General features: G+C 44.6%; 4 protein-coding genes across 5 annotated transcripts in view; 3 read left to right on the top strand and 1 right to left on the bottom strand.

The window, feature by feature from the left end:
* Positions 1-2,389, top strand: part of LOC118081314 (zinc finger and SCAN domain-containing protein 2-like) — a 3,672-nt gene extending 1,283 nt beyond the window's left edge. The window contains exon 1 of the mRNA XM_035107781.2: positions 1-2,389. This exon is cut by the window's left edge and continues 1,283 nt beyond it. The gene's annotated coding sequence lies outside the window, so the exon portion shown is untranslated.
* The window catches only part of LOC118081220 (zinc finger protein 420-like), a 28,253-nt gene extending 1,340 nt beyond the window's left edge, over positions 1-26,913 (top strand). The window contains exons 2-10 of the mRNA XM_060272213.1: positions 6,228-6,405; positions 6,532-6,658; positions 9,237-9,320; positions 9,823-11,348; positions 12,704-12,866; positions 19,142-19,290; positions 19,422-19,548; positions 20,848-20,931; positions 21,539-26,913. Of these exons, the coding sequence (XP_060128196.1) occupies positions 6,331-6,405; positions 6,532-6,658; positions 9,237-9,320; positions 9,823-11,348; positions 12,704-12,866; positions 19,142-19,290; positions 19,422-19,548; positions 20,848-20,931; positions 21,539-23,073 (3,870 nt within the window). The 5' untranslated portion in view covers positions 6,228-6,330 and the 3' untranslated portion in view covers positions 23,074-26,913. The remainder of the gene's footprint in view (positions 1-6,227; positions 6,406-6,531; positions 6,659-9,236; positions 9,321-9,822; positions 11,349-12,703; positions 12,867-19,141; positions 19,291-19,421; positions 19,549-20,847; positions 20,932-21,538) is intronic.
* Positions 26,914-30,506: 3,593 nt separating this feature from the next.
* LOC118081292 (zinc finger protein OZF-like) lies at positions 30,507-36,918 on the top strand. Of its 2 annotated transcripts, XM_035107730.2 has the most exons (4): positions 30,507-30,619; positions 32,338-32,464; positions 32,867-32,944; positions 33,851-36,918. In XM_035107730.2, the coding sequence occupies exons 1-4, from the start codon at positions 30,617-30,619 to the stop codon at positions 35,089-35,091; spliced, it is 1,449 nt and encodes a 482-aa protein (XP_034963621.1). In that variant the 5' UTR covers positions 30,507-30,616; the 3' UTR covers positions 35,092-36,918. The 2 variants fall into 2 exon arrangements, with proteins under 2 accessions (XP_034963621.1, XP_060124699.1); XM_060268716.1 differs by lacking the exon at positions 32,867-32,944.
* A 7,383-nt stretch (positions 36,919-44,301) lies between these two features.
* LOC118081235 (zinc finger protein 208-like) lies at positions 44,302-70,241 on the bottom strand. Its single transcript, XM_060272212.1, has 8 exons — positions 69,267-70,241; positions 67,636-67,820; positions 67,383-67,509; positions 66,278-66,358; positions 64,107-65,551; positions 58,094-58,222; positions 57,833-57,959; positions 44,302-50,085 (listed from the first exon to the last, which is right to left on the bottom strand). The coding sequence occupies exons 2-8, from the start codon at positions 67,708-67,710 to the stop codon at positions 47,795-47,797; spliced, it is 4,275 nt and encodes a 1,424-aa protein (XP_060128195.1). The 5' UTR covers positions 67,711-67,820; positions 69,267-70,241; the 3' UTR covers positions 44,302-47,794.
* Positions 70,242-70,623: the final 382 nt, after the last annotated feature.

The following is a 70,623-nucleotide window of genomic DNA, read 5'->3' as shown; positions in this document are numbered from 1 at the left end:
TAAATCCAGGCATATCTGGAGCTTGTGGACCATTTGGACTGCATTTGTTCCAGTTGGGTTTCACGCCCTGCCATCAGACTTTAGTCAAGACATAGGACGATGCAGAAGGTAGTCTCGCTTGTCGCACTTTTAAAACGTAGGACGATGTAGAAGGAAGATATCAGCATGGCATTGCCAATAGGAACTGTGCATTATAATCTTTGGACTTGACAATCCTTGGGCTTTACGATACCAATATATGATAGGTTGCCATCAGGAACTGTGCTTTTTGATATGACGTCCAGGAGCAGGGCCATATCAAACTCCAAAACCACCATTCCAGAGCTTTGCTGTGTTCACAGCCCAGCTCTCTCTCTCTCTCTCTCTCTCTCTCTCTCTCTCTCTCTCTCTCTCTCTCTCTCCAGGACATCTTCCGGGCTCTGAATTCTTCCTTGGCTGTCTTGGGAATTTCATCTTTTTTCCATGAGCCAGCCAGCTGTGGTTGGGGGTCTCGCCTGGCTGTGGGCAGCTGGGTGGGACTTTTTAAATTTGCTTTGGCCTTTAGTTAACCTGCATTCATATCTTACCTTTCCTCCAAGGAAGTAGAGGCAACCTGGGTGCTTCTCCAGCTCCCTTTTTATCCGCACAACAACCACCTTGTGAGGTAGGCTAGGCTGAGACACAGTGGGTGACCCAGGGGTTGGATTTGAACCCTGGTCTCCCAGGTCCTACACAGGAGCCACTGCAGCGCCTTGACTTGGGATTCATATGCTTTGTTAGGCCTCAAAAGTCCAACTTTTTTTTTTTAAGAACAGAACAGCAGCCCCAATACACAGGAAGCTGCCTTCTAGGGAGTCAGGTAATTGGTCAATCTAGGCCAGGAATGTCTTCACTGACTGGCAGCAGCAACCCAAGATCTGTCTGAAGACGAAGGGCCTCTCCCAGATGCCGGGGGTGGGGGGTGGGGTGTTGAACCTGGGACCTTTTTCTTGGATGCAATGCAGATAGAATAACAAAATTATATTTAGTTAGTTAGTTAGTTAGTTAGTTAGTTAGTTAGTTAGTTGATTGCAGAAACCCTCAAAGCGGTTAAAAATCAGATGAAACTAAAAGACTGAGGAAAATTCACAACCATGCAGTCCAATCCTTTCCGGAGAACAGCAGCGTCAATGCCTATGATTTCAGAATCACAGCTGAACAATCCCCAAGAAATGAAAATCGAATTGGGATTCTTTGCACCCCAATGATTGCCAAGAGGCTGATATTGATTAACTAACTGGAAGAATAAAAACGTGACAACACGATAGAAGATGCAACACATGAATGCAGACTGTGTTTGTACATATATATATTGATATTAGGAATGAGTTCATACAAAATGTAGTGGGTTATTAGTGACCATGTATGTATTAGGATAGGGGACCCGGGTGGCTCTGTGGGTTAAACCACTGAGCCTAGGGCTTGCTGATCAGAAGGTCGGCGGCACCCCCGTTGCTTGGTCCCAGCTCCTGCCAACCTAGCAGTTCGAAAGCACGTCGAAATGCTACCGGTAGTAGATAAATAGGAACCGCTACAGCGGAAAGGTAAACGGCGTTTCCATGTGCTGCTCTGGTTTGCCAGAAGCGGCTTTGTCATGCTGGCCACATGACCTGGAAGCTATACGCCGGCTCCCTCGGCCAATAATGTGAGATGAGCACGCAACCCCAGAGTCAGTCGTGACTGGACTTAATGGTCAGGGGTCCCTTTACCTTTACCTATGTAGTAGGATAGTAACATCACTTATATCTATCACTGTGCCATACAGAGCGTGCTCACGTACGGTTTATGTGTGTGGTACGGAAGCTGTACTTCCCAGGACAGAGCAGGGCTGTGTAGAATTATTAAAACAGCAGAGAGCATTATTGGCTGCTCACTCTCCACCTTAGAACAAATTTACACCACCAGGTGCCATAAAAAAGCACTAGATATATCAAGATATCCAACGCACTAAAAAAGCACTAGATATCCAACGCACCCTGGTCACCATTTCTTTCAGCTCCTGCCATCGGGACGGAGATATAGAACTATGCAGGCAAGAACGAGCCGTCTCAGGAACAGTTTCTTCTCTAGAGCGATTTTGGCCTTAAATGGAAAGCCTGGACTTTGAAGTCTTATTTTACTTGTTATTTTACTTGTTATCTTATTTTACTTGTTATTTTGTATTATATTTACTGTTTTTTAATTAGGTTTTTATAATTTTGGATTATGCGGAATGCTTTATCGGAGTGGATGTAGCAACCGAGTAATTTTGTTGTTCCCGCAAGGGGACAATGACAATAAAGATATCTTATATCTATATAATAATGGATAGAAATGAAAGTTAAGTAAAGTCAAGAAAAAATGGGCTGGGGGGGATGGGCAAAGGTGCAGTGATACATTCAGTAATTTTCCTGTTGTTCTCTAGTCATTTAGTCGTGTCCAACTCTTCGTGACCCCATGGACCAGAGCACGCCAGGCACTCCTGTCTTCCACTGCCTCCCGCAGTTTGGTCAGACTCATGTTGGTGGCTTCGATAACACTGTCCAACCATCTCGTCCTCTTTCGTCCCCTTCTCCTTGTGCCCTTTTCTGTACATTCCCCCTAAAACGTTATCTCTGGTGTGCATTTGGCACCAGGTATGATTGGTTGGTTATCTTAGTATTTTCAGAACAGCAGTACATATAACAGCCCTAATAAAGGAATATCGAAGACACAGAAAGACTGAAACCATCTTCTTATGTGCACAAAGTAATCTAGAAACCCTTATATTGTGTTATTATAAGTAAATAACAACACCTTGTCATTCTTGGCTACGTGGAGGGAGAAGTGGTCAGATAAGACATCATCTCTGGTGGCAGCCGGAATAAAGGGGGTGTTTAGTGGGAGAACCAGGAAAGACTCAACTCCTCAACATGGGGAGGTGGCACAGGGGGATGTGGGAGCATCTCGAATAAAGCAGGTGTGGGACAAGAGTGTGAAAAATGTTTCAATCATTGCTCATTTCCCCCAAAAGGAAACCCATGGAAAGAAACCATACGGGGCTGAACAGGGCTCCCGAAAAAGCAGCTGTTCCCAATAGTTAGTCTGCTCACTCCAGGGAACCTTCCCTCCCCCCTTCCGCAGCACCATTCACACAACAGAAACTACCAGAGACTGCAAAAATCTCAAAAGTGGGGGTCCATGACTTTACTTTTCAAAAACAGGTTCTGCAGAACTTGGCCAATTGGGGAAACCTGTTTCTATGGAGTTCAGTGCAGTAGCACCTTAAAGACCAACTAAGTTTTTATTTTGGTATGAGCTTTCGTGTGCATGCACACGAAAGCTCATACCAAAATAAAAACTTAGTTGGTCTTTAAGGTGCTACTGAAGGAATTTTTTTATTTTGTTTCGACTCAGACCAAAACGGGTAACTAGAATCCTTAGGATTGAACAGGATGTTTACTCAGAAGTCAGTCCCACAGAATTCAATGGAGTTTAAAGACTAGAACAGCGTTTCTTTAAAAAAGGGGGGGGGCGACATATGGATATTACAATGGGTCCACAGGTGAACATCGTGTAAATTGGGGGGGGGGGCACAGCACGAGACTCGAGGGCCACGGAGGGAAGTGAGAAGTGAAGAAGAAAGAAGTGCCCATGCTTCGCAGTAGATTTATAAATAACTATAAATAAAACAAGTTCTGTTTGCGAGCAAAGCATTTAAATAGCTACCTAAAAGGTAGGAAGGAAAGTCAGGAGGGGGTCATGGTCGGGGCTCGGTGTGTGTGGGGGGGGGAGTCCCTTCCCACTACATTTCTAGGTCTCTGCTTCCGGAGGGGGGAATCCCCTCCCCCTGGGTCAATGAACTCGCTTCCTAAAAAGGCAGGAAGTGACGGAGGAGGGTGGGGGGGTAGAGGCAATGTTACATCCCCCGGAAGAGAAGGAGGCCTGCAAAGGCGGAGGAAAAAGGTACAACATTTCGGGGGGGGTGTGATTTGGGGTGCAGGGAGGGAGAATAATTTGCTTTTCCTCCCTCTGAATCTACAAACAGGGCAGGAGGGAGTGGGGAAGGATGAGGGGGGTGAAAACAGGGAAGTTCTCCCCCCTTTCCCTCTGGGAACCAGGAGAGGCAATCTGCAAGGGGGGTGCTCCTCTCCCCCCAACAAGGTTTGCACTGCAGGATGAACCCCAGAACTCCGATCTGCCGCCCCCTGCCTCAATCGGGATCATGAAAGCATAAGAGCCAAATCAGAGCGGCCCAATGGGTCTTCCCTCCACCCCATAAGATATTTTATTCAAGTTGGCACCCCTGCGGGGGGGGGGAGATATGGAGAGAGGAGGGAGTCTGCCTTGGTGCAGGGGAAACTGCCTTACATGGTGGGGGGGGGGGTGTCGCTGTGTGGCTCTTTTATCCCCAGAGCTGCAGAACAGAGTCGCCTCTGGATTGGGAGAGAGGGAGGAGATTTCGAATTGGGTGGGGGGTGAGAGATGGACAATGTCAATGGAAATCGGCCTCCGGAGCGTCCTTAGTAAGAAAGAGGCTGATGTGAGAAGGAAGCAAAAGGAAACAAGAATTTGCTGCTTGGGAAGGGGGAGCCCCCCCCCGCAGCTCCCCTTTCACAAATCCTAGTCTGGCAGGCTGAGGTTGCTTTGTTGGGTTTCCCAAATTTTGGGGTGCAGTTGGGGAGGCATTTGTGTCCCAATGCTGGAGGGAAGAGGCGCATTTCCGATTTCCTGAAGCATGAAAAACACCTCGTCAGTTTCCCTCCTGCTTGGCAAGGGAAATGGGTCCATGGATGGCAGGATTTGAAACTGATCAAGGTCTCAGGAGCCCTTTAAAAAGTATCAAGGCAAAGACTGGAGGAATTAAAGAAATGCCCCCTCCCCAGCTGGACTTGGGGGAAAGAGGGGGAGGGAATGAGTTTTTGATGCTGCTTCTTTCCAAAAAGAGGCTTCTCCAGGTGTCCTCTTGGGACTTTGTCGGAAAAGAGAATCAAAGCTCCTAGGAGTGGGAGATCTGGCCTGTCTTGCAGGATTGGCCCAGCGCAGAGGTGCTGAGGGACTTTTTCTGCCGGTTCTGGCAGCCTCACTCCTGCCTGGCCTCGTCCCCATCCAGGTAGCCAGGAGGGCCTTATAACACTGTAGGTCAGGCATGTCAAACCTGCGGCCCTCCAGATGTTTTGGACTACAATTCCCATCTTCCCCAACCACTGGTCCTGCTAGCTAGGGATCATGGGAGTTGTAGGCCAAAACATCTGGAGGGCTGCAGGTTTGACATGCCTGCTGTAGGTGATCTAAAGCCCACCACCTGGGCAATGCTCACACAAGAACCCTGCAAGGTGGGCTAGGATAAAAGGGTACATACACAAACAAGCAAACAGGTTCCTAAGAGGAAGGACTAAGGGCCCATAAGCCACTGAACTTCATATCTCTGTCCCCTAAACTACAATCCATGTTAGCGCATAGAGTGCTCTATATATTCCCATCTGCTCTGCTTGGATGGAACTTCTGCACCCTGGTGCCCTCCAGATGTTGGTTTTATTCTGACAGCAAATTCTGCCCATAATTTGGGAGTTTGCCTTATTTTCTTTATTCTGAATGTATCAAAAGGTCAGTAACTGGTTTCCTGGATGGCTGTTCGGAGGAAAGGAAAAGCGAGGTCTACAGATATAATGACCACAATGCTTTCTGTGAAGCTTCATTAAGAGTTTGGGATTTGATCCTAGAACTTTGCAAACCGAAGCTGAATATCCCCTAAAGACTCAGGCAGCTTATAGTATTATAAAGTTCCAGTAGAAAGGATTACATCCTTCCAGTTCCCTGCCTTTGTAATTAGAATTTATGAGTACTGTGGACCCTCTGGTTACAGATTTAATTCATTCCAGGGGTCCATGCAAACCTAAAAAACCATAACCAAAGGTGCCTCTTCTGCGCATGTTTGGGCGCGATAAAGCACTTCTGCTCATGTGCTGCTTCTGCGCATGTGTGAGCGGCAAAACCCGGAAAAATACTTACAGGTTTGCCGCTGTTGCAACCCGAGAATTACGTATCCAGAGAAGTATGTAACCCATGGGTCCGCTGTATTAATTTATTAGTTCTGGTATTTGTAATTTGTCAGATATATGTTATCTGTGTAAACGTCTCCCACCCTAAATAATACGCCATTCTGTGAACCATTCTGAGATCTGGGTATAGGGTGGCATATAAATTCAATAATAGTAATAATAATAATTTTTCCAATGTTCTCCTTAAAGAGCTGCTCTCTGCATTGAAGTACATCGCAACAGCTGAGAGAGTCCCAGAAGTGGCCCAGTTTACGCCTCCTTCTCCTTCTCCGTCCTTTCCACTGGCAATGCAATGGCCTCCAAGACACCCTCTGAACAGTCTCTTCTTAAAGATGGAGTGGAAAGAGGAGCCAGGCAGCTTCCTCAGGTAGGGAAAGAGTAACGGGAGGAGGGAGGAGGGAAGAGGCACAGATGGGACAACCCAGCTTCCCTCTGTGTTGAGTGAGGATGAGGGGGATCTAAGAGAAGCTCTGTTTTCTTCTTCTTCTTCCAGGCCCTCTTGACCTTTGAGGAGGTGGCTGTGTTTTTCACGGAGGAGGAGTGGGCTCTGCTGGATCCAGGCCAAAGAGCCCTGCACAAGGAAGTCATGGAGGAGAATTATGAGATGGTGGCCTCTCTAGGTGAGGAAGCATTTTTTCTCCCTCATGGCTGCTAGACATTGAAAGAATCAACATGCTCTTTGTTCCATTTATTAATGCCGTGTCTTCTTCTTTGGCAACCCCTCATAGCCGGGTAAGATTGTCTTCCATGAACACGGTGTGTCTGTAAGTGACTGTAGAGTCCAATTCTGGATCCACACATTCTTCCACAGTGGGGACATAGGTTTCCGGGTGGGAGTTAATCACAGTGAGGGTTTGCCAAATGTGCTTTCCTGTTGGCTAGTTTCTCCTTTAAAAAACTGCATTTAAAAAAATTTCCCTTGAGAGCGTCTTGAAACCTCTTTTGTTGTCCTCCGGTATTTCCCTTTCCATTCCTTTTATTATTATTATTAATATTATTATTATTGCAAAGTGAGTCCCTCAATACAAAACCATGCATAAAGAATAATATAGAGAAAGAAAAAGCAGAGAAGAAAAAGAAATGCAAAGAAAAGTAGACAGCAAAAGAATAAAGAAAAGTATAATATTTCAATACGATAAACACTATTTTACAAAATAATAGTAATAAGACTTCCATCACTCTCACAACACTTCCTTTCACATTTCATATTTTATCTGTATTTCAGTATTATTTTCATCTTAATTTATAGATATGTATATATATATTTCAGTATTATTTTCATCTTAATTTATAGATATGTATGTTTCTCCTTTTCCATTCACGAGGTCATTCTAGACACCGCCAAATTTTTACATTAGAACCTTGTCTTTCTAAATAATAATTCAAGCAATTCCATTCCTCCTTGACTGTATTCATTGGCTGTAGTCTTACTATATCCATCCATTTGGCCAGTTCCAAATATTCATATAATTTACATAACCACTCCTCTTTGGTCGGTAGCTGGTTATCCTTCCAGTACTTAGCCACCAGGATTCTTGCCGCTGGTGTCTTTCTTTTGGAATATCACTATTCAGTATTCCCAAAAGTTATGTTTCTGGTTTTTTGCTATGTGAAGTTCTTAATAACTTTCTTATTTCTTCATGGATCATGTCCCAGAACTTTCTGATCTCTGGGCATGTCCACCACATATGGTAGAAGGTTCCAATATGCTTTGTGCATCTCCAACACTTATGACTAAGCGATTTGTTCATTTTAGCCAATCTCTCCGGTGTTAAATACCACCTATGGTGCATTTTGATCTTCTAGCAGTCCATGGGACCAAACCTATGCATTTTCAGGTAGTTTTCTCTTATTAAATAACATTCTGTAAAAATTATAATTTTTGTCCACAGTTTCTCCCACTCTTTATATTCAATTGCATAACCTAAGCCCTGCTCCCATCTTATTATCTTCTTTCCCTTTTCCTCTTTTTCTATTTGAGCATTCTGTAACAGGTTGTACATTTCCTTTCCATTCTTAAGTTGGGTATAGAGTAGTTGCTTTTGAAGATGGTAATTGGGCATCAGAACATATGACCAGCCCAACAATGTTGATGTTGAAGATTGTAGTTTATAGCAACACTGTACTTTTGTCAGTAGGTAACTCTTCATAGGCTGATGTTTTTGTTGTTTAGTCGTTTAGTCGTTTCCGACTCTTCATGACCCCATTGACCAGAGCACGCCAGGCACTCCTGTCTTCCACTGCCTCCCGCAGTTTGGTCAAACTCATGTTCGTAGCTTCGAGAACACTGTCCAACCATCTCATCCTCTGTCGTCCCCTTCTCCCTGTGCCCTCAATCTTTCCCAGCATCAGGGTCTTTTCCAGGGAGTCCCCTTCTCCTTGTGCCCTCAATCTTTCCCAACATCAGGGTCTTTTCCAGGGAGTCTCCTCTTCTCATGAGGTGGCCAAAGTATTGGAGCTGATATTTCCTTTAAAAAAGCTGATATTTCCTTTTTAAAAACCTATGTAAAATCTACAAAGATACAGGATAATAATGGTGACATGAGCTTTCCTGGTCCACGTCATTTATTAGCTTTTAATGGGCCAAAAAAAAAAAGCAGAGACATCACCTTGCCTACAAAGGTCCGTATAGTTAAAGCTATGGTTTTCCCAGTAGTGATGTATGGAAGTGAGAGCTGGACCATAAAGAAGGCTGATCGCCAAAGAATGGATGCTTTTGAATTATGGTGCTGGAGGAGACTCTTGAGAGTCCCATGGACTGCAAGAAGATCAAACCTCTCCATTCTTCAGGAAATCAGCCCTGAGTGCTCACTGGAAGGACAGATCGTGAAGCTGAGGCTCCAATACTTTGGCCACCTCATGAGAAGAGAAGAATCCTTGGAAAAGACCTTGATGTTGGGAAAGATGGAGGGTACTAGGAGAAGGGGACGACAGAGGACGAGATGGTTGGACAGTGTTCTCGAAGCTACGAACATGAGTTTGACCAAACTGCGGGAGGCAGTGCAAGACAGGAGTGCCTGGCGTGCTATGGTCCGTGGGGTCACGAAGAGTCGGACATGACTAAACGACCAAACAACAACAACAATGGGCCACCAGATACTTTGCTGTCTTTGTTTCACAAGATTAACATTTTGGAATAGGTATTTTTAAAGTAACATATGACATAAACAGCACTTCTGTTTTACTTATTTCACATAGCAGAGATTCTAATACTCAAGTCTGAGCTCATCTCCTCCCTTGGAACAGAAAAATACAGGGATGCTGTCCTGGACCAATTGAGAGGTGCATACTTCCACTTTGCTGTGAGGCTGTACCTTTGTATGTTTCCTTTCAGTGTGTAGGAATATAAAAAGAGCCCTTTTGGATCAGAACAAGGACCCATCTTTTCCAGCATCCTGGTGCAGGTTTAGGTGGTGTGCACAGTTGGTTGGAATGTATCAGCAATAAATTACAGAATATGGGAGGAAAGAGGAAACTGAATACAGAGGCGTAGCATTTTCACTGGGGGGAGAAATCCCTGGTCATTGGCCATCTTTGCTTGGGTTGATGCTACTTAGAGTCCAACCACATCTGGAGGGCCATAGATGCCTCACCTCAGCATAGATGTTTTCTCTTGATACTCAGTGTTACATGGGAGTTAAAGATTCTGGTAGGTAGCCATGTTGGTCTGAGGCAGTCAATAAGAGGAGGTGCTGGTTGGTATTTCTGTGTGTTAAGTTCTCTCATTCTCTTACTTGAATACCTAACAATATTTTCTCCCTACCCCCCTCCCACTTTAAACCAGGTGATGAAGAAGGCAGTCAGAATTTTGAGGGGCCATCTGTAAAGTACTTCAGTGTGAGTGAACACCTCAGCACACATCTACAAACTCACAAAGGAGAGAAACCCTTTCAATGCATGGAGTGCGGAAAGAGCTTCAGTAAAAATGGAAATCTTACCGTACATAAACAAATTCACACAGGGAACAAACCATTTAGATGTATGGAGTGTGGAAAGAGCTTCGGACTGTGTTCACACCTTAGCACACATCTACGAACTCACACAGGGGAGAAACCTTTTAAATGTATGGAGTGCGGAAAGAGCTTCAGTGAAAGTGGAAAACTTACTGTACATCAACGAACTCACACTGGGGAAAAACCCTTTAATTGTATGGAGTGCGGAAAGCGCTTCAGTGCAAGTGGAACTCTTAGACGACATCAACGGATTCACACAGGGGAGAAACCATTTAAATGTATGGAGTGTGGGAAGGGCTTCAGTCAGAGTGGAATCCTTACTAGACATCAAAGAACTCACATGGGTGAGAAACCATATAAGTGTACGTTTTGTGGAAAGTGCTTCAGTGCGAGTGGAAGCCTTACTCTGCATCAAGGAACTCATACAGGAGAGAAACCTTATAAATGTTTGGAGTGTGGAAAGAGCTTCATTTGTAGTGGGAGACTCACTGTGCACCAACAAAGTCACACCGGGGAGAAGCCATTTAAATGTATTTGTGGGAAGGGTTTCAGTCAGAGTGGAGCTCTTACAGCACATCAGCGAACTCACACAGGGGAGAAACCATTTAGATGTATGGAGTGTGGAAAGAACTTCAGACTGTCTTCACACCTTACTATACATCAACGAACTCACACAGGGGAGAAACCTTTTAAGTGTATGGAGTGCGGAAAGAGCTTCAGTGACAGTGGAAGTTTTAGAACACATCAACGGATTCACACTGGGGAGAAACCCTTTAAATGTATAGAGTGTGGAAAGAGCTTCAGTCACAATGGGACACTTACTAAACATAAACGAACTCACACGGGTGAGAAACCATATAAGTGTACGGTTTGTGGAAATAGCTTCAGTCAGAGGGGTGATCTTGCAGCACATGTACGAACTCACACTGGTGAGTTACCATTTAAATGTATGAGGTGTGGGAAGGGCTTCAGTCGTAGTGGAAATCTTCGAATTCATCAACGGACTCACTCAGGGGAGAAACCTTTTAGATGTATGGAGTGTGGAAAGAGCTTCAGTTGTAGTGGAAATCTTAAAATTCATCTCCGAACTCACACAGGGGAGAAACCATTTAAATGTAAGGAGTGTGGGAAGAGCTTCAGACGGAGTTCACAAATTGCTATACATTGGAGAACTCACACAGGCGAAAAACCGTATATATGTATAGATTGTGGGAGGTGCTTCAGTGAGAATGGATCTCTTAGAAGACACCAGCGAACTCATACAGGGGTGAAACCATTTAAATGTATGGATTGTGGGAAGTGCTTCAGTGAGAATGGAACTCTTAGAAAACATCAAAGATCTCATAGAGAAGCAACAGTTTAAATGGGAGGGATGTGGAAAGTATTTCAATTATAATGGAGTTCTTAATAAGCAACCACAGACTCTTATGGAGGAGAAACTATTTAGTTTTATGGAGTTACCATGTTTTCCCCACATTGTCCCTCATATCAGCAAACTCACATAGGGAAAAAAATCAATTGTAAATGCATGGAGTATATTTGATGGTCTCATATTTGTATGGAAAATTGTACATATATGTATTATAGCAATGAAGGTAATGTCTCATAATAAGTATGATCAAAGATACAATGTACTGTTAGGGGTGTGCAGAATGTGACTCTCGAGGGTTCATTGAGAGGGAACATGTGCTGAGAGTCCGCTGAGAGTCTCTTTGGCAGAGAGAGTTGGGAATGGATAATTGTGAAAAGTGGAGCAAAAGTGGTGTTTAGGAAGCAGGGTTGCGTGTAGAATCCTAGAACTGTAGAGTTTAAAGGGACTTCAAGGGTCTTCTAGTCCAACTCATTGTTATAAGAACAGCAGCATAAATCACATTTTTATAGTCGCAATAAAGGAACAATGAAAACACAGAAATACTGGAAAGTAACCTTTAAAATGTCCTATGTTGTTTATATTTTAAGCATTCATTGCTTTACAGTACCTTCTCAGTCATGGCTTTATTAATGGCAAAGTGGATAAAATCCCTGGTGGCAGCCGGAATAAAGGAGGTGCTGGGGGAACAACCAATATGGGGAGGGAAGATTTCCCTGCGGAGAGAGGAATCTCTCTGCCCACATAACTGGCCCATTTTTCAGAAATCTGTAGAAAGAGCAGGAAGTATAGGAAACTGAAAGCAGAGTTCATCTGGAGCTGCTCCTCCCTCTGCCGGCATTGAGCATTTGCCCATGACACAGCAAGTCCTGCAAGCTGCCCACAGTTGGACTTCACCCCCAAAGGCCCCCTCCTCCATCGCCTCCCGAGACAGACGGATGCCAACAGGGTCTCTTTGCCTGCCAAGGCTTTCACCTGTGACCTTCTGCATGCAAAGCATTTAATTCGAGACCCCCCCTTTTTCTTTTTGAAAAAAGCAACATTCATTTATTAAAGTAAATACAGCTTTGTCCACTATCACAGAATGATCACACCAATCCTCAATCCCACACCACGGTCATTTTGGCTCCCCCAGTATTCTCGGTAGGAACCCAACTACTGATTCGCTTGGCTAGACATTACCAGTCATTGTAATCTCCACAATAACTCCGTGATAATGATGATCATGGCATTGAAATATCCTCCTCTTCAAGGGAGAGAAAGGAAGGCCAGATTGTGTCAGATGTATCTTTTTTGGAGATGCCTTTAATTAGACACTGATTGTATGTGAGGCCTTCTGATAGAGCATGTACGCCCAACGTGTCCATCTCATCGTTCGCATGATGGGTACTGGCATCGCAGGCGCCTCGGGCACCCTGCTTCGGCCACTGGCATGGCCAACCGCCCAGGAAAGGCATGAGGCGTCTGCCTCCACCACAAGCCTCCGCCCCGGGCAGGGAGGCGAAGGTGAGGCCCACGGGCTCTGGGCTGCAGCTGCGGAGGGGGCGCAAGAGAGACAATGACACCCCCCTCCCTCTCCCCCCCCCTCCCGCCAGTTCCCATCGAAAGAAAAGGCACTCTCCCTCCTAGTTCTGCATGGATGCTGAACTTTCCTCACCTTTCCAGTGCCAACCCAGCTGCATTTACTCAAAAATAAGCCGCTCTCCCTCCTAGTCCTGCGTGGATGCTGAACTTTCCCAATCAGAAGCCGCGGGAGCCTCTTCGGACGTTCAGGTTCCAAAACAACGTTCACAAACAGGTCACTTCCGGGTTTGCGGCATTTGGAGACAAAACGTCCGAGTTCCAGGGCATTTGGGATCCATGGTACGACCGTATATTCCTGGGCATGGGATACTATACAATAATAATACATCCATCCGCTGTAATTATTAAGTTTGCAGATGATACCACCATAATGGGACTAATCACAGGTGAAGATTAATCAGCGTATAGGGAGGAGGTTCAAAAAGTCTTGACATGGTGCCTAGAGAACAACTTGCACCTAAATACCAGTAAGACAAAGGAGATGGTGTTGGACTTTCGGAGGAAGAGAGGGGAACTAGCCCTGTTGTATATCGGGGTGGGGCAGGGTGGAGAGAGTCTCTTCCTTTGAATTCCTGGGAGTTCACCTTAGTGAAGACCTCAATTGAAAAATCAATACAGCCTAGGTCAGGCATCCCCAAACTGCGGCCCTCCAGATGTTTTGGCCTACAACTCCCATGATCCCTAGCTAACAGGACCAGTGGTCAAGGATGATGGGAATTGTAGTCCAAAACATCTGGAGGGCCGAAGTTTGGGGATGCCTGTCATGGGCTGTCCCCTGAGTTCGCTAGATGACATCGCAGGAGACCGCTGCCTCAGAAGAGTGAGGAAAATTCTCAGCGACGACTCACACCCCAGCCAGCACCTCTTTAATCTCCTACCTTCAGGAAGGAGATACAGAAGTATAGTCATTCGCACCAACAGGTTAAATAACATTTTTTATCTGTGGGCTGTTGGGCTGCTGAAAAATATTATTTATTATTTATTATTATATTGTGTTGTTTTACTAAACTACTTATGGCATTCTAGCACTTTGGGAGAAACGTTCTCTCAATGAGGGTCTATGCTTTGCACTTGGAAGGAAGGTCCCATAGTAATTGAGATGTGCATTTTGTTGTGTTCTGCCTTTGTTGTGTTATCAAGTGTCAAAGTTCGCTCTCCGCTGGTCCTTCCACAAACCACAGCAACCACCCCTCAAAATGCACCAATTGACCATGAGAAATATGCCAGGCAGCTAGCAGGTGAGACACTCCCTGGAGAGAAATGCCCCATCTTTGGGGTTTGGGCTTTGGCCCTGCGGTCAAGGGTCCTGTTGCTCTCTTGCTATTAAAGGGTCCTCTTTGGCTGCCGGGTCGGGAATCCACGAATTTCTCGCTAAATAAATGGGAATATAGAGCTTCCCGGCCTGGAAGGGAATTCCTGTTTGCAGGGAGGGGGAGGCGGATCTCCTGCCTCTCGCCCTCCCTCTGGGTCAATGAGCTCCGCTTCCTAGAGAGGCAGGAAGTTTTGTGGGGGGGGGTTACGGGGGGGGAGGCAATCTGGAGGGGAGGGGTCTCCATCCTCATTCCCGGAAGAGCAGCGGACTTGGAGAAGAGGAGAAAGAGGTGCCGCATATTTGGGGGTTATTTGGGGGTGGGGGAGTGGGAGAAGGATTTGCTTTTTCTCTCTTTGAATCTACAAACAGGGCAGCTGGGAAAGGAGGCGGGAGGATTGGAGGGGGAGAGAAAGGAAAGCAGGGAGGGGCTCCGCATTTTCCCTGTGGGAATGGGGTGGGCTGGATGCAGCCCATCTTGTTGCAAAGTGTTGCCCTCCCAAAACAGGGTTTGCATTGCAAGATCCTTTTTGAAGCGCAGAGATCTTTTGAAGCCAGCCTCCCATGGTGGGGGGAGGGGAGGGGGCGAAGACACTTGAGATGAACCACAAAAGGGTCTCTCCCCCCTCCCAGTGCACCCTAACTAGAAAGGGATTTTCAGCCCCACCCTGTGCATGTAGACTCAGAAGTCAGTCCTTCTCCCTTCAAAGGGGTGGCAGCCCCATTCCACCTAGTGATGCTCCTCTCTCTTTAACAGCCTCCATCTCCCTTCTCACTGCTGCCCCCCTCCTGCCCCCCATCGCTCTCCCCAGGGGATGGGTGAGCTCCTCCAGGACCCTGATCTGCCCCCTCCGAAATCTGCTGCTGAAGCCCCTTCCTCAGTGGGGTGGAGATCGGGAGGGCAAACAGGGGGAGAGGAAGTGGAAGCAGCTGGAGAACAGAGTCGCCTCTGGATTGGGAGAGAGGGAGGAGATTTCGAATTGAGAGATGGGGAATGTCAAGGGAAATCGGCCTCTGGAGCTTCTTTAGTAAGAAAGAGGCTGATGTGAGAAGGAAGCAAAAGGAAACAAGAATTTACTTCTTGGGAAGGAGGCGGGCCCCCAGATAGTCTTGGGGCAAAGAGGGGAGTATGAAACTGATCCCCCCCTCGCAGATTTTGATGCTGTTTCTATCCAATAAGCGGCTTCTCCAGATATCCTCTTGGGACTTTGTCAGAAAGAAGAATAAAAGAACCCAGGAGTGGGAGATCTCGCCTGTATTGAGTGTTCAGACCCCTGGACTCTCACTTGTGGGGTGCCTCAGGGTTCTGTCCTCTCCCCCATGCTCTTTAACATCTACATGCATCCGCTGGGAGAGATCATCAGGGGGTTTGGGCTGGGTGTTCATCAGTATGCGGATGACACCCAACTCTACCTCTCTTTCAAATCATTAAAAGTGAAGGCGCTGAAGGTCCTGTGTGAGTGTCTGGAGGCAGTGAGGATGGATCGAGGATGGAGGATGTATGGCGGTTGAATCCTGACAAGACAGAAGTACTGTTTGTGGGGGACAGGAGGCGGGCAGGTGTGGAGGACTCCCTGGTCCTGAATGGGGTAACTGTGCCCCTGAAGGACCAGGTGCGCAGCCTGGGAGTCATTTTGGACTCACAGCTGTCCATGGAGGCGCAGTTCAATTCTGTGTCCAGGGCAGCTGTTTATCAGCTCCATCTGGTACGCAGGCTGAGTCCCTACCTGCCCGCAGACTGTCTCACTAGAGTGGTGCATGCTCTAGTTATCTCTCGCTTGGACTACTGCAATGCACTCTACATGATAATAATACTAATAAATAATAATTTTTTATTTCTATACCGCCCTTCTCGATTTGAAAACCAGACTCTGGGCAGCTAACAGCAAATATGAAACATTAATTAAAAGCAACCTTAAAAACAGCATAAAAATACAACATAAATGTATCATAAATGTATCATCCATGTCAATAAAATTCAAAACGAAATTTAAAAAATCCTTCCAGTACCACCTTAGAGACCAACTAAGTTTGTCATAGGTATGAGCTTTCATGTGCATGCACACTTCACAAGATGATTGTTTCTACAGAGCCTATCATCCCTGAGCATTGGCCATGTTGGCTGGGGCAGATGGAAGTTGTAGTCCGACAAGATCTGGCGGGTCATGGGTTCTCCTGCCCTCAGCGTGAGAAAGAAGGCTGGTTGCTTTGCTTGAGAAGGAAATTTTAATTTAATTTTAATCCATTTCCCGCTGTTCTCCCGAATGGAGAAAAATCCTGGAAATTCCCCAGATTTCCGACCTGCCAGGTAGCCTCCATTTTGAGTGCCGCTCTGCTCATGTCTGGGCACCGGAAATTGGGCAGAGCAGCATCGGAAGTCGCTTCCACGCATGCCCGGTGGCCATCTTAGTGGTGGGCCACCCAAGAAGGCCACCTCCATGTGGCCACCACCAAAATGGCCACCTCCATGTGGCCACCACCAAGATGGCCACCGGACATGTGTAGAAGCGACTTCTGGTTTATGCACACTTCTTCAGATTCACTGAAACAGTGCACACGAAAGCTCATACCTATGACAAACTTAGTTGGTCTCTAAAGTGCTACTGGAAGGATTTTTTTATTTCGTTTTGACTGCGTCAGACCAACACGGCTACCTACCTGTAACTAATAAAATTCAAAAAATTCAGGGTCATTTTTTGGGAGGAAACCCAGTTCCGTAAACATCAAGTGATACGTGGGGCTACCTTTGAAGATGACCCGGAAACTACAACTAATCCAGAATGCAGCAGCTAACTACTGACTGGGAGAGGCCGGCGAGACCACATAACATCTTAAAAGACCTACACTGGCTCCCAGTACATTTCCGAGCACAATTCAAAGTGTTGGTGCTGACCTTTAAAGCCCTACATGGCTTTGGTCCAGTATACCTGAAGGAGCGTCTCCACCCCCATCGTTCACTCTTCTGGTAGGCCCCAGGATGAAGAAGTAGAAGACATCTGAAGGCAGCCCTGTTTAGGGAAGCTTTTAATATTTGATGGATTATTTTAATATTTTGTTGGAAGCCACCCAGAGTGGCTAGGGAAACCCAGCCAGATGGGTGAGGCATAAATAATAATAATAATAATAATTATTATTATTATTATTATTATTATTATTACCCCCACCTGGGCAATGCTCACACAAGAATCCTGCAAGGTGGGCCAGGATGACAGCATGTTCCGTGTTTGGAACAGGGGTGGACACCATTATCCAGCCTGTGGGCCACATTCGCTCCTGAGCAGCCTTCCAGGGGCCACTTTCCATTGATGGGCAAGGCCAGAGGACAGAGTTGGTGGAGCTATGGCGCTGACTCTGAGCTTTGTGCAGCAGCTGCCTGCCTTCCAGGGATATTTTCCAGCCACACAAAAGCTCCCCAGGAGGTAGCTGGGAAGCGATGGAAACATACCCTCTTTTTCCTTACATTTCCAACATTTATTATTATTTGTTTGGGGGGGTTTTGTACATTTTAAGTAGTTTCACTGGTGTTATATACCATCTGTACATCAGGTACGGTATTTGTAATTTCTAAAAGAGCAATTTAGGGTGGGCAAATCATCACACAAATGCCATAAAACAGGCAAAGTGCACCTCATCAGCAGTCACCCGTTTTTATTATCAGAAAGGTAATCAATTTATTCCTGCGGCCAACCAGATATTTCAAACAAAAGTGCAATCCCAGATATTCTATGGAATCCCGCTATGGGTCCAAGCATATAACAGTGATTTAAAAAAGATTCACTCCAGCTTTCTGAGATGTATTCTTGGACTCCCAACTGTGATCAAATATGAAACAATGTGTGCAGAAATAGGCATACACACAATGGAATAATGGCCTTGGACCACCTCAATAAAATACTGGTTACGCTGCCATTTTCGCTGCTCCCCATCAAGTCTGCTCGCTGATTTGCTCAAAGACTCCTATAAATCAAGATGGTATCAGTACCTTGAAAAAAAGATTGAATCTTTAGGCATTGAGCTGGAGCGCCTGTACAATTCTAACGAGCAATACATTTTCCATAATATCCTAACTAGACTAAAGGATGTCGAGAGACAAAATATTATGGCAGCTGTAAACAAAATTTGCTCCCCTATATTCTATGATTTAAATATCTTAGATAGCAGAGCCAATTACGTCACTAAGTTAATAATCCCAGCCCAACGTAGGGCTTTTATGCTGGCCCGTTTGAATGTTTTTCCCTCGGCATTTGTCAGGGGAAGATATCAAAACATTCCTAGAAACAAGAGATTCGGCAGATGTTCTATGAACGTCCCGGACACTGTAGAGCATATTCTCTTTCATTGCCCATTGTACAGTACGCTCCGTCAACGCGTGCTGTCCCCTCTTTTGGGTGGTCTGGAACCCCAGCAAGGTGAAAAAGTGGGATTCTGCCTATCTGATGTTGACCTAAGGGTAACGGCGGGGGTAGCCGAGTTTTTGGTAGCAATCCTCCAAGGAGCAGGTTAACAAGGAAAACCACAGATTCTACATATATATATGTGTGTGTGTGTGTGTGTGTGTGTGTGTGTGTGTGTGTGTGTATGTAGCCAACTGCTGCCTTTTTATATATATTTCAAGGCTTTTATATGTTATTTTCTCTTTTATGGTTTTATTTCCAAAATGCCCAATAAAGGTTTGATAAGTAAGTAATTTCTAAAAGGTATGCTATCTGTGTAAATGTCTCCCACCCAAAATAAACCCACCTTTCTGTGAACCGCCCTGAGACCTCCAGTTATAGGGTGGAATATAAATTCAATAGATTGTTGTTGTGGTGGTCATTATCATCATTTCTGCATTGTTCTCCTTATAGAGCTGCTCCTTGCATTGAAGTGCATCGTGGCAACATCTAAGAGAGGCCCAGAAGTGGCCCAGTTTACGCCTCCTCCTCCTCCTCCTCCTCTGTCCTTTCCACTGGCAACGCAATGGCCTCAGAGGCACCACCTTTTGGACCGTCTCTTCTCAGAGGTGGAGTGGAAAGAGGAGCCAGGCACCTTCCTCAGGTAGGGAAAGAGCAATGGGGAATCAGGGAGGAGGCAGGAAGCACAGATGGGACAACCCAGCTTCCCTCTGTGTTGAGTGGGGATGATGGGGATCTAAGAGAAGCTCTGCTTTCTTCTTCTTCTTCTTCCAGGCCCTCTTGACTTTTGAGGAGGTGGCTGTATTTTTCACGGAGGAGGAGTGGGCTCTGCTGGATCTAGGCCAAAGAGCTCTGCATAAGGAAGTCATGGAGGAGAATTATGAGATGGTGGCCTCTCTAGGTAAGGGCACATTCTTACTCTTCTTGGCTGATAGACTCTGCTGTTTGAGTCATTTATTGATGTCATGCCTTCTTCTTTGGTGACCCCTCGTAGCCGAGTAAGATTGTCATCCATGAACACGGTCTTAACGGCGTGTCCGTAAGTGACAGTCCAGTCCAATTCTGGATGCATACGTTCTTTGACAGTGGGTTCATAGGTTTCCAGGCAGGAGTTAATTACAGTCAGTCTTTGCCAAATTTGCTTTCATCTTTGCTTGTTTCTCCCACTTCTCCTGAGTTTGTCCTTCTTCAAAGTCCATGAAGCCTTTGGTAAAGGCTATTATCCAATTGGAGCACTCGCAGGCCAGTGTTTCCTTGAATCTTCCTTCATAATAGAGCCCTATCCCCTAACTCTCTCCTTTACGACCTTCTAAGTGATAATACAAGCAATAACCTACCACTGACTTGTAGGAGAAAGCTGAACTCAATAGGACTAAAGATAGCTGATTTTGAAAACACTGACCCCAAAGACATCTTGAAAATTATTAGAAAGACTCTTATAGGGAAAAGCACTCTCTACTTACTTGAGGTGGTCCCTATGTGCAGAGACTTTAAAGGGGGATATATGGCAAACTTGGAAGAGTCAGGAAGGGTGCAGGCTCTTCATGTTGGCTAGATTCAACGTGTTCCCCTCTATGGAGACAGAAGGAAGATATCTAGCTCTCCCAAAAGCCGAACGTTTATGTAAATGTGGGAAGAATGATCCAGATACATTGGACCACATTTTCTTTTCCTGCAATTATGGTATTAATGCGAGAAGGCGATTGCTGGGTGCTTTGCAAGTGGATGCATCGATCGCGGCAATGCCAACTATTCAGGGGTTACTGTCGGATAATAATGATGGAGTTACTTTAGTGGTGGCTGAGTTTTTGTGCTCAGATTGGGCCACTGTGGAGAGGACCAGGGGATGCTAATTGAAAATTGATATATCGTTCTAAAATATTAATTTAATTAATATGTATTTTATTTCATGAAGTCTATAACGTGAATGTTTTATCCATAATTTTGTTCTGAAGCTCCTGACCTTGTCATGCCTAATAAAGGTTATTGATTTGAATTTGCAAACAAACAAACCCGTGTATAATATACAAAGACTCATAGGGTAATAATGATGGCATGAGGTTTCCTGGTTCATGTCATTTAATAGTGTTTAATGGGCCACCAGATACTTTGCTGTTTACTTCACAAGATTAATATTTTTGAATATTTGTACAGTCACATATGACATAAACAACACTTCTGTTATTCTTATTCCACATAGCGGGGACTCTGATACTCAAGTCTGAGCTCATCTCGTCGTTTGGAACAGAAAAATACAGTGATGTTGTCCTGGACCAGTTGAGAGGTACATACTTCCACTTTGCTGTGAGACTGTACCTTTTTATGTCTCCTTTCAGTGTGCAGGAATATAAAAAGAACCCTTTTGGATCAGAACAAGGGCCCATCTTTTCCAGCATCCTGGTGCAGGTTTAGGTGATATGTACAGTTGGTTGAAATGTATCAGCAAGATATTACAGATGAGGGAGGAAGGAGAAAACTGAATAAAGAGGCGTAGCAATTTCACAGGAGGGGGAAGATGGAGAAAGTATATCCCTCCAGATTTGGCTGCACTACAACTCCCATCATCCCTGGTCATTGGCCATATTTGCTTGGGTTGATGGTACTTAGAGTCCAACCACATCTGGAGGGCCATAGATGCCTCACCTCAGCATAGAAGGTTTCTCTTGGTGCTCAGTGTTACATGTGAGTTGAAGGTAGAACTGGATACTAGGGGTTATTGAGGCTATTTTCAGATATCCTTTCCTTTCCTATAAATTTGGTACGTAGGAGAGGAAGGAATCCAGGAGGTGTTAAAGAAGAGAAGGTGCTGATTGGTCTTGCTGTGTGTTAAGTTGCTTTGTTCTATTCCCTGAATATCTGACAATATTTTCCTATTCCCCACTTTAAACCAGGCGATGAAGAAGGCAATCAGAATATTGAAGAGCCATCTGTAAAGTACTTCAGTGTGAGAGAACACCTTAATACACATCTGCAAACTAACAGTGTGGAGAAACCCTTTAAATGTATGGAGTGTGGAAAGAGCTTCAGTGAAAGAGGAAAACTTACTGTACATCAACGAATTCACACAGGGGAGAAACCATTTAGATGTATGGAGTGTGGAAAGAGCTTCAGTGAAAGAGGGAAACTTACTGTACATCAACGGACCCATACAGGAGAGAAACCATATAAATGTATGGAGTGTGGAAAGAGCTTCAGACGGTGTTCACATCTTACTAGACATCAACGGACTCACACAGGTGAGAAACCGTATAAATGTATGGATTGTGGAAAGAGCTTCAGACAGTGTTCACACTTTACTAGACATCAGCGAACTCACACAAGGGAGAAACAATTTAAATGTATGGAGTGTGGAAAGAGCTTCACCAATAGTGGAGTGCTTAGAAATCATCAACTGACTCACACAGGGGAGAAACCCTTTAAATGTATGGAGTGTGGAAAGAGCTTCTCTAAGTCTTCACAACTTACTATTCATCAACGAACTCACACAGGGGAGAAACCATTTAGATGTATGGATTGTGGGAAGTGTTTCAGAGAAAAAGGAAACCTTACTAGACATCAACAAACTCACACGGGGGAGAAACCATTTAAATGTATGGAGTGCGGAAATAGCTTCAGTAAGTCTTCACAACTTACTATTCATCAACGAACACACACAGGAGAGAAACCATTTAGATGTATGGAGTGTGGAAAGTGTTTCAGTCAGAGTGGAAGCCTTATTTTACATCAACGAATTCACACAGGGGAGAAACCATATAAATGTTTGGAGTGTGGAAAGAGCTTCGTTTGTAGTGCGAAACTCACTGTGCACCAACGAAGTCACACAGGGGAGAAACCATTTGAATGTATGGATTGTGGTATGTGCTTCAGTCAGAGTGGAGTACTTATTGTACATCAACGAACTCACACTGGTGAGAAACCATTTAAATGTATGGAGTGTGGAAAGAGCTTCAATCACAATGGAATACTTACTGTACATCAAAGAACTCACACGGGTGAGAAACCATTTAGATGTGTGGAGTGTGGAAAGTGCTTCAGTCAGTGTTCACAGCTGACTTTACATCAACGAAGTCACACAGGGGAGAAACCATTTAAATGTATGGAATGTGGAAAGAGCTTCAGACACGGTTCACACCTTACTTTACATCTACGAACTCATACAGGGGAGAAACCATTTAAATGTATAGAGTGTGGGAAAGTTTTCATTCAGAGTTCAGCTCTTACAACACATCTACGAATTCACACAGGGGAGAAACCATTTAGATGTATGGAGTGTGGGAAGAGCTTCAGTCGATGTTCACACCTTTCTATACATCTTCGAACTCACACAGGGGAGAAACCATTTAAATGTTTGGAATGTGGGAAGTGCTTCAGTAAGAGTGTAACTCTTAGAAAACATCAGCAAGCTCACAAAGAAACAACGGTTTAAGAGGAAGGAATGTTTAATGTGTTTCTATTATAATAGAGTTCTTAATAAAAACCTATGCACTCTCACACAGAAGAACCCATTTAGATGTATGGAGTGTGCCAAATGTTTCCCACAGAGTTCACTTTGTGCTTCATATCAACAAACCCATAGAGGGAAATATGTAGTATGTTTGTGGTGTTCTGGTGTTTGTACGGAAAGTTGTACATATATGTATTAAAGCAATGGAGGTAATGTCTCATAATAGTAAGTATAATGAAAGATATGTACTGTTAGGGATGTGCAGAATGTGACTCTCGAGGGCTCATTGAGAGTGAACATGTGCTGAGAGTCCATTGATATTTGGTATTTGGCAGAGAGAATTGGGAATGGAGAGTTGTGAAAAGTGGAGCATCACAGTGGTGTTTAGGAAGCAGGATTGGCTCTGGAATCCTAGAACTGTAGAGGTCAAGGGGAGTCCAAGGATCTTCTAGTCCAGCTCCCTGTCATAAGAACAGCAGCAATAAAACCCATATATTCAAAAGTTTTGGCTGCAATATTCCTTAATTACTATCCACTCCTTATTAACTTGTTGTGTTGAGTTTCACTGCTCCCCTTCTCCTTGCTAAGTGTAAGTACTCTTATAAATTTGGACTGCCACTCAACCTTTGAAGGGATGATTTCGCTTTTTCAATTTCTTGCTATTAGAATTCCTTGCCGCAGTTGTTGCATGTATATGTTGTATCTTAGGTCTTGGGCCCAACATATCATAGATCCTTTCACTTCCTATTCCTTTACCTCCCAATCCAGGAGGAGGTCATACATTTTTATAATATATTTGGATTGGAGGAGCTCCTTTTCAAATTTAGAAGTTTCATTTGCAAATCCTTTTCTTTTGTCAATAATACTAAGTCTTTCATTAATTTGAAAGTATTGTAGGCAATCTGTTAAATATAGTCTAATTTTTCCAAATCCTTTCAGCTTTTGTTGTTGTTTAGTCGTTTAGTCATGTCCGACTCCTCGTGACCCCATGGACCAGAGCACGCCAGGCACTCCTGTCTTCCATTGCCTCCGGCAGTTTGGTCAAACTCATGTTCGTAGCTTCGAGAACACTGTCCAACCATCTCATCTGTCATCCCCTTCTCCTTGGGACCCTTCTCAGGGTCTTTTCCAAGGATTCTTCTCTTCTCATGAGGTGGCCAAAGTATTGGAGCCTCAGCTTCAGGATCTGTCCTTCCAGTCAGCGCTCAGGGCTGATTTCCTTCAGAATGGATAGGTTTGTTCTTGCAGTCCATGGGACTCTCAAGAGTCTCCTCCAACACCATAATTCAAAAGCATCAATTCTTTGGCGATCAGCCTTCTTTATGGTCCAGCTCTCACTTCCATGCATCACTACTGGGAAAACCATAGCTTTAACTATACGGACCTTTGTAGGCAAGGTGATGTCTCTGCTTTTTAAGATGCTGTCTAGGTTTGTCATTGCTTTTCTCCCAAGAAGCAGGCGTCTTTTAATTTCGTGACTGCTGTCACCATCTGCAGTGATCAAGGAGCTTTAATTTCAGCTTTAATTTGTTGCTATTCTCTTCCATAATCATTCTATACTTTGCCCAATCTCTTTGCATCCCCCCCCCCCCGGACATGGCTTCCAATGGGGAAGTCACTCAGGGGGTCTTGGGTTCTAGGTCTTTATATTTATTCCACATCTTATATAATTATTTTCTTACTCTATGATTCAAAAAACTCCTGTGGACTTTCACCTTATCGTATATCATATACGCGTGCCATCCAAAACAATTGTCATAGCTCTCTAGATCAAGTAGATCCGTATCTTTCAATACTATCCAATCTTTGATCCACACTAACCAGGCTGCCACGTGATACAATTCCAAATCAGACAAAGCGAATCCTCCTCTCTCCTTTTGGTCTATTAAGATTTGGTGTTTGATTCTTGGTTTTTTGCCATTCCATATAAATCTTGCTATATCCTTTTACCAGTTTTTAAAGCAGTTCATACCACGCAAAATTGGGATGTAATAATAATAATAATAATAATAATAATAATAATAATAATAATAATTTTATTATTTATACCCCACTCATCTGGGCGGCTTCCAACAATATATTAAAATACAACGGTCTGTTAAACATTAAAAGCTTTCCTAAACAGGGCTACCTTCAGATGTCTTTTAAAATCTGGTATATGTTTTTCTCTTTGACATCTGGTGGGATGGCATTCCACAGGGCGGGTGCCACTACCGAGAAGGCCCTCTGTCTGGTTCCCTGTAGCTTGGCTTCTCACAGTGAGGGAACCGCCAGAATGCCCTCGGCGCTGGACCTCAGTGTCCAGGTAGAAACGCTCCTTCAGGTATACTGGACCGAGGCCATTTAGGGCTTTAAAGGTCAGCACCAACACTTTGAATTGTGCTCGGAAATGAACTGGGAGCCAATGTAGGTCTTTCAAGACTGGTGTTATATGGTCTCGGCGGCCACTCCAAAATTGTAACAAAAACATCAATTTTGGCAAAACACTCATTTTAATTACAGAAAATTTGCCCCAAAAGGAGAGATGGAGCCTACTCCAGATTTCCAGGTCCCTCTTAATCTCCTTCCATAGCTTAATGTAATTATGTTGATATACATTTATTTGACAGCCAAATTCCCAGATATTTTACTTTTTTCTTAATTTCTAAGCCAGTAATTTCCTGTAATTAATTTTTCCTCTGAAACATTACTTTAACTAATAAATTGGTTTTATTTTTATTAATTTAGAGTTCTGCCAATTGTCCAAATTCATTAATTATCTCTATTGCCAATGGGATACCTTCTTTGGGGTTTCCCGTTGTCACTATCACATCATCTGCATATGCTCTTATCTTGTATGTTTTTTCTCCAATCTTGATACCTTTTATTCTTTCTTCTTTCCTAAGTTCATTCAGCAAGGTTTCCAGCAGTAGTATGAATAAAAGGGGGGATAGGGGGCACCCTTGTCTCGTACCTTTCCTGATTTCAATGCTATCCGTGATATTGCCATTGCTTATTAGTTTCGCCCTTTGTGTAGAGTAGGTGGATTCTATACCCTTTCAAACCTTTCTCCGCAGCCCACTAAGTTCATCTATTTTTTCATAAAGCTCCATGAGATATTATCAAACGCCTTTTCAGCATCTATGAACATCATGGTTGTTTTTCATTTTTGAGCTCCAGATATTCTAATATGTTGATGATGTTCCTGGTATTATGTTGAATCTGGTGTTCTGGAAGGAATCCTACCTGGTTTGGATAAATTATATCTTTTAGTACATTTTTTAATCTATCTACTAAAATGCCTGCATAGATTTTATAATTGCAGTTCAGCAAAGATATTGGTCTGTAATTGGAAGTTATCTCTAAGTCACTTCATTGTTTAGAATCGCGTATTCATTATTTCAAGAATCCGGCATCTTTCCTTTAAGAATATCATTGACTACTGCTTTCAATGGTGTTATCAATATCTCTTCAAGTTTTTTATATAGCTCAACAGGTATCCCATTGGGGCCAGGCGACTTTCCTGATTTGGCATTTTTCATTACATTTTGGCTTTCAGTTATAGTAACTGTCCTGTCCTGTTTTCTCCAATTCTTTAATTTCTGTTGTTAAATTTGTGGCTGCCGCTGTATTAAAATCTGCTTTTTGTACCAGCCTCTGTATTCCTTACCTCATCTCTTTCTTCATTTCTAATAAAATTGATGTTAAATCAGACTTTGTGTCCCCTTCTGCAATTGATCATTTTCTCTGACGTGGTGTTGTAGTTGGGCCTGGAGGTGGTTTTTCTGCCTGTATTAGCCATAGTTTTGTCTGCAACAATAGAAGCAAACACAAAAAAGCATATCAGAATACAAGTAACAAATAAAAAATAAAGTTCCAGTTATTATTTAAGATATTAACTCAGAATAACTAAGCAGTTTTCAACAATTACATTTATATATTATATATTTCTATAGAGAGAGGAGATAAAGCAAAAGGGAGGGAGGAGAGAAAGATAAGAAATAAAATAAGTATTTTATTTCTTTTCCTACCAATGCTTGTAATTATATCCAAATATCACAAGATGGCGCACTGTCCTTTATTATAGGGAAATACTTAAAGAAAAAGAAAAAAAACCCTGCAATTATTTTTAGCCACACTGTATCACTGTAATTCCATCCTTAATCTCTGACTCTACTCTCTCACGGTGTACTTCCCCTCTAATCTAATATTTTGATATTTGATTTCCTGTTTTCCCTCTTTCACTACAACTTATTTGCAAAGCTTCCCGGGATACAAAACAAAGTAATACCGGGGGGGGGGGGAGAAAGCCTTTAAAAGAGAACAATCTGTAAATTTCAGATCTACCTTCCACAATTTCCCCCAATTCTCAAATTGTATGTTATATCCTATATCTTGCGCCCATTTAATCATAATTGATTTAACCTCTTCATCTTTCCCATTCTAGCAGAATACTATATGCTTTCTTCAGTAGCTTCACATCTTCTTCTATAACCTTTTTTTGGAATCTAGAAATTGTATAGATAAACCCTTTTTTATCTTCCTTATACATCTCATTTTGTTGTCTGTAATGCAACCAACTCTGAACATGGTCTTTATTTCATAATCTTTTAATTTCCATTTTCCTTCTTGATCTCTCACTAAGTCTCTGTATGTAGGCCACTTCCCCCTTTTGCCAAGCGGTTTGAGTAATGAAGTTTCAATTGGTGATAGCCACCAAGGTGTTCTTTGTTCTGAAGGAAAACTATATGAAAATGATGTACAGATGGTATATGACACCAGTTAAGATGGCAAAAATGTATAAATACTGCTTTATCCATTACTAGTGTATTTCAGCCCGTTCAATAATCCATTATGATTGAGGATTATGAAAGATTGATGAAGAACACGATTCCTTTTGGTGTACCGACCTCCCCGCTGCACCAAAGATTCCCTGGCCGGGCTGCTTCAGGTCATGGCAGATGTGCTCCTAGAGACACCTAGATTGGTTGTGCTAGGGGTTTTTAATATCCATGCTGACATGACTTTACGAAGGGCTGCTCGGGACTTCGTGGAAAGCACAGCCTCCATGGGGCTGTCCCTGAATAAGTTTGGTTCAACTCATAGTCGCAGACATGCCTTAGAACTGGTGTTCAACTCTATTGACGTGGGTGATTTCGTGGGTGATTTGACATTAAGTAAAAATGACACAAAAGAAGTGCCATGGACATATCACTTCTTGGTGCAACTGGACTTCTCCATGACCCTTCCCCTCTGCAGGAAGGTCGGACTGAGTTGGATCCAAATGGTTTCCAGAGAGTGGTAGGGGGTGTATTATCCCATGTAGATGGCCTTTCAGCTGATTCCCTGATGGCCCGCTGGAATGTCGAGTTAACCAGGGCTATCAACTGTCTGGCGCCCTCTCCAATTGCATGGAACCCAGAAAGCCCCGTGGTTTTGCCCAGAGCTGAGGGCAATGAAACAATTGTTGAGATGGCTAGAGCCCCAGGGCGGAAAACTCTGAATCAGACTGGACACGGGTTAGAGCTCAACGTTGAGCCTACCAAGTGGCGATAGCGATGGTGAAGCGGACCTTCTTCGCCGCCTCAATTGCATTTGCAGAAAACAGCAGCAGGAGACAGGTGGTTCATACTTTAATGGAACCATCTGAGCCATTGGGGCCTAATAAGGCCCCCAAGATCACCTGCAATGATTTTGCAAAGTTTTTTTTGCAGATAAAGTCACTCAGATTTGTAAAGAGGTAGACTCCACCATGGAAGCAGGGCCAGGGCGGGAGAGTGCTAGAGTCCTGTCTAGTCAAGTTGCATGGGATCAATTCCAATCTGTTACCTCCGAGGATGTGGACAGGCTGCGCAGACGAGTGAAACCAACCACCTGTCTCCTTGATCCTTGCCCATCCTGGCTAATAAAAGCGAGCCAGGAATGTCTGGGTGATGGGCTCTGCGGGGTGATGAATGCTTCCCTCTGTGAGGGAGTCTTCCCAGCACCACTGAAAGAGGCAGTCATTAAACTGGAAAGGGAAAGGGAAAACCCATCTCTATTTGGGGAAAGGTCTCCCTGTGATCTGGTGGCGCTTGTGTAACACGATGCTGGCTGAAGGGGCATGTACGGAGGGGGTCCCTATTTATCTACTTGCACTTTGATGTGCTTTCGAACTGCTAGGTGGGCAGGAGCTGGGACCGAGCAACGGGAGCTCACCCCGTTGCAGGGATTCGAAACGCTGACCTTCTGATCGGCAAACCCTAGGCTCTGTAGTTTAACCCACAGCGCCACCTGGGTCTTTATGTGAGAGTTGGACCATAAAGAAGGCTGATCGCCGAAGAATTGATGCTTTTGAATTATGGTGCTGGAGGAGACTCTTGAGAGTCCCATGGACTGCAAGAAGATCAAACCTATCCATTCTTAAGGAAATCAGCCCTGAGTGCTCCCTGGAAGGACGGATCGTGAAGCTGAGGCTCCAATACTTTGGCCACCTCATGAGAAGAGAAGAATCCTTGGAAAAGACCCTGATGTTGGGAAAGATTGAGGGCACTAGGAGAAGGGGACGACAGAGGACAAGATGGTTGGACAGTGTTCTCGAAGCTACGAACATGAGTTTGACCAAACTGCGGGAGGCAGTGCAAGACAGGAGTGCCTGGCGTGCTATGGTCCATGGGGTCACGAAGAGTCGGACACGACTAAACGACTAAACAACAACAACAACTAAACAGAAGTCACCAGACCCACTATTTGCCCTTCCACCACTCTGCATCTTTACCTCTTTGTCCTCTCTGGCAATCAGCCCTCCCCTTCCTGATTTCCTTTCTCGTCCATTGACACCTTCCCGCCCCGCCTGGAGACTGCCCAGCCATAGAGCAGCTCCTGCCTGTGGGGGAGCTGCCTTTTGCCCTCCTGTTCTTAGGGCTTCGTTGAGAAACTGCCCCTCCCCCGCCCCAATTAACTGGAGGAGTTAGAACCAGAAAGGTCCCCAAGTGTCATCTAGTCCAACCCCCTGCAATGCAGGGATCTCAACTAAAACAAAATGAAATATTTCTGACACAGTTTGGAATATAATTTGGAATGAAATAATATTGGAAAAGGATATCCATAACCAGAAGAATGCTAAGAAGTGCGAGTAATTCTCCCTTTATTGGGACCAGCGGCGAGACATGCATCCCAAGTCAGGCTTTTACGCTCATGCACTTACCTGGAAGCGAAATAGCATCAACTTACTTCTGAGTAAGCGCTTAAAAAAACAACATCATAATACAGTACCCGCGTCTCTACAAAGCGAAAAGTGACTCCGCGTTGCTGCTGCAGGGAGGGAACGCACAATGAATGGACACCTGGTAAAAAGAGAACCAATCAGAAGAGAACCGAGAGGCGGCGGCGAACCAATCAGGGGAGCCGGAAGCTGGAAGCCCATTGAAGCTGTTGCGTCTTGGTCATTCATCTTCTTCCGCCCCGGCTGCTGCTGCTGCTCCTCTCCAGGGGAGAGACAGGCTTCGCCTCCATTCTGCGTCTTCCCTGGATCCTGCCCTCTGAGGAAACCACCTGAGGCTGCCCAATGGTAAGGCTGGCCCTGAGGAATCGTAGAATTGAACCGGGCACATCCTTCTGCATGCGAGGCAGCTGCTCTGCCATTGAGCTAACCACCCCTCCCCTAATAGCATAGCCCAACTTGCAGGACCCTGCCTTAAAAAAAAAAAGCCGCTATCCATAATAATGACACTGGACTACCCTTTAGGGTTGTCGTAAGGTGCTGCTCAAAATCCCTCTAGCAAAACGGGCCTAGCGACACCAGACTGCTCTGAGAGGCTGTTATAAAGGGGGGGGGCACCCTCAGACACAGCCCTGCCTCCCTTTGTAAACAGGTGTAATAATGAGGGATCTTTTCTCCCATGGCAGGCATCCCCAAACTTTGGCCCTCCAGATGTTTTGGACTACAATTCCCATCTTCCCCGACCACTGGTCCTGTTAGCTAGAGATCATGGGAGTTGTAGGCCAAAACATATGGAGAGCCGCAGTTTGGGGGTGCCTGTCCCATGGGGTTGGGGGGGGAGGAATGTAATACTGTGCAACCTTCATTCACATGATGAGTTTTTTGGGAGGGGGGGGGTCTCCTTTGTTGCCTCTGTCAGGGATTGAACCTGGGCCCTTCTCAGAAAGCAAATGGGGAAATGGAGCTTTTGGGGGGAGCAAGGGAATTTATGTTTGCAGGGAGAAGAGGGGGAATCTCCTGCCAACCACCTTCTGCTTCCCATAGAGGCAGCTTTTCCATGAAACCTCATTAAAAGGTTTTGGATATGAATGATCCTAAAACCTCAAAAACCTGAGTGACTGGGCAAACCCAGGCTAAATGTCCCCTAAAGACAAAGACATGGTTTTCTAAAGCTTTTGTGTAAAGTTTGACATTCTTCCTGTTGTCTGTCTCTCACTTGCAGTCCCTGCTTCTTCCCCTCCCTTTAAATATATATGTATTGTATAAGTTTTGTTTTTTCCAAAATGTTGAACATAACAAACATATTAAAACAACTCTCCATCAAAGCATCCCCCCAATGTGTGTCTCTGTGGGATAACATAACGTAAGTGTCACAACAGTGTCACCCTCATGGCTTATTCCAGCTAATGCTTGAGCTACCTTTGTCAGTTTTTCTGAAAGTGCAATCATCCAGATTGTCTGTTTCCATTGTGATAACTGCAAGTATTCCAGAGATTTCCAATTTTGATCAATGATTTGTCGAGCAGCTACTAAAACAAAGGTGATGTGTTCTTTAAAGCTCAAAATTGGCATTATTATCTCTTTAAAAAAATAAAAAAATTAACAATACCAAAGTTGGGGTTACATAAGATGTTTTGTTTCCACCATTTAATTTTTTGATAATATGTGTTTGGATTTTGGCTTGGTATTTGTAATTAGAATTTCAACTTTGAGGTAAGGGTCTAGGGTCTAGACTAGAGGCATGTGGAGTAACTGTTTGGTTTGTTAGAAAATGTGTAATTTGAGGCACATTTAGCCAGTTCCAGATGTTGTCTAGCTTTGCTTAATATTTGTTCGCCAGTTAAAGGTATGCTATCTGTGTAAATGTCTCCCACCCTAAATGAATCTGTATTTCTCCATTGTTCACATCAAAGAGTTGTTCCCTGCTTTGAAGTGCATCCTGGCAACAGGTGAGGGAGTCCCAGAAGTGGCCCAGTTTACGCTTGCTTGTGTGCCAAGTAAGGAAGGGACCTTTACAAAATTATCTTTTCTTCTTCTTCTTCTTCTTCTTCCTCATCTTCTTCCAGGCCCTCTTGACCTTTGAGGAGGTGGCTGTGTTTTTCACAGAGGAGGAGTGGGCTCTGCTGGATCCAGGCCAAAGAGCTCTGCACAAGGAAGTCATGGAGGAGAATTATGAGATGGTGGCCTCTCTAGGTAAGGAAACATTTTTATGCCTCTGGACTGCTAGATGTTGGAGGTGTGAATCCACTCTTTTGTGTCATTTATTCATGCAGAGTAGGAATAATTTATGAATAGCCTGCTGGGTCCCTCTATTTGTGTATTTGCAGCTTTGCTCTCTGAAGCAGCATCCATATATTCTCTCTCTCTCTCTCTCTCTCTCTCTCTCTCTCTCTCTCTCTCTCTCACACACACACACACACACACCTTGAGGCAGTGGGAACCACAAGGCCCTCTCTTACGCATGTTGCATGTCTTTATAGGATCTGCATATGGCAATCCCTCCTCTTTGCCTTTGCAGTCAAAAATACAGATTGACTTGAAAGGGCTGGGTGTTTTGTGGCCAAAAGTAGCTAATATTAACTCTTTCCTTGGCAGAATCAGACCTCAGTTCCTGTTGGGAAGAAGGACAAGATCCATTCCTCCAGAACCCCAAAGAAGGGGAAACCTCAACAGGTGTGCACTTAGTTGTGTCATGGGGCCCTTTTTGCTCCAGTAATATAAATATAAATTAATAAATAATTTATACCCCAGCCACTCTGGGCGGCTCCCAACAGAATATCAAACCTCTCCACCTGGCCCTTGGGACTCTCTTCTCCCCAGGCCTTGACCCCTGACCAGACCTGCTTCACATCTTCCTAGAGTGTTTTTTGTCTTCCTTCAAATCTGATGGCACTTTTTCCTTTCCTGGATGGAGGACAGAGAAGGGTGTTTGGAAGCTCTGCTCCTGTCCAAAAGTCACATTTACATTAGTTGTAAATGCCTCTGGCCCCACAGTATACAGGCAAGCCACTCTCAAACTACAAACTGTTGCCAACACAGGGTCTTCTTCTAAAGAGCAGAGACGGCCTCCAGGCTGAGGTTTCCCTTCCATGTGCTGAGATGCACCCCAAATTAAAATCTCCTCTGTCGTGCCACGGGGACAAGGGGGGTTCTGTTGAGTCCAGGTGTCCCCTCTGCTATCCCTCAGCAGGAGAGTTAAGATCTTGCCTTTCCCTGCTTTTGGGAACAGAGCCATGGCAGTAGTAGCACTAGGAGTGTCTGGCTATTTTGTATTTCATCATTTGGGTTGAAGGATAAGATCCAGTTGGATGGGGCTCTGAGGAAGGGGAGAGATGAGCAGACACAGCTCAGCAAGTTTGAGGAGGAGTGGGAAGGGACCTGTGTTTTTGTCTTGAGACAACATATTCGTATTCAGAAGCATATTCAGAAGCTAACTTCATATTCAGCTGGGCAGGGAAGGAAGGAGCGGGCCATGCTTGAAAATGGTAAACTCAGAGAAGCAGAGAACTGTGCTCAATCCATAATGAGAGTCTCTGCTTTGCAATTTGAATGACAATTTCTTTTTCTGCCTCAAAACAGGTAATGGGCAGAAGACTGAGAATTATGGGGAGCCATCTGTGGTGTCTATAGAAAATGTGGGGCATGAAGCACAGAAGGAGACATTTGTAAATCAACGATCACCTGAAAAGCATGTAGAAAATGTGTTGAAGAACTGGAAAACCAAATCCCTTACCATGCAGGACACTGATATCCATGTATCACTGAATCCACAGGAAGAATTCACAGGAAGTAGCAGTGTGGAGTGTGGAAAGAGCTTCAATCAGACTGGAAGTGTTAGTTTACATCAAATAACAGAAACAGGGGAGAAAGCGTTTCAATGCATGGAGTGTGGAAAGAGCTTAAGTAGTGCTGGTAACCTTGTCAAGCATAAAAAAATCCACAGAGGGGATAAACCGTTCAAATGCATGGAGTGTGGAAAGAGCTTCAGCCAGAGTGGGAACTTTATTGCACACCAAAGAACCCACACAGGGGAAAAACCATTTAAGTGTATAGAATGTGGAAAGAGCTTCAGCCAGAGTGGAAGCCTTATTGCACATCAAAAAACCCACACAGGGGAGAAGCCATTAAAAACTATGGTGTGCGGAAAGAGCTTCAGTCTCTATCACAATCTCACTGTACCTCAAAAAACCCACACAGGGGAGAAACTGCATATATGCATGAAGTGCGGAAAGAGTTTCACTTGTAGGAGTGCACTTACAGAACATCAACGAATCCACACAGGGGAGAAACCATATGAATGCATAGATTGTGGAAAGCGCTTCCGTATTAGGAGTGTCCTTACTTTACATCAAAAAACCCACACCGGGGAGAAGCCATTTAAATGCACGGAGTGTGGAAAGAGCTTCAGTCAGAGTGGAAACCTTACTGCACATCAAAGAATTCACACTGGGGAGAAACCATTTAAATGTATGGCATGTGGAAAGAGCTTCAGCCAGAGCGGAAGCCTTACTGCACATCAAAGAACCCACACAGCAGATAAATCATTTAAATGTGTGGTGTGTGGAAAAAGCTTCAGTCAGAGCGGAAACCTTACTTTACATCAAAGAACTCACACCAGGGAGAAACCATTTAAATGTATGGAGTGTGGAAAGAGCTTCAGCCAGAACGGAAACCTTATTGTGCATCGAAGAACCCACACAGGGGAGAAACCGTTTCAATGTATGGTGTGTGCAAAGAGTTTCAGCCTGAACCACCACCTTACTTTACATCAAAGAACCCACTGCACATCGAAGAACCCTTACAGGCGAAAGACTGCTTAAATGTGTGCATGCACATGAAAGCTCATACCTATGACAAACTTAGTTGGTCTCTAAGGTGCTACTGGAAGGATTTCTTTATTTTTGTGTTAAATGTATGGTATGTGGAAAGAGCTTCAGTCTATCAGGCCTCGGTCCTGTATACCTGAAGGAGCGTCTCCACCACCACCATTCAGCCCAGACACTGAGATCCAGCACCGAGGGCCTTCTGGCGATTCCCTCATTGCGAGAAGCCAAGTTGCAGGGAACCAGACAGAGGGCCTTCTCGGTAGTGGCACCTGCCCTGTGGAACGCCCTCCCAGCAGATGTCAAGGCAATAAGTAACTATTTTACTTTTAGAAGACAACTGAAGGCGGCCCTGTTTAGGGAAGTTTTTAATGTTTGATGCTGTACTGTTTTTAATACAGTGGTACCTCTACTTATGAATTTAATACGTTCCGAACGCACATTCGTTAGTCGAAAACATTTGTAAGTCGAATCCCATAGGAATGCATTGGGAGAAAAAATTCGTAACCCTATCTAAAAATTCGTAAGTAGAAAAAAATCCTATCTAAACTGCATCCAAGATGGCGGACAGAGCTCCGTTCGTAAGTAGAAACATTTGTAAGTAGAGTTATTCGTAAGTAGAGGTACCACTGTATTTGGTTGGAAGCCGCCCAGAGTGGCTGGGGAAACCCAGCCAGATGGGCGGGGTATAAAGAATTTATTATTATTATTATTAATATTATTATTATATCACCATCTCACTTTACAGTACCTCAAAAAACATGGAAGAAACTGCATAAATGTGTGGAGTGTGGAAAGAGCTTCAGTTGTAGGAGTGCACTTGTTGTTGTTTAGTCGTTTAGTCGTGTCCGACTCTTCGTGACACCATGGACCATAGCACGCCAGGCACTCCTGTCTTCCACTGCCTCCCGCAGTTTGGTCAAACTCATGTTCGTAGCTTCGAGAACACTGTCCAACCATCTCGTCCTCTGTCGTCCCCTTCTCCTAGTGCCCTCCATCTTTCCCAACATCAAGGTCTTTTCCAAGGATTCTTCTCTTCTCATGAGGTGGCCAAAGTATTGGAGCCTCAGCTTCACGATCTGTCCTTCCAGTGAGCACTCAGGGCTGATTTCCTTAAGAATGGATAGGTTTGATCTTCTTGCAGTCCATGGGACTCTCAAGAGTCTCCTCCAGCACCATAATTCAAAAGCATCAATTCTTTGGCGATCAGCCTTCTTTATGGTCCAGCTCTCACTTCCATACATCACTACTGGGAAAACCATAGCTTTAACTATACGGACCTTTGTTGGCAAGGTGATGTCTCTGCTTTTTAAGATGCTGTCTAGGTTTGTCATTGCTTTTCTCCCAAGAAGCAGGCGTCTTTTAATTTTGTGACTGCTGTCACCATCTGCAGTGATCAAGGAGCCCAAGAAAGTAAAATCTCTCACTGTCTCCCATTTCTTCCCCTTCTATTTGCCAGGAGGTGATGGGACCAGTGGCCATGATCTTGGTTTTTTTGATGTTGAGCTTCAGACCATATTTTGCGCTCTCCTCATTCACCCTCATTAAAAGGTTCTTTAATTCCTCCTGCATATCTGAGGTTGTTGATATTTCTTCCAGCAATCTTAATTCCGGCTTGGGATTCATCTAGTCCAGCCTTTCGCATGATGAATTCTGCATATAAGTTAAATAAGCAGGGAGACAATATACAACCTTGTCGTACTCCTTTCCCAATTTTGAACCAATCAGTTGTTCCATATCCAGTTCTAACTGTAGCTTCTTGTCCCACATAGAGATTTCTCAGGAGACAGATGAGGTGATCAGGCACTCCCATTTCTTTAAGAACTTGCCATGGTTTGCTGTGGTCGACACAGTCAAAGGCTTTTGCATAGTCAATGAAGCAGAAGTAGACGTTTTTCTGGAACTCTCTAGCTTTCTCCATAATCCAGCGCATGTTTGCTATTTGGTCTCTGGTTCCTCTGCCCCTTCGAAATCCAGCTTGCACTTCTGGGAGTTCTCGGTCCACATACTGCCTAAGCCTGCCTTGTAGAATTTTAAGCATAACCTTGCTAGCGTGTGAAATGAGCGCAATTGTGCGGTAGTTGGAGCATTCTTTGGCACTGCCCTTCTTTGGAATTGGGATGTAGACTGATCTTCTCCAATCCTCTGGCCATTGCTGAGTTTTCCAAACTTGCTGGCATATTGGGTGTAGCACCTTAACAGCATCATCTTTTAAAATTTTAAATAGTTCAGCTGGAATATCATCACTTGTTATTAGCAATGCTTTCTAAGGCCCATTTGACTTCACTCTCCAAGATGTCTGGCTCAAGGTCAGCAACCACACTACCTGAGGTGTACGAGACCTCCATATCTTTCTGGTATAATTGCTCTGTGTATTCTTGCCACCTCTTCTTGATGTCTTCTGCTTCTGTTAGGTCCTTACCACTTTTGTCCTTTATTATGGTAATCTTTGTACGAAATGTTCCTTTCATATCTCCAATTTTCTTGAACAGATCTCTGGTTTTCCCCATTCTATTGTTTTCCTCTATTTCTTTGCATTGCTCATTTAAGAAGACCCTCTTGTCTCTCCTTGCTTTTTTTTGGAAATCTGCATTCAGTTTCCTGTATCTTTCCCTATCTCCCTTGCATTTTGCTTGCCTCCTCTCCTCCGCTATTTGTAAGGCCTCGTTGGACAGCCATTTTGCTTTCTTGCATTTCCTTTTCCTTGGGATGGTTTTCGTTGCTGCTTCCTGTATAATGTTACGAGCCTCCATCCATAGTTCTTCAGGCACTCTGTCCACCAAATCTAAATCCTTAAACCTGTTCCTCACTTCCACTGTGTATTCATAAGGGATTTGATTTAGATTGTATCTTACTGGCCCAGTGGTTTTTCCTACTTTCTTCAGTTTAAGCTGGAATTTTGCTATAAGAAGCTGATGATCTGAGTTACAGTCAGCTCCAGGTCTTGTTTTTGCTGACTGTATAGAGCTTCTCCATCTTTGGCTGCAGAGAATATAATCAATCTGATTGCACTTACTGTTCAATAAAGAACCCATACAGGAGAAACTGTATGAATGCCTAGATTGTGGAAAGCACTTCCATAATGGGGGTTTCCTTACTTTACATAAAAAACCCCACGCCAAGGAAAAGTATGGAGTGTGGAATGAGTTTCAATGGGATTGGTGGCCTGACTTTGCACCTGAGAACTCCACCAGGTAACTAACTCTAAGTGAATGAAATATGAGCAGCAAACTTCCTTCACACAAAAGACCGTAATCCACAGGTGGAGAAACAATCTAGATTCATTCAGTGTGAACAGCACTTCTTTAGCAACTGAAGTCTTTACTAGACATGGAAGAACCAGAACAGAATAAACCAAAGTGTAGAAACAATAATCTTGTGAAGTGTGCATGCACACGAAAGCTCATACCTATGACAAACTTAGTTGGTCTCTAAGGTGTTACTGGAAGGATTTTATTTATTTATTTTTTACTGCGTCAGACCAACACAGCTACCTACCTGTAACTAGTGCCTGAAATTGTTTTATGATACAGTCATACCTCATGTTATGTCCGATGCGGGTTACGTCTTTTCAGAAAACGGATGCGCCAAAGCCGGAAGTCCCGGAACGGGTTACTTCTAGGGTTGGCGCACGTGCAGAAACGCCAAATTGCGTCATGCACGTGAGCAGACGCGGTGCTTCGGGATCCGGAATGGATCCTGTTCGCAACCAGAGGTACCACTGTACAAGGACTCACTGCCTCGTGACATGAGGTACTGTGCTCTTTTCAGTGACTGCTCAAGCTTGTTTAGACAAGTCTACCCAGATGCTTAATGTGAGTTTTGACCTGCTTTCAGTCTATTGTAATATAAACTTTTGGAAATTTTCACATTATTTTTGTTAGTTTTTCTTATTTATAATTTTATCTTTTTCATGTACCGCTTTGAGGTTGTGGTGCTGCTTCTTTTTATAATCAAGCAGTTTCATGCAGGAATTTTATGAAATAAAGAAAAAAATAAATTATTATCATTATTTCTCTTCATTTTGCGCCCCCCCCAAGCTCAAAAAGCACCATCTGAGGGCAGAGACAGGAGGTGGGAGAATCTTTCCCTTGGGAGCCTGTAGAGGCAATCTCCTTCCTGCATAGAAGGTTGGAGTTCGTCAGGAGAGAAGGCTTGGCCAGACTCCTGTTGTTGTGGCCAGACTCCTGTTGTTGTTGTTTAGTTGTTTAGTCATGTCCGACTCTTCGTGCCCCCATGGACCAGAGCACGCCAGGCACTCCTGTCTTCCACTGCCTCCCGCAGTTTGGCCAGACTCATGTTCGTAGCTTTGAGAACAGTGTCCAACCATCTCATCCTCTGTCATCCCCTTCTCCTTGTGCCCTCCATCTTTCCATCTAGGATAGTGGTTTTCAACCAGTCTGCCTTGAAGGACGGTCAGGGGTGCTACACGCAACACTGGCCTCGGTCCCTCTTCCTTCCTTCCTTCCTTCCTTCCTTCCTTCCTTCCTTCCTTCCTTCCTTCCTTCCTTCCTTCCTTCCTTCCTTCCTTCCTTCCTTCCTTCCTTCCTTCCTTCCCCCCTCCCTCCCTCCCTCCCTCCCTCCCTCTCATATCTCTGCCTCCCAAAGGCTTGCACAGCTGTTTGTTTGCCCTGGGTACAAGCTCTGCGGGCGAATGCTGCCTCTGGGAGGCACTTCTCTTTGGGGCAGGGTGTTCAAAGACAAGGGGCGGCAGCGGCAACCCTATTTTATTCTAAATAAAGTGTCACAATCCCACCAGCTCTTCAGTTTGTCCTATTACTGAAACGATCTTGAGTGCCAGCTTTTAGGGCACTAAGAAGCACAGCAAAGGATGCTTAAAACAGCTCTATCAGTAGCCTTAATCTTGCTTGCTTTTCACACACATATATAGCGATCCTACAAATTGGATATACTTTGATCTAAGAGAGAAAAATCCCTTCTGGCAATTGTGGAGATAACCAGTCATTGTGGGTGCATATCAGAATTATTCTCTTTAAAGGAGAGATGGGCTGTCGATATTGCCACCTTCTGGGCACCAACTCAGCAAGCTTGCACCGTGTTTACAAATGAGCTAAGATTTAAGAAGGGTGTGTATAATAAGAAATGGAAGAAATAATAATAATAATAATAATAATAATAATAATAATAATAATTTATTATTTATACCCCGCCCATCTGGCTGGGTTTCCCCAGCCACTCTGGGTGGCTTCCAACAGAAAAATGAAATAATCTATTAAACATTAATCAGCACCAACACTTTGAACTGTGCTCGGAAATGTACTGGGAGCCAATGTAGATAAGACCGGTGTTATGTGGTCTCGGCGGCCACTCCCAGTCACCAGTCTAGCTGCCACATTCTGGATGAGTTGTAGTTTCTGGGTCACCTTCAAAGGTAGCTCCACATAGAGTGCATTGCAGTAGTCCAAGCGGGAGATAACTAGAGCATGCACCACTCTGGCGAGACAGTCTGCGGGCAGGTAGGGTCTCAGTCTGCATACCAGATGGAGCGGATAGACAGCTGCCCTGGACACAGAAATGCGCCAAGATGACTCCCAGGCTGCGCACCTGGTCCTTCAGGGGCACAGTTACCCCATTCAGGACCAGGGAGTCCTCCACACCTGCCCGCCTCCTGTCCCCCACAAACAGTACTTCTGTCTTGTCAGGATTCAATCTGTTAGCCGCCATCCATCCTCCAACCGCCTCCAGGCACTCACACCGGATCTTTACCGCCTTCACTGGTTCTGATTTGAAACAGAGGTAGAGCTGGGTATCATCCGCATACTGATGAACACTCAGCCCAAACCCCCTGGTGATCTCTCCCAGCGGCTGCATGTAGATGTTAAAAAGCATGGGGGAGAGGACAGAACCCTGAGGCACCCCACAAGTGAGAGCCCAGGGGTCTGAACACTCATCCCCCACCACCACTTTCTGAACACGGCCCAGGAGGAAGGAGCGGAACCACTGTATAACAGTGCCCCCAGTTCCAAGCTCCCCTAGAGGTCCTCAAGGTTGTCATGATCGATGGTATGAAAGTCGCTGAGAGATCCAACAGAAATAGGAAACAGCTTTCACCTTTGTCCCTAGCCCACTGGAGATCAACCAGTGTGACCAAGGCTGTTTCAGTCCCATGATGAGGCCTGAATTGGAAGGGATCCAAATGGTCCACATCTTCCAGGCGTGCTTGGAGTTGTTCAGCAACCACTCACTCAATCACCTTGCCCAAGAATGGAAGATTTGAGACTGGGCGATAGTTGGCCATATTGGCCGCATCTAAAGATGGTTTTTTAAGAAGCGGTTTAATAACCGCCTCTTTCAGTGGGTCTGGGAAGGCTCCCTCACAGAGAGAAGCATTCACCAACCCGCAAAGCCCATCGCCCAGCCGTTCCTGGCTAGCTTCTATAAGCCAGGATGGGCAAGGATCAAGGAGAGACAGGTGGTTGGTTTCACTTGTCCAAGCAGCCTGTCCACATCCTTGGAGGTAACAGATTGAAATTGATCCCACGCAACTGAACTAGACAGGACTCTAGCACTCTCCTGCCCCGGCCCTGCTCCCATGGTGGAGTCTACCTCTTTCCGAATCTGAGCAACTTTATCTGCAAAAAAACTTCGTTTGCAGATAACTTCGTTGCAGGAGATCATGCAGCCCGAACTGGGCCCCGATGGAGCAGGTGGTTCCACTAAACTGTGAACCACCTGAAAGAGTCTCCTGCTGCTGTTTTCTGCAGATGCAATAGAGGCGGTGAAGAAAGTATTCTTCGCCGTCGCTACCACCACTTGGTAGGCTCGACATTGAGCTCTAACCCGTGTTCGGTCTGATTCAGAGTGAGCGGCGCTCTAGCCGTCTCAGCGATTGTTTCATTGCCCTCAGATCCATGGAAAACCACGGGGCTGTCCGGGCTCCATGCAATTGGAGAGGGCGCTTCAGAGCCAAACAGTCAATAGCCCTGGTTAACTCTACATTCCAGCAGGCCACCAGGGAATCGGGAAATAATGAAAGAAGAGTATGAAGAAATGCTATTGGGTGATACAGAGAAGGTGGAATTGCTCAACCCCTACTTTGCCTCTGTCATCACCCAAAAGGAAAGCTCAGTGCTCAACATGGTGATAACAGAACCAATCCTGCTCCTTGTGTGAGATGAGCTCAATTGCCCTTATGCTTCTCAGGTCTCCTATTGGCTTCATGTCAGCCTTGTGTTTGTCTGTTATATTGGATGGGGGCGCATACCCACAAACATCTCCCTTGGCTTATTTGAAACCTCTAAGGAGTAATCCCAAGAGATCTTTCAGTTGACCCATCTGCCCAAGGTCCTCTCTGCCCACACCTGGGCAAAGTGCCGTAGTCTGCCTCTTATTGGTAGTTAAGGGGGAGCTCCTTCCCTTCTTGGGGCCTTTGTTTAATCTGGAAATTAAGCCACTACCAGCTGGTGTGCGGGAACCTCTCTGGTTTGTCCCAGCAGGAGAGAAAGTAATTTGATGTCCTGTGGCTGCAGGAGTATCAGGAGGAGTGAAAGGAACACTGGTTTTCCCTTCTTGCGGTCCTTCCTGGCACTCTGGAGAGCCTTCCGTTAGCCCCTGGTCTCCACCAGAACCTTCTCCAGAGGCTCCTTGAAGAGATTGTCCCCACTGAAGAGAGATTTTGCAAACCACAGAGGCCCAAATGTTAATATCAGAGGGTTCCCTAAAACAGTGGTTTTCAACCAGCGTGCCTTGGCACCCTGGGGTGCCTTGAATGATACCTCCAGTATACCTGAAGGAGCATCTCCACCCCCATCGTTCTGCCCGGACACTGAGGTCCAGTACCGAGGGCCTTCTGGCGGTTCCGTCGTTGCGAGAAGCCAAGTTGCAGGGAACCAGGCAGAGGGCCTTCTCGGTGGTGGTGCCTGCCCTGTGGAATGCCCTCCCATCGGATGTCAAAGAGAAAAACAGCTACCAGGTTTTTAGAAGACATCTGAAGGCAGCCCTGTTTAGGGAGGCTTTTAATGTTTAATGAATTATTTTATTTCATTTTTCTGTTGGAAGCCGCCCAGAGTGGCTGGGGAAACCCAGCCAGATGGGTGGGATATAAATAATAATAATAATAATAATAATAATAATAATAATAATAATTTTATGCTCAGGGGTGCGGCAGGCAACACTGGCCTCTAGTCTTCTTCCCCTCCCTCCCTCCCCTTGTGTCTCTGCCTCCCAAAGGCTGTTTTTTGCAACAGCCCTGGCTGCAAGCTGTGTTGGTGAATGGTGCTTCTTGGGCTGGCCAGGGGGTACTGGGTACCAGGAGCTGAGGCGTCCTCAGAGCAAGCAAGCAAGCAAGCAAGCAAGCAAGCAAGCAAGCAAGCAAGCAAGCAGTCAAGGTAGCTCATCCAGCCAATCCACCAGTCCTTGTGGTTGGGAATGGACAGACAAGTGGGAGCCAGGCAGGCACCATCCTGGCCTTTCTTGTGCTTGTTGTGTGCAAGGCCTGCTTGGGAGCTGAGTGCCCGGTGCTGAAGGGGAGCCTTTCTGCCATGCAGGCCCAGCAGCACCCGCTGCTGCCACTGCTGCCTCCCAAGGTAAGATGTTGACGTCACGTTCACCTTTGGCCAGTCTCTGTTGGGCCACTAAGACTGGGAGCACCTTCTTCCCAGGCCCCTGTGGGGCAGTGTGAGGAGGTACCTCTTTTGGGGGCGGGGGCAGCCCAGAGAATGCAGCAGCAGCTGCCCAGAGGACTCTCAAGGAGAGGGGAGAGGAGGCTAAGGGGTGTTCAAAAAGGGGGGACATAACTGGGCTCCTCAGACCCACAGGGGAGCCACAGAAAGAAGGAAATTGGTCAAGGGAGCCAGGACTCAAAATATGAAATACACAAAGCAAAAAGACTAAACCCTCTCTTGGGCTCAAGCTCACATTGCTTTAGGCTTAATATAGATGAATAGTACAAATTGCTCAGTTGTTGTCACCCTGAGAAGTAAATGTTAATCTTCAAGTCTTGTATGTGGAGTCTACTTCATCACTGAAGTTTGAGGATGAAACCACTGCATCACTCTAAATAACTCAAAAATAGCTAACATAAACACATGGAAAATAAAAAAATTCCTTCAGTAGCACTTTAAAGACCAACTAAGTTTTTATTTTGGTATGAGCTTTCGTGTGCATGCACACTTCTTCAGATACTGGTTCAGTTTGCCTGATCAGATGATGCCACTTCTCTTTTATAACTGCAACAGTGAGAGAGAGAAAGTGGTACATTATGAAAAGGATTTTAAAAATGGAACATTATGAAAAAGATTTTAAAAAATGGAACATTATGAAAATAGTTGGAAATCTTTGGGTTTGGGCTCTTATTGAAGGGAATTAATTCAAATTTTGGAACCTAATTCAATGAGGTTTTGTAGATAAACCTTTTGAGTCTTTACCTCCAACAATACTTCAATACATCTGAATTCAATCAAGTTATTACCTGCCCACTCAACTGGGCAACTATACTGGTATTTTCCATTTGAAGGGTGGGAGCCGTCAATCAATCCAGACATTAAAATTTATGTGTCAAAGATCATTGCCCAAATGCTTTACAGGGCTGAGGTCTGGGGAATTAGTGTGGAATCCAAACTAGAAGGCAGATTTTGGGGCGTCCTGGGATTCTGGCGGCTCATCCGAGTTGGGTCTCCCCTCAATAAGAGGCAGGAACTGATCTAGCCTATCTCAAATACTGGCGTTGTTTTTTAATTTTTATTTTATTAAAGATTTTATTGGGTTACAAAAGTACATACACCACCTCTATTTTCATTTCATAAAGTCCTTTCTACAGATCAGTTATACTCGATGGATCCTGATGGCCACCTTCCAAAAATAGGAACAAATACCCCTCTCTTGCTGCATGCAGATGACGCAGCCATCCTCTCCCGATCCAGACCTGGCCTGAACTACCAACTAAGGAAATTCTCAGACTACTGCTCTGGTAATGGGTTATGCATTAATTTTGAAAAACCAGAAGTCCTGGTGTTTGAGAAAAGATTCTCCTGAGTAAATGGGTGCTGGATGGTCACAAACCTTTGTTGTTGTTTAGTCTTTTAGTCATGTCCGACTCTTCGTGACCCCATGGACCATAGCATGCCAGGACTCCTGTCTTCCACTGCCTCCCGCAGTTTGGTCACACTCATTTTGGTAGCTTCAAGAACACTGTCCAACCATCTTGTCCTCTGTTGTCCCCTTCTCCTTGTGCCCTCAATCTTTCTCAACATCAGGGTATTTTCCAGGGAGTCTTCTCATGAGGTGCCAAAGTTTTAGAGCCTCAGCTTCAGGATCTGTCCTTCCAGTCAGCGCTCAGGGCTGATTTCCTTCAGAATGGATAGGTTTGATCTTCTTGCAGTCCATAGGACTCTCAAGAGTCTCCTCCAGCACCATAATTCAAAAGCATCAATTCTTTGGTGATCAGCCTTCTTTATGGTCCAGCTCTAACTTCCATACATCACTCCTGGGAAAACCATAGCTTTAACTATATGGACCTTTGTTGGCAAGGTGATGTCTCTGCTTTTTAAGATGCTGTCTAGGTTTGTCATTGCTTTTCTCCCAAGAAGCAGGCGTCTTTTAATTTTGTGACTGTTGTCACCATCTGCAGAAATCAAGGAACCCAAGAAAGTAAAATCTCTCACTGCCTCCATTTCTTCCCCTTCTATTTGCCAGGTGGTGATGGGACCAGTGGCCATGATCACATGGTCACAAACTAGAGCAGACCAAATACCTCCAGTACCTAAGGATTCTATTCCATCATTCTAAGTTCTGGAAACACCATTGGCAGACCACCTATCAAAAGGTGGAGGTAAGTAAACTAGCTATACTTTAATTCTTTTATACAAGGGGAGGCCATTATGTTCCATCAGCCATTAGGGTATTTAATGTCTCTCAACTCCTCTACGCCCAAGCGTCTGGTTCAATGGTTCATTCCCCATGTTTGATGGGTTCCAGGCAAAGTTTCACTGGTCCCTTTTACAGGTTCCAAATTGTGTTCCAAATGCAATTCTATTTTTAGAAACAGGTGAATGCCCTCTCTCAACAGAAGTATGGTGGGCTGCCCTGAGATACTGGATTAAGATCTGTCTTTGGCCTGGGGAATAGGGGTTACTCTAAACAACGAGGAGTTTATCAGCCCATGGATGAAAACTATGCTCAGAAAAGCCACTTTGACTGGAATGCCACCTTCTCTCTTTTACCATCTGGGATTTGATACCGCCCTTGAATCTCTGAGGCAAAGGCTCTGGGACATAATCACATAGTGATCTCCGATCTCAATCTCATGTTATCTGTGGCTCGATAGCAGTAGGAATTCATTACGGGTACAATTTTCAGAAACCTGCATATCTTAGAAATTTGCCTGTACCAATTTATCGGCATCTTTTTACCAAAGCCAGATTAAATGCATTTCCATCAGAAGTGCTAAATGGCAGACTGAGAGGCTCTGTATATGCTCTCAGGACGTTGATTGTATGAGGCATATCCTATGGCATTGCGGACAGTATGAGCAAGCTAGAGATATATTGATTAAACCCCTACTGGCAAATCGGTTGGCTAAATCTGAAGCCTACTATACCAAATATCTTCTGGATTACAAGTCTAATGATATCACAGTGGCTGTGGCAAAGTTTGTTTTGGTAGTAATACGTATCAAAGACCATCATACTCAAGACTGAACAAATATTGTCTCAGTCTTCCTCTCCCGGGGGGGTGGGGGTGTCTGTATAAATCTGTATTTTATTCTGAATCTATGTTACGGGGCTTTGGACCGCAATAAAGATTTTATACCGTATATTATATTATACTCGACGTGAGACATAAAGTTGGGGGGGGGGAGAAAGAGGCGGAGAGAGGGGGTAGTAAATGTTGGTTCTTTTATACAGCATATGTGCAAGGTTTCTGTGTCAGCATCACGTGGGTAGGTTCTCTTTCTATTCATTTTTAAGTTTTCATTGGCGGTGAGAGAGGTTGGGTGGCCCAGGCCATGGTTGGTTGCCTTAAGTGGGCTGCAGCGAGTTTTGTTTGGATGTGTGAGGGTAAAGGGTTGTTGGCTCAAGTCAGCCATATTGATTCGTACGCTGTCAGCCTTGAAGACAATACAAGTTCAGGCTTATGGACTGCAGCGCAACCAGGACAGAACAGCCAAAATTTGTCTGAGTTTTGTGTATGAAGAGGTTTTTCACACATACAAAAGAGGGAGGAATGACTGTGTGGTGATTGCTGCTATTGGAACAGGATTGGCTTTCCCTTGTTTCAAAGTTAATACAAAATCACTTTCTGTAACAGGTCCTAGACAGTGAATGTTGTCAATCCGGGACAGGGTGCACTAATTAGAAAGTGCACCCTGTTCTTGAAGAGGATTTTCCAGTACAAAATGAGAAGACTAAACTTGTTTGCTGCTAAAGGGCCTATTATTGCCCAGTCATCACTCACCAACAGCACTCCAGATTCACACTTTGCACATCCCTAAGAGTACATCATATCTTTCATTATATTTACTATTTACTATTATATTTACCTTCATTACTTTATCACATGTGTGTACAACTTTCCATACAAAAACCAGAACATCAACAACACTCCATGCATTTACAATTGATATGAGTTTGTTGATGTGAAGAACAAAGTAAACACTAGAAACACTCCAAACATCTAAATGGGTTTTCCCGTGAGAGTATGTAGATGACCTTAACTGAGGCACTGGCCACACTCCTTCAATTTACAAGGTTTCTTCTCTGTGAGCTTCTTGATGTGTTGTAAGTGCTCCACTCTCATTGAAGCACATCTCACACTCCATGCATTTAAATAGTTTCTCCCCAGCATGAATTTGTTGATGTGCAGTAAGTTTGCCCCTTTCTCTGAAGCTCTTTCCACATTCCATACATTTAAATGGTTTATCCCCTGTGTGAGTTCGTTGATGTCTTGTAAGAGCTCCACTCTCAATGAAGCACTTCCCACATTCCATACATTTAAATGGTTTCTCCCCTGTGTGAGTTCGCTGATGTATTCTAAAATGCCCACTTCGACTGAAACTCTTTCCACACTCCAAACATTTATATGGTTTCTCCCCTCTGTGTGTTCGCTGGTGTACAGTAAGGCTTCCTCTACAAGTGAAACTCTTTTCACACTCCAAACATTTAAAAGGTTTCTCCCCTGTGTGAGTTCGTAGATGTATGATCAGTTGTGATCCTTTAGTGAAGCTCTTTTCACACTCCATACATTTAAATGATTTCTCCCGTATATGAGTTTGTTGGTGTACAGTAAGGATTCCATTCCGACTGAAGCACTTTCCACAGACCAGACATCTGAATGGTTTCTCCCCTGTGTGAGATCGTTGATGTACAGTAAGTTTTCCACTTTCACTGAAACTCTTTCCACATTCCATACATTTAAAGGGTCTCTCCCCTGTGTGAATTCGTAGATGTACAGTAAGCTTCCCCCTTTCACTGAAGCTCTTTCCACACTCGATACATTTAAATGGTTTATCTCCTGTGTGAGTTACTTGATGTTTTGTAAGTGCTCCACTACTGCTGAAGCACTTTCCACACTCCATACATTTAAAGGGTTTCTCTCCTGTGTGAGTTCGTTGATGTCTTGTAAGGTTTCCACTATTACTGAAGCTCTTTCCACAATGCAAGCATTTAAAGGGTTTCTCCCCTGTGTGAGTTCGTTGATGTAAATTAAGATTTTCACAACAACTGAAGCTCTTCTCACACTCCAAACATTTATATGGTTTCTTCCCCATATGAGTTCGTTGATGTACAATAAGGACTCCCTTCCGACTGAAGCTCTTTCCACACTCCATACATTTAAAGGGTTTATCTCCTGAGTGAATTCGAAGATGTATGAGCAGTTGTGAACTTTCACTGAAACACTTTCCACACTCCTTACATTTAAATGGTTTCTCCCCTGCATGAATTAGTTGATGTTTTGTAAGTGCTCCCCTACTACTGAGACTCTTTCCACATACCACACATGTAAATGGTTTCTCCCCTGTGTGAATTCGTTGGTGTACAGTAAGTTTTCCACTTTCAATGAAGCTCTTTCCACATTCCATACATTTAAAAGGTTTCTCCCCTGTGTGAGTTCGCTGATGTATAGTAAGCTGTGAACTTGTACTGAAGCTCTTTCCACACTCCAAACATTTAAAGGGTTTCTCCCCTGTGTGAGTTCGTAGATGTATGGCAAACTGTGAACTTTCAATGAAGCTCTTTCCACACTCCATACATTTAAATGGTTTATCTGTTGTGTGAGTTAAGTGATGTTTTTTAAGTGCTCCCCTACTACTGAGGAACCTTCCACACACCATACATTTAAAAGGTTTATCCCCTTTGTGACTTTGTTGATGTACAGTAAGGCTCCCACTACAACTGAAGCACTTTCCGCACTCCATGCATCTAAATTGTTTATCTCCTATGTGAGTTTGTTGATGTTCAGTAAGTTTTCCACTTACACTGAAGTTTTTTCCGCACTCCATGCATCTAAATGGTTTCTCCCCTGTATGAGTTCGCTGATGTATAGTAAGCTGTGAACACTGACTGAATCTCTTTCCACACTCCATACATTTAAAGGGTTTCTCTCCTGTGTGAGTTCGTTGATGTATAGTAAGCTTTCCACTTACACTGAAGCTCTTCCCACACTCCATACATTTAAAAGGTTTCTCCCCTGTGTGAGTTCGCTGATGTACAGTAAGTTTTCCACTCTCACTGAAGCTCTTTCCACACTCCATACATTTAAATGGTTTCTCCCCGGTGTGAATTCGTTGGTGTATAGTAAGGTGTGAACACTGACTGAAGCACTTCCCACATTCCATACATCTAAATGGTTTCTCCCCAGTGTGAATTCGTTGATGTACGGTAAGTTTTCCTCTTTCACTGAAACTCTTTCCACACTCCATACATTTAAAGGGTTTCTCCTCTGTGTTAGTTTGTAGATCTGTGCTAAGGTGTTCACTCACACTGAAGTAATTTACAGATGGCCCTTCAATATTCTGATTGCCTTTTCCATCACCTGGTTTAAAGAGGGGGATAAGAAAATATTGTTAGGATTTCAAGGAACAGAACAAGAGAACTTAACACAGCAAGACCAATCGGCACCTTCTCTGTTTCAACACCTCCAACAATCTCCCCTCTCCTATGTACCACATTTTTAGGAAAGGAAATAATCCCAGAAAATAGTCTCTTAGCGCAGGAAACATATGTTGCAAGTCGACACAGCAGAGTATTAGTAAACAAAATATTTGTTGAAGAGTTTATAACCTCAGAAAAACTAAAAAGAGAAGTGTTGTAATGCATATAGAACATGGTTTGAACCCATAACAATTATTTAAAGATGACCAAGGCAGAATTATCAGGGTACAGGCAATTGCTGAAGGAGAAAAAATGTTCTTGGTGAGAGTCATTGCATCAAATGAGGGGGGGAAACACAGCTTTTTAAGGAGAAGTTGTTTGATTATTTGGATGAGAAGATTATATGGTAACAATGGGTGGGCAATATGGAGATGAGTGCTTGGGTGACATGTGGAAAAAGATTTTAAATTTACAGCATGTTGCACACTGAAGGAGAATTTTATGAAAATGATATATAGGTGGTATCTGACACCAAGTAAATTAGCTAAAATGTACAAGACTGAATCAGATATCTGCTGGAAATGTAAGGGGAAAGTAGTTACTTTTTATCATATGTGGTTGACATGCAAAACAGTTAAGAACTTCTGGGAAATGATATTTAATGAGCTGAAAAAAATGTTTAAGAGGACCTTTGTTAAAAGGTATAATAGATGCTTTTCTTTTAGGTATAATAGATGCTTGTATATAGATGCTTTTCTTTTAGGTATAATAGATGCTTGTATATAGATGCTTTTCTTTTAGGTATAATAGATGCAAGTATATCTAGGGAGAGCTGGACCATAAAGAAGGCTGATCGCCGAAGTGAGAGCTGGACCATAAAGAAGGCTGATCGCCGAAGAATTGATGCTTTTGAATTATGGTGCTGGAGGAGACTCTTGAGAGTCCCATGGACTGCAAGAAGATCAAACCTATCCATTCTTAAGGAAATCTGCCCTGAGCGCTCACTGGAAGGACAGATCGTGAAGCTGAGGCTCCAATACTTTGGCCACCTCATGAGAAGAGAAGAATCCTTGGAATCCTTGGAAAAGACCCTGATGTTGGGAAAGATTGAGGGCACTAGAAGGGGACGACAGAGGACGAGATGGTTGGACAGTGTTCTCGAAGCTACGAACATGAGTTGACCAAACTTCGGGAGGCAGTGCAAGACAGGAGTGCCTGGCATGCTATGGTCCATGGGGTCACGAAGAGTCAGACACGACTAAACGACTAAACAACAACAACATATCTAGGGATCATAGATCTCTTTTTATGTGTCCAACTACAGCAACACGTATGGCGTATGATCAGAAGTGGAAGGAGGATGTCAACAAAGGAGGAATGGCAGATGAATTAATAGAATATATAGAAATGGAAAGATTGACAAATAGAATAAGAGAGCAAGATAAAAAGTATTTGAAGAAGATTGGAAATGTCAATGATCTGCAAGACTGATTGCTTCAAAAATGGCAAAAAAATATATTTCTAAATACAGTATATCTGGCAAGCGGGGGTGTGGGTGTGGAGAGAATAAAATAAAAAATACTGATAGAACTGAAAGATAGAGGGGGTTTCTCCCTGCTGGATATGATATTATGAAGCATCTTGTCTGTGCTGGTTGAAGGAATGGTTGCTATTGAAGAATCCGCATATCTTAGATTTGGAAGGTCATGATAATATTTTTTGGTTGCCATGCTTAACTGTGGAATTGAAAAGGTGAAAGTACATAAAAGCTTTACAAACCATATAAGTAGGAAAAATTGTATAGAATATGGGACAGATATAAAAAATTATTGGAAACAAACACCACTTTGGCTTTCACCTTTGGAAGCCATAGAGGTGAAAAAGAAAAATATGATGGAAAATTGGGCAACTTATAGAAATTTATTAAGAGAGGAGAGTAGAGAATTTAAATTAAAAGAGTTGAAGGATTTACCAGGAATGTTAACAACATGGTTACAATATCATCATTTGAATTAGATATTTAAAAGGTCTAGGGAAGCTTTTAATGTTTAATAAATTATTGTATTTTAATATTTCTGTTGGAAGCCACCCAGAGTGGCTAGGGAAACCCAGCCAGATGGGCGGGGTATAAATAATATATTATTATTATTATTATTATTATTATTATTATTATTATTATTATTATTATTAAGTGGGGGTTTGGGGAACAAGCATCACAATTTGAGAGAGACATGTTAAGTTGTAATGTTAAAGTGATGTCTAAAAGGTACACAATGTTATTGGAATGGGAGACAAAGAATGAACAAATGAAATCTTCAATGATACAGTGGTACCTCAGTTTACAGGCGCTTCAGGTTACAGGCGCTTCAGGTTACAGGCGCTTCAGGTTACAAACTCCGCTAACCCAGAAATAGTACCTCGGGTTAAGAACTTTACCTCAGGATGAGAACAGAAATAGCGTGTGCAAGTGGTGCGGCGGCAGCAGGAGGCCCCATTAGCTAAAGTGGTACCTCAGGTTAAGAACAGTTTCAGTTTAAGAACAGACCTCCGGAACAAATTAATTCCATATTGGCAGATATAGAATAACGTTTGTAATATAAAAATGAGATTAAGGGAAAATAGAGAAGAAAGGAAGAAAGTTATAACAAAGACCCGTAGAAAACAAAGAATTTGAAATTGTAATATTGGAAGGACGGGAAGTTTCTAAGAAGGAAGAAATAGGATCTAACATAAAGATAATATACGGTTCACATTGCGAAGAAGAATTTATTTTGAATTATGTATTTAGTTCTTCGGTATTTATTTATTTTTCTTTTGTATGAGATACGACGAGGAGAAAATTATCGTTGTATTCATATCATGCATATGTTCTACTCTGTATTATTTTAAACAATAAAGTCTTTTAAAAAAATTAAAAAAAAAAGGTTCTTAACTTGTGGTACCACTGTACACTGGGCAATAGATGTTGGTCATAATATAGAAATGGAAGCATGGGAAAGATGATGGAATACAGATATAAAATTTACAGCATGTTATGGGTTAAGAGAAAATTATATGAAAATGCTATATAGATGGCACTTAACACCTAGTAGCTTGGCAAAAATATATAAATTAAAGTCAAATAAATGTTGGAAATGTAAAGAGAAAGAAGGCACCTTTTCCACATGTGGTGGTCTTGTAATAAGGTTAAAGCTTACTGGGAAATTATATATAACGAATTGAAAAAGATGTTTAAAAAAACTTTCATTAAAAAACCCAGAAGTTTTTTCTCTTGGGAATTTTAGGCTTAGAACTACCCAAACAGTATAGAAATTTATTTATGTATGTGACTACACATACATAATGTGTTATTTGTCCAAAAATGGAAGAATGAAGGGGTCCCAACGAAAGAAGATTGAGTACAGAAACTAATGGGAGTATGCAGAAATGGTGAAACTTACCAGATGAATAAGAAATCAAGATAACAAACTTTTTAGAAAGGAATGGAAATGGTTTATTGAATATTTACAAACTGTAAACAGATGAAGACATTGGCAGGATTATTGTAAAAAACCTGCAGCTTTAAAAATATATATTAGAGATATGTGAGAATACATGAATAAAAGAATAAGTTAAGACAAATTGGATTATGCAGGAAAGGAAGACAATTAATGTAAGGAACCGCAGAAAGAGATGGGAGGGAGTCAAAAATGTTAAAACGAGGCAAAAGAATTGTTGTAACGTATATAAATTAAAATTATAAATAATTTAAAAATGAAGATTGAAAATGCTTTGTAGATTACTTTGAAAACTTATTGTAAACACATTAAAAAGATACCAGTAAAAGAATGAATTCAGCAGTAAGAATACTGAGATATAAAACTGAGATAAAATAAGATATCTGGGAAAGAAATTAACAAAATGAACCATGGAAGGGGAGTCAGTATCAATTGTGTGTTTTGTATTGGAAGCATGGTTAATGTTTCAAGTGTAAACATGAAAATGGTAAATAAGATTTAGATAGATATAGATAGATAGATGATATAAATATGTAGATATATAAGAAAATTGTCTCTTAGTGTCCAGTTCCACCTTGAACTCCCATGTGAAACTGAGCACCAAGAGAAACCTTCTATGCTGAGGTGGGGCACCTACGGCCTTCCAGATGTGGCTGAACTCAAACTATCATCAACCCAAGCAGGAAAGTCAAATGGCCAGGATGATAGGAGTTGCAGTGCAGCAACATCTGGAGGGACACACTTTCTCCACCTTCCCTCTCTTCTGAAAGTGTTAAATTTCTGCAGTCCATTTTCTCCTGCCTCTTCTAGGTAATGTCTTAGACCTTGTCATTACGAAGGAGGCAGGTTTAGTCGTTGTTTGTATACTATTCCTGCCTCTGGGTCCGGTCTTGACCAGAAGGATATTAGAATCAGCAACGGAGACCCATATGACCTGAAGGTGCTGCTGTGCAATGCCAGGTCATTGATTTCCTGCTTGGCAGGGGGTTGGACTGGATGGCCCTTGTGGTCTCTTCCAACTCTATTGTCAGGGGGGACCCTTACAGGGAGCAGCCTCCGATCATTAGGTCAAGCTGAGTACAAGCGTGAGCAGCAGGTCAGGAGGAGAGAGCCAGGAAGTGAGCGAAGCAGTGAAAGGGCTCAGCACTGAGCGTGTTTACTCAGGAGTAGCCACAACACCTCTGACATCTATGATTCTATGATTAATAAGACCACTGCCATCCATGACTTGATCGTGGATGGAGGACTTGACCTGGCTTGTGTAACAGAGACTTGGTTGGATGAAGCAGATCGGCCTGTTTGCTGCTGCTTGCCCACCAGGTTTTTCTTACACACAGCAACCCAGGTCATATGGGCGGGGAGGAGGGGTTGCAATGATTTTTAGGAAGTCATTAGCTTGCACCAGGCACCCTATTGGGAAGACCCATTTTTCTGAGTGCATGTTCTGGAAGTTGGGCAATAAGGGCAGTACAAGATTCCTTTTGGTGTACCGACCTCCCTGCTGCACCAAGGATTCCCTGCCCGAGCTGCTTTGGTTGTCCTGGGGGGATTATAACATCCATGCCAACACGACCTTACAAGGGGCCGCTCAGGATTTCGTGGAAAGCATGGCCTCCATAGGGCTGTCCCTGAATACGTTTGGCCCAACTCATAGCCACGGACATGCCTTAGACCTAGTGTTTACCTCTATGGATGTGGGTGATCTGACACTAAGTAAAAGCGAAACAAAAGAAGTGTCATGGTCAGATCACTTCCTGGTGCAACTGGACTTCTCTGTGACCTTTCCCCTCTGCAGGGAGGTGGGGCCGATTCAGATGGTCCACCCTTGCCACTTAATAGATCCAAATGGTTTCCAGAGATTGGTAGGGGATATTTTATGCCATGATGATGGCCTTTCTGCTGATTCCCTGGTGGTCCGCTGGAATGTGGAGTTAACCAGGGCTATTGACTGACTGGTTCTGAAGCGCCCTCTCCGATTGCATGGAGCTCCCCGGAGCTGAGGGCAATGAAACAATCCTTCAGACGGCTACATTCTGAATAAGACCGGTCACAGGTTAGAGCTCAACATTGAGCCTACCAAGTGGCAATAGCAACAGCGAAGAGGACCTTCTTTGCCGCCTCTATTGCACCTGCACAAAACAGCAGGAGGGTCTTTCAGGTGGTTCATAATTTAACAGAACCACCTACGCCATCGGGGCCCACTAAGGGCCCCAAGATCTCCTGCAATGATTTTGCAATGTTTTTTGCAGATAAAGTCGCTCATATTTGGAAGGAGGTAGACTCCACCATGAGAGCAAGGGCAGTCTAGTCAAGTTTCATGGGATCAATTCCAATCTGTTACCTCTGAGGGTCTGGACAGACTGCTTGGATGAGTGAAACCGACCACCTGTCTCCTTGATTCTTGCCCATCCTGGCTCATAAAAGCGAGCCGGGAAGGCAATGGGCTCTGCGGGGGTGGTGAATGCTTCCTTCAGTGATGGGGTCTTCCCAGACTCGCTGAAAGAGGCGGTTATTAAACCACTTCTTAAAAAAACATCTTTAGACCTGGCCAATATGGCCAACTATCGCCCAGTCTCAAATCTTCCATTCTCGGGCAAGGTGATTGAACGGGTGGTTGCAGAACAACTCTAGGCAAGCCTGGAGGATGCAAACCATGATCTCTGGCGGGCTAGGGACAAAGGCGAAATTCTGCTGGATCTCTCAGCGACTTTTGATACCATTGATCATGACAAACTTGAGGACCGTCTAGGGGAGCTCAAAACTGGGGGCACTGTTATACAGTGGTCCCGCTACTTTTTCCTGGGCCGTGTCCAAAAAGTAGTGTTGGGGGATGAGTGTTCAGACCCCTGGGCTCTCACTTGTGGGGTGCCTCAGGGTTCTCTCCTCTCCCCCATGCCTTTTAATATCTATATGAAGCTGCTAGGAGAGATCATCAGGGGGTTTGGGCTGGGTGTTCATCAGTATGCGGATGATACACAGCTCTACCTCTTTTTCAAGAACCAGGGGAGGCGATGAAGGTCCTGTGTGAGTGCTTGGAGGCGGTTGGAGAATGGGTGGCGGCTAACAGATTGAATCCTGACAAGACAGAAGTACTCTTTTGGTGGGACAGGGGGCGAGCGGGTGTGGGGGGACTCTGAATGGGGTAACTGTACTTCTAAAGGAGCAGGTGTGGAGCCTAGGAGTCATATTGGACTCACAGCTGTCCATGGAGGTGCAGGTCAACTCTGTGTCCAGGGCAGCGGTCTACCAGCTCCATCTGGTACACAGGCTGAAACCCTCTTTGCCTGCAGACTGTCTCACCAGAGTGGTGCATGCTCTAGTTATCTCCCGCTTGAACTACTGCAATGCACTCTACATGGGGCTACCTTTGAAGATGACCCAGAAACTGCAACTAATCCAGAATGCGACAGCTGGACTGGTGACTGGGAGCGGCCGCCGAGACCATATAACACCGATCCTGAATTACCTACATTGGCTCACAGTACGTTTCCGAGCACAATTCAAAGTGTTGGTGCTGACCTTTAAAGCCCTAAATGGCCTCAGTCCAGTATACCTGAAGGAGCATCTCCACCCCCATTGTTCAGACCGGACACTGAGGTCTGCCTCCGAGGGCCTTCTGGCGGTTCCCTCCCTGCAAGAAGTGAGGTTACAGGGAACCAGGCAGAGCCCTCCCATCATATGTCAAGGAAATATTTAGGGATGTTTTTAATGTTTGATGCTTCATTATGCTTTTTATTTTGTTGGAAGCTGCCCAGAGTGGCTGGGGAAACCCAGGCAGATGGCTGGGGTAGAAATAATAAATTGTTGTTGTTCTTCTTCACACAGCACATAGTTAAGCTAGGGAACTCGATCCCACAGGCAGCAATGATGGCCCAAATACAGGGAGGAGAGGTCTATTGCCGGCCACTCGCCCTGATGGCTCTGCAATGCCAGCACAGTCAGAAGCAGCAATGTTTCGAAATACCAGTTGCTGGAAACTACATGAGGCAAGAGTGCTCTTGTGTTCAAATCCTGCTTGCTGGTTTCCCACAGACACCTGCCTTTCCCAGTGTGAGAACAGGATGCTAGATGGGTCACTGGCCTAATCCAGCAGGCTATTCCTGTGTTGCTCCTTCATGGCATGAATGGCTCAAACAGTAGATTCACTCTTTCGATGTCTAGCAGCCAAGAGGGATAAAAATGTGCCCTTACCTAGAGAGGCCACCATCTCATAATTCTCCTCCATGACTTCCTTGTGCAGAGCTCTTTGGCCTGGATCCAGCAGAGCCCACTCCTCCTCCGTGAAAAGCACAGCCACCTCCTCAAAGGTCAAGAGGGCCTGGAAGAAGAAGAGGAAGAAGAAAACAGAGCTTCTCTTAGATCCCCATCATCCCCACTCAACACAGAGGGAAGCTGGGTGGTCCCACCTGCCTCTCTTCTCTCCTACCCAATTCCCTGATGCTCTTTCCCTACCTGAGGAAACTGCCTGGCTCCTCTTTCCACTCCAGCTTTAAGAAGAGACGGTCCAAATGGTGCCTCTGAGGCCATTGCGCTGCCTGTAGGGGATTCGGAGGAAGCGTAAAACTGGCCACTTCCGGGACTCTCTCAGCTGTACTTCAGAGCAAGGAGATGCGCTTTTATCTTCCCAACTCTGTGAGATAGGACAGGGGGAAAGATAACCGGAGGATCAAAACAGGCTCCTCATGAGCACAGACCTGAACCTGCCTGATTAGTTTTCAAACCTGCCACTCATGTGCCCATTTTCCTTGATTAGCAGGAGGGATAAAAAAAACTAAGATCATGGTCACTGGTCCCATCACCTCCTGGCAAATAGAAGGGGAAGAAATGGAGGCAGTGAGAGATTTTACTTTCCTGGGCTCCTTGATCACTGCAGATGGTGACAGCAGTCATGAAATTAAAAGATGCCTGCTTCTTGGGAGAAAAGCAATAACAAACCTAGACAGCATCTTAAAAAGCAGAGACATCACCTTGCCGACAAAGGTCCGTATAGTTAAAGCTATGGTTTTCCCAGTAGTGATGTATGGAAGTGAGAGCTGGATCATAAAGGAGGCTGATCGCCGAAGAATTGATGCTTTTGAATTATGGTGCTGGAGGAGACTCTTGAAAGTCCCATGGACTGCAAGAAGATCAAACCTATCCATTCTGAAGGAAATCAGCCCTGAGTGCTCACTGGAAGGACAGATCCTGAGCTCCAATACTTTGGCCACCTCTTGAGAAGAGAAGACTCCCTGGAAAAGACCCTGATGTTGTGAAAGATGGAGGGCACTATGAGAAGGGGACGACAGAGGACGAGATGGTTGGACAGTGTTCTCAAAGCTACCAACATGAGTTTGACCAAACTGCGAGAGGCAGTGGAAGACAGGAGTGCCTGGCGTGCTATGCTCCATGGGGTCACAAAGAGTCAGACACGACTAAACAACAACAAGCAGGAGGGAAACCAATCACGTGTTTTTTTCAAGATCCGGAACATCCAATATGTGCCTCTTCCCTCCACTTCAGGGGCTCATAAACAGGACAGCAAACCCTCCCCCATTGTTCCCCACTCTGCCGACATGGGTGGGGGACGGGGGACCCCTCCTTCCCAAGAAGCAAATCCTTGTTTCCTTTTGCCTCCTTTTCACATCAGCCGCTGCCTGTCCTCCATATTTCCCCCCATGGAGCCGGCAATACGAGGAGCCCCACTGAGGCAGGCAGATTTTGGAGGGGGGGGGGGAGATCAGGGTCCTGGAGGAGCTCACCCCTCCCCTGCCGTCGAGACCGGCTCTCTGATGCAGGAAGCAGAGCCTGGGGGGGGGGAGCCATGGGGGGGCAGCAGTGAGAAGGGAGATGGAGGCTGTTAAACAGAGAGGAGCATCACTAGGTGAAATGGGGCTGCCACCCCTTTGAATGGAGAAGGACTGAGTCAACTGAGTCAACATACACAGGGTGGGGCTGCAAATCCCTTTTTTGGGGAGAGACCCTTTTGTGGTTCATCTCAAGTGTCTTCGCCCCCTCCCCTCCCCCCCACCATGGGAGGCGGCCTTGATCTCTGCGCTTCAAAAAGGATCTTGCAATGCAAACCCCGTTGGGAGAGGGCGACCCCACTTTGCAACAAGGTGGGCTGCATGCAGCCTCCCCCCCCCCCATGATTCCCACAGGGAAAGAGCAGAACCCCTCCTAATTTCCTTTTTCTCCCCACCCCCACCCTCCCGCCTCCTTTCCCAGCTGCCCTGTTTGTAGATTCAGGGAGAGGGAAAGCAAATCCTTCTCCCACCCCCCAAATAACCCCCAAATATGCGGCACCTCTTTCTCCTCTTCTCCAAGTCCGCTTCTCTTCCGGGAATGAGGATGGAGACCCCTCCCCTCCAGATTGCCTCCCCTCCCAATAAAAACTTCCTGCCTCTCTAGGCAGCGAAGCTCATTGACCCAGAGAGAGGGGGAGTGGCAGGAGATCCGCCTCCCCCTCCCTGCAAGCAGAAATGCCCTTCCCAGCTGGCAAGCTCTATATTCCCGTTTATTTAGGGAGAAATTCATGGGTTCGATTACCTGCAGCGGCAGCGAAAGACGACCCCCCCCCCCCCTCACCTCCACACCCTGATTTCTGAAAAGCCTCCTACTGGGATCTTTATTGTTGCAACAGGACTTCCACCCACCATTTGGCAGAAGCAGGAAGAAGCTATCTTTTTATAAGCTTCCCCTTTTACACTCAACACCCTTACTGAAACATTTTTTGTTGTTGTTTAGTTGTTTAGTTGTGTCCGACTCTTTGTGACCCCATGGACCATAGCACGCCAGGCACTCCTGTCTTCCACTGCCTCCCGCAGTTTGGTCAAACTCATGTTGGTAGCTTCGAGAACACTGTCCAACCATCTCGTCCTCTGTCGTCCCCTTCTCCTAGTGCCCTCAATCTTTCCCAACATCAGGGTCTTTTCCAAGGATTCTTCTCTTCTCATGAGGTGGCCAAAGTATTGGAGCCTCAGCTTCAGGATCTGTCCTTCCAGTCAGCGCTCAGGGCTGATTTCCTTCAGAATGGATAGGTTTGTTCTTGCAGTCCATGGGACTCTCAAGAGTCTCCTCCAACACCATAATTCAAAAGCATCAATTCTTTGGCGATCAGCCTTCTTTATGGTCCAGCTCTCACTTCCATACATTACTACTGGGAAAACCATAGCTTTTTAAGATGCTGTCTAGGTTTGTCATTGCTTTTCTCCCAAGAAGCAGGCGTCTTTTAATTTCGTGACTGCTGTCACCATCTGCAGTGATCATGAAACCCAAGAAAGTAAAATCTCTCACTGCCTCCATTTCTTCCCCTTCTATTTGCCAGGAGGTGATGGGACCAGTGGCCATGATCTTAGTTTTTTTGATGTTGAGCTTCAGATCATATTTTGCACTCTCCTCTTTCACCCTCATTAAAAGATTATTTAATTCCTCCTCACTTTCTGCCATCAAGGTTGTGAAACATTATACATACATCATATATACATCATGATTATGTACATTAGGTACAAAAAAGTGATCTACTCACAGTGTTAGTTAAAATACTGGCTGTGATCTACCTGTTGGCATTGACAGGCAAAGTTGATGAACTAATTGTTGAGCTTTTTGGGGGGGGGAACCAAAGTTTTCGAGCATTTTTTATGGGGGGCACAGCTGCAAATGTTTTTCTTTTTGGTCGCGCAGATCACTAAAGGTCCTGTGATTGACAGCAATCGACCAATGATGTCCCGTGATCAACAGGTAGATCGTGATTAACCTGTTGAACATGCCAGATGTACATGTTCCTGTTCTCCGGGTCAAAGTTAATCACACGCTTTTGTCTTGACCAAGATCCTAGAAAAAACTGTGGTCGGGATTACCTTGTTTCTGATATGGCTACCACTCAGGAGCCAGAATGCCAGTGATTATCGGCCAGGCAATGAGGCTGGTCTCAGGCTCCAGGGATTATGGCTGCCTCTGCCCATGTCCCAGACGCCCATTCCTTTCCTGAACAGAACAAACCTGGAATGGCACAAATACAATACTGGAGCAATTTTATGACACTTTCTACAATATCTGAAGAAGTGTGCCTGCACACAAAAGCTCATACCAATCACAAACCTAGTTGGTCTCTAAGGTGCTACTGGAAGGATTTTTATTATTATTTTGTTTCGACTACGGCAGACCAACACGGCTACCTACCTGTAACTAAAGTTTTCCCAATGAGCCAGTACATTTATCATTCATCGTTGAATTGTTACATTTGGAAATCTGCAGCGGAGGCCCTTTGAATAGATGGGAAAACTGGTTGATGAAATGTTTTGTAGGGACATTTGCAGGAGTGATTGTGATGATTTTGGTAAATTTCATAAATTTCCATAAATTTTGGTAACAATTCCTTTATTAAAAAGCGGGAACTGATGGAGAAAGTTAGGCTTTGTTGTGTGGAGGATACTGCTCAGTGGTAGAGTAGTTGCTTTGCATACAGAAGGTCTCAGATTCCTATTTTCTGTTTGGTGGGAGTGTACTGTGTGGTCCATGTCTTCTGGAGAAGTTTTTTATCTGATCTCCAAAATCACTAAACAATCTTATCTGTCCTAATCCAGCACTTACCTCATTATAATTAGATTTTATCCCAAATTCTATACATCAGTCTAAAGAATTAATTTTCTTTCTGTTCACAGCAGCTGAACTACAGTTGTTGCCCAACGATGGAAGGAAACCTCTAAAAGATCCAATAGGGGCTTGGATCAATAACATCTGGAACATTGCTCTATCACAGGCATGTCAAACCTGCGGCCCTCCAGATGTTTTGGCCTACAACTCCCATGATCCCTAGCTAGCAGGACCAGTGGTTGGGGAAGATGGGAATTGTAGTCCAAAACATCTGGAGGGCCGCAGGTTTGACATGCCTGCTCTATCAGAACGCCTTACATACCATTGGTGGCTAATCAAAGGTATCTCCAAAAAAGATACATTTGACACAATCTGGTCTCCCTTTATTGAAGAACGAGATTTTCATGTTGTCATCATCATCATCATCACCACCATCACGGAGGTATTTGTGGAGGGGATATGATTGGAAATATCTAGCCAAGCAGATTGGTAGTTGGGTTCCTATTGAGGGTATTGGGGGAGGCAACGTGGCCGTGATGTGGGATTGAGGATTGATCATTCTGTGATACTATGGCAGTGGACAAAGCTGTATTTATTTTGAATAAATGATTTATTTTAAAAGGTCCCAAATTCAATGCTTTGCATGCAGAAAGTCGCAGGTGAAATCCTCGGCAGGCAAAGAGACCCCTGCTGGCATCCGTCATTCTCAGGAGGCGATGGAGAGGGGGGCCTTTGGGGGTGAAGTCCAACTGTTGGCAGCTTCCAGGACCTGCTGTGGCTGCTTCATGTCATGGGCAAACGCTCAATGCTGGCAGAGGGTGGAGTAGCTCCAGATGAACTCTGCTTTCAGCCTCCTATACTGCCTGCTCTTTCTACAGATTTCTGAAAGATGGGCCAATCACATGAGCACAGAGATTTCTCTCTCCACAGGGAAATGACTCTCCTGAAACCACTGGCAATGCCCACATTTCATTGTGCCACCTTCCCTCCCAATATTTCCTTTATTCCGGCTGCCACCAGGGATTTTATAACCACTTACCAGTAGTCATTAAAACAGTTTCTACCCAAAAGGTATATCCATCTTAAATACTGTAACAATATAATTGATCTGAAGAGTTGTGTAGGCATGTGCATGTGTAACTGAAAATGTGTTGTTGTTTTTGCTTTGTTTCTTGTTTTTGTTTTTATGGGATAACATCCAATTTCATTGTAATTACAGAATGACAATCAAGAAATCTAATCTAATGTAGCCATGAATAAGAAGGTATTGTAAAACAATGAACTTATAAAATATAAACAATGTAGGAAGGGTTAATGATTACTTTTCAGTCATTTTGTGTTTTCATTGTTCCTTTATTGAAATTATAAAAATGGGTTTTATGCTGCTGTTCCTATAACAGGGAGTTGGACTAGAAGACCCTTGGAGTCCATTTCAACTCTACAGTTCTAAGATTCCAGAGCCATGCCTGCTTGCTAAACACCACTGTCGTGCTCCGCTTTTCCCAACTCTCGATTCCCAATTCTCTCTGCCAAAGAGCAAATATCCATGGACTCTCAGCACCTGTTCACTCTCAATGAGCCCTCGAGAGTCACATTCTGCACATCCCTAACAGTACATGGTATCTTTCATTATACTCCCTATTATGAGACATTACCTTCGTTGCTTCAATACATATATGTATAACTTTCCATACAAACACCAGAACATCAAATATACTCCATACAATTACAATTGATTTTCCCCCATATGAGTTTGTTGATGTGAAGCACAAAGTGAACTCTGTGGGGAAAACCTGGAACACTCCATACATCTAAATGGGTTGTCCCCTGTGAAAGTCCATAGGTGTTAAGAACTCCATTATAAATGAAACACATTCAACACTTTCATTTAAACAGTTGTTTCTCTGTGAGTTTGCTGATGTTTTCTAAGAGTTACACTCTTACTGAAGCACTTCCCACAACCCATACATTTAAATGGTTTTTCCCCTGTGTGAGATCGTTGATGTTTAGTAAGAGCTCCACTCTCAATGAAACCCTTCCCACACTCCATACATTTAAAGGGTTTCTCCCCTGTGTGAGTTCGTACGTGTATATTAAGATGTGAACACCGACTGAAGCTTTTCCCACACTCTATACATCTAAACGGTTTCTCCCCTGTGTGAGTTCGTAGATGGAGAGTAAGGTGTGAGGTGTGTCTAAAGCTCTTTCCACACTCCATACATCCAAATGGTTTCTCCTCTGTGTGAGTTTGTTGATGTCTTGTAAGAGCTCCACTCTCACTGAAACCCTTCCCACACTCCATACATTTAAATGGTTTCTCCCCTGTGTGAGTTCGTTGATGTACAGTAAGTATTCCATTATGACTGAAACCCTTCCCACACTCCATACATTTAAATGGTTTCTCCCCTGTGTGAGTTCGTTGATGTATAGTTAGGTGTGAACACTGACTGAAGGTCTTTCCACACTCCATACATTTAAATGGTTTCTCCCCTGTGTGAGTTCGTTGATGTACAGTAAGCATTCCATTGTGACTGAAGCTCTGCCCACACACTGTACAACTAAAGGGTTTCTCCCCTGTGTGAGTTCGTAGATGAACAGTAAGTATTCCATTGTGACTAAAGCCCTTCCCACACTCCATACATTTAAATGGTTTCTCCCCTGTGTGAGTCCGCTGATGTCTAGTAAGGTGTGAACACTGACTGAAGCACTTCCCACACTCAATACATCTGAATGGTTTCTCTCCTGTGTGACACCGTTGATGTGTAGTAAGGCTTCCACTCTGACTGAAGCTCTTTCCGCACTCCATACATCTGAATGGTTTTTCCTCTCTGTGAATTTGTTGGTGTACAGTGAGGCTTCCATTCTGACTAAAGCTCTTTCCGCACTCCATACATTTAAAGGGTTTCTCCCCTGTGTGAATTTGTTGATGTACAGTAAGTTTTCTACTTTCACTGAAACACTTCCCACACTCAATACATTTATATGGTTTCTCCCCTGTATGAGTTCGTTGATGTAGAGTAAAACTTCCACTCTCACTGAAGCACTTCCCACACTTCGTACATTTAAATGGTTTTTCCCCTGTGTGAGTTCGTTGATGTACAGTAAGGTGTGAAGACTGTCTGAAGTTCTTTCCACAATGCATACATTTAAATGGTTTCTCCCCTGTGTGAATTCGTTGATGTACGGTAAGTTTTCCATTTTCACTGAAGCTTTTTCCACACTCCATACATTTAAAGGTTTTCTCCCCAGTGTTATTTTGAAGATGTGTGCTAAGGTGTTCACTCACAGCGAAGTACTTTACAGATGGCCGCTCATAATTCTGATTGCTTTCTCCACCACCTGGTTTAAAGTGTCGGCGGGGGGTGGGGGTGTAGAGAGAGAAAATATTGTTAGGTATTCAGGGAACTTAACACACAGCAAGACCAATCAGCACCTTCTCTTATTTTAACATCTCCAGCATTCCTCCCTCTCCTATGTACCACATTTTTAGGAAAGAAAATCTGAAAATAGCCTCAATAAACTTTAGTAACCAGTTCTACCTTCAACTCCCATCTATCGCCCTCCAGATATAGTTGGACTCTTAAGTACCATCAACCCAAGCAAAGATGGCCAATGACCAGGGATGATGTGAGCTGTAGTTCAGCAACATCTGAAGGGACACACTTTCTCCATCTTACCCCTCTTGTGAAATTGCTACGCCTCTGTATTCAGTTTTTTCCTTCCTCCCTGATCTGTATATCTTGCTGATACATTCCAACCCACTGTTGTTGTTGTTTAGTCGTTTAGTCGTGTCCGACTCTTCGTGACCCCATGGACCATAGCACGCCAGGCACTCCTGTCTTCCACTGCCTCCCGCAGTTTGGTCAAACTCATGTTCGTAGCTTCGAGAACACTGTCCACTGTTCCAACCCACTGTACACATCACCTAATCCTGCACCCAAACCTGCAGCAGGTTGCTGGAAAAAATGGGCCCTTTTTCTGATCCAAAAGGGCACTTTTTATATTCCTAAACACTGAAAGGAGACATAGAAAGTTACAGTCTCACAGCAAAGTGGAAGTATGTACCTCTCAATTGGTCCAGGGCAACATCCCTGTATTTTTCAGTTCCAAGCGAGTTGAGCTCAGACTTGCGTATCAGAGTCTCTGCTATGAGGAAGAAGTAAAACATAAGTGCTGTATTAGTAATACAGTGGTACCTCTGGTTACGAACTTAATTCGTTCCGGAGGTCCATTCTCCACTTGAAACCATTCTTAACCTGAGGCACGCTTTCGCTAATGGGGCAGCTTCCGGTCACATCCTGGGGCAAAGTTCACAACCAGGAGCACCTACTTCCGGGTTAGCGGAGCTCGTAAGCCGAAGCTTTCGCAAGGACGGTTCGTAACCAGAGATATTACTTTATATGACTCTAGAAATATACGAAAATATTAAACCTTTGAAGCAAAGACAATAAAAAATCTGCTAGCCCATTAAAAGCTAATAAATGATGTGGAGAAGGAAACCGTATGCCACCATTATTAACCTCTGAGTCTCTTTGTAGATTTTCCCTTTTTAGGTTTTTTGGGGAATTCATAACACAGTATCAGCTTATGAAGAGTTGCCTACTGACAAAAGTACAGCATTGCTATAAAGTACAATCTTCAACAACAACTTCGTTAGACTGGTCATGTTGTTCGGATGCCTGATTATTGTCTTCCAAAGCAACTACTCTATCCCAACTTAAGAATGGAAAGTGAAATACAGGTGGACAACTAAAGAGGTTTCAAGATGTTCTCAAGGCTAATCTAAAAAAAATGAAGTATAAGCACAGAAAATTGGGAAACATTGGCCAGAGAGAGCACCAATTGGAGAAAAGCCTTTGCCAAAGGCATCATGGACTTTGAGGAAAAACAAACTCAGGCCGAAAGGGAAAAACTAGCTAACAGGAAAGCACATCTGGCAAACCCTCACTGTGATTAACTCCCACCCAGAAACCTATGTCCCCACTGTGGAAAGATGTGTGGATCCAGAATTGGACTCTACAGTCACTTATGGACACACCGTTAAGACTGTGTTCATGGAAGACATAGAAGAGTTAGCCAAAAAAGAAGACACGGCATGAATAAATGGCTCAAATAGCAGATTCACACCTCCAACGTCTAACAGCCATGAGGAATAATAATGTGCCCTTACCTAGAGAGGCCACCATCTCATAATTCTCCTCCATGACTTCCTTGTGCAGAGCTCTTTGGCCTGGATCCAGCAGAGCCCACTCCTCCTCTGTGAAAAACACAGCCACCTCCTCAAAGGTCAAGAGGGCCTGGAAGAAGAAGAAGAAAACAGAGCTTCTCTTAGATCCCCATCATCCTCACTCAACACAGAGGGAAGCTGGGTTGTCCCATCTGTGCCTCTTCCCTCCTCCCTGCTCCCGTTACTCTTTCCCTACCTGAGGAAGCTGCCTGGCTCCTCTTTCCACTCCATCTTTAAGAAGAGACTGTTCAGAGGGTGTCTCGGAGGCCATTGCGTTGACAGTGGAAAAGACGGAGGAGGAGGAAGAAGAAGCATAAACTGGGCCACTTCTGGGACTCTCTCAGCTGTTGCCACAATGCACTTCAATGCAGGGAGCAGCTCCTTAAGGAGAATAATGCAGAAGTTATTATTATTACTGGTTGAATTTATAGACCGCCCTATAAACCAGGTCTCAGGGTGGTTCTCAAAAAGATGGATATAATTAGGGTGGGAGACATTTATACAGATACAGTGGTATCTCGATTTATGAAGACGATCCGTTCCGCGGCCGTCTTTGTAAGGTTCTCGGATGTCGAAGCGCCACTACGGCGCAAGCACAAAGCGTGATTTCGTGTTTCTGTGCATGTACAGACCGCATGCGGCGAAAGGACTTCCAGGGGTTGTCGACTTCGGAAGTCGAAACCTTCGGAAGTCGAAGCGTTCGGATGTCGAGGTATGACTGTAGCATACCTTTTACAAATTACAAATATCAATACTAATAAACTACAGTAATACTCATAAATTCTAATTACAAAGGCAAAGAACTGGAAGGATGTAATCCTTTCTACAGGAACTTTATAATACTACTGTATAAGCTGCCTGAGATTTTAGGGGACATTCAGCTTCGGTTTGTAAAGGTGTAGGATCAAATCCCAAACTCTTAATGAAACTTCGCAGAAAGCATTAAGGCCAGTACCTCTGCAGACCTCACTTTACCTTTCCTCTGAACAGCTATCCAGGAAACCAGTTTCTGACCTTTTGATACATTTAGAATAAAGAAAATAAGGGAAACTCCTAAATTATGGGCAGAATTTGCTGTCAGAATAAAACCAACATCTGGAGGGCACCAGGGTGCAGAAGCTCCATCCAAGCGGAGCAGATGGAAATATTTAGAGCACTTTATGCGCTAACATGGATTGTAGTTTAGGGGACAGAGATGTGAAGTTCAGTGGCTTATGGGCCCCTAGTCCTTCCTCTTAAGAACATGTGTGTGTGTGTGTGTGTGTGTGTGTGTGTGTGTGTGTGTGTACTCTTTTATCTTCCCTACACTGTGAGGATGGACAGGAGGAGAAATGATCAGAGGGTCAAAACTGGGTACAGGGCATCCCTCCTGAGCATGGTGATGTAAGCCCAGCACCCAAACCGCAGGATGGGGAACCGCAGATCCAGGGGCTAAATTGGCCCTCAAGTCCTCTCTCTCTCTCTCTCTGGCCCCCACTAATTTCCCCAGCACCACACCCTCTTTCCAACACTTCCTAGCTGCCTCCTGGGGGGCTTTTGTGTGGCTGGAAAAAATCCCTGGCAGGCAGGCAGCTCCAGGACAAAGCTCAGAGTCAGCTCCATAGCTCCTTCAACTCTGTCCTCTGGCCCGTTTCATCAATGGAAAGTGGCCCCTGGAAGGCTGCTCAGGAGCGAATGTGGCCCTCAGGCTGGATAAGCGTCTCCACCCCTGTTCCAAACATGGAACAGGCTGTCATCCTGGCCCACCTTGCAGGATTATTGTGTGAACACTGCCCAGGTGGTGGGCTTTACATCATCTACACAGTATTATAAGACCCTCCTGGCTACCTGGATGGGGATGAGGCCAGGCAGGAGTGAGGCTGGCAGAACCGGCAGAGAAAGTCTCTCAGCACCTCTACGCTGGAACAATCCTGCAAGGCAGGCAAGATCTCCCACTCCTGGGTGCTTTGATCCTGCTATCTGGCAAAGTCCCAAGAGGATATCTGGAAAAGCTTCTATTTGGAAAGAAACAGCATCAAAATCTGCGAGGGGGGGGGAATCAGATTCATTCTTCCCTCTTTGCACCAAGACGAACTATTGGGGTGCCTCCCCCTTCCCAAGAAGCAAATTGTTGTTTCCTTTTGCTTCCTTCACACATCAGCCTGTTTCTTACTAAGGACACTCAGGAAGCCGATTTCCCTTGACATTGTCTATCTCTCACCCCCCACCCAATTCGAAATCTCCTCCCTCTCTCCCAATCCAGAGGAGACTCTGTTCTTCAGCTGCTTCCACTTCCTCTCCCCCTGCTTCAGCAGCCGATTTCGGAGGGGGGCACATCAGGGTCCTGGAGGAGCTCGCCCCTCCCCTGCCATCCAGACTGGCTCCCTGACAGGAGGAGAGAAGGCAGAGCCTGGGGGGAGCCATGGGGGGGCAGGAGGGGGGCAGCAGTGAGAAGGGAGATGGAGGCTGTTAAAGAGAGAGGAGCATCACTAGGTGGAATGGGGCTGACACCCCTTTGAATGGAGAAGGACTGACTTCTGAGTCAACATGCACAGAGTGGGGCTGCAAATCCTTTTGGGGGGGCACCCTTTTCTGGTTAAGCTCAAGTGTCTTCGCCCCCCTCCCCTCCCCCCACCATGGGAGGCTGGCTTGCTCTCTGCGTTTAAAAAGGATCTTGCAATGCAAAACCCCGTTGGGAGAGGGGGACCCCACTTTGCAACAGGGTGGTCTGCATCCAGCCCCCCCCAACTGATTCTGATTCCCACAGGGAAAAGGCGGAGCCCCTCCCTGCTTTCCTTTCTCTCCTCCCCCCCCATCCTCCCGCCTCCTTTCCCAGCTGCCCTGTTTGTAGATTCAAGAGAAAAAGCAAATCCTTCTCTCACCCCCATCCCCAAATAACTCCGAAATATGCGGCACCTCTTTCTCCTCTTCTCCAAGTCCGCTGCTCTTCTTGGAATGAGAATGGAGACCACACCCCTCCAAATACCCCCCCTCATAACCCCCCTTCCTGCCTCTCTAGGAAGCGGAACTCATTGACCCAGGGGGAGGGGGAGGGGGAGGAGATCCGCCTCCCCCTCCCTGCAAACAGGAATTCCCTTCTTAGCCGGCAAGCCCTATATTTCCATTTATTTAGTAAGAAATTCATGGGTTCCATTCCCCGCAGCGCTAGCGAAAGACGACCCCCCCCCCCAATTTCTGAACAGCC

Source organism: Zootoca vivipara, chromosome 2, assembly GCF_963506605.1.
Source record: "Zootoca vivipara chromosome 2, rZooViv1.1, whole genome shotgun sequence".
NCBI lineage: Eukaryota > Metazoa > Chordata > Lepidosauria > Squamata > Lacertidae > Zootoca > Zootoca vivipara.
Note: the sequence above shows the minus strand (reverse complement) of the source record. Positions and strands in the feature narration are given on the sequence as shown.

What these genes read in the sequence shown, in the direction of transcription:
- LOC118081292 (XM_035107730.2), top strand. An exon ending in TGAGATGGTGGCCTCTCTAG is followed by an intron (nt 32,465 to 32,866) that starts GTAAGGAAACAT and finishes TTTCCTTGGCAG; the next exon opens with AATCAGACCTCAGTTCCTGT. An exon ending in AGAAGGGGAAACCTCAACAG is followed by an intron (nt 32,945 to 33,850) that starts GTGTGCACTTAG and finishes GCCTCAAAACAG; the next exon opens with GTAATGGGCAGAAGACTGAG.
- LOC118081235 (XM_060272212.1), bottom strand. Translation starts at nt 67,710, where the DNA reads ATGGCCTCCGAGACACCCTCTGAACAGTCTCTTCTTAAAGATGGAGTG. An exon ending in TGCCCTGGACCAATTGAGAG is followed by an intron (nt 65,552 to 66,277) that starts GTACATACTTCC and finishes ACTTTAAACCAG; the next exon opens with GTGGTGGAGAAAGCAATCAG. An exon ending in AAACTCACAGAGAAACAACT is followed by an intron (nt 58,223 to 64,106) that starts GTTTAAATGAAA and finishes TACAGCTGAGAG; the next exon opens with AGTCCCGGAAGTGGCCAGTT.